This window comes from Scyliorhinus canicula, chromosome 8 (assembly GCF_902713615.1).
Source record: "Scyliorhinus canicula chromosome 8, sScyCan1.1, whole genome shotgun sequence".
Taxonomy (NCBI): Eukaryota; Metazoa; Chordata; class Chondrichthyes; order Carcharhiniformes; family Scyliorhinidae; genus Scyliorhinus; species Scyliorhinus canicula.
The window spans coordinates 87,879,150-87,951,238 of NC_052153.1; the positions used below are offsets into that span (position 1 = coordinate 87,879,150).

Sequence of the window (72,089 nt, forward strand, 5' to 3'; positions counted from 1 at the left end):
GTCATATTTACTTCCAGTTTCATCTCATCCTCCTATACTTGTGGCTTCTTCCAGTTTTATCACATTATTTGTGCCACCTGTTGTTTCCCAGCCATGGTGGACTAGCTTGCAAGCTATTGTTGATTTGTTTTCTAAACATCCCCTGTATAGGAACATACAAGATAAACCCAAATTAACTCACTTTCCAATTTCACCTCTCTCACGATCCACTTTATCTTTTTGGGAAATTAATGAGATTGAAAATGGATAAATCTCCAGCGCCAGATAATCTTCATCTCAGAATACTTATGGAATTGGCTCTTGAAATGGGCAGCAGGGTAGCATGGTGGTTAGCATAAATGCTTCACAGCTCCAGGGTCCCAGGTTCGATTCCCGGCTGGGTCACTGTCTGTGTGGAGTCTGCACGTCCTCCCCCTGTGTGCGTGGGTTTCCTCCGGGTGCTCCGGTTTCCTCCCACAGTCCAAAGATGTGCGGGTTAGGTGGATTGGCCATGCTAAATTGCCCGTAGTGTCCTAATAAAAGTAAGGTTAAGGGGGGGGGTTGTTGGGTTACGGGTATAGGGTGGATATGTGGGTTTGAGTAGGGTGATCATGGCTCGGCACAACATTGAGGGCCGAAGGGCCTGTTCTGTGCTGTACTGTTCTATGTTCTAAATAGTCGATCCATTGGTGATTATTTTTCAAAAATGTTTTGGACTCTGGAATGGTTCCTACAGATTAGAAGGTAGCTAATATAATCCCACTATTCAATAATCAGACAAATTAACATGGATGTACAAAAGGGAAATCATGCTTGACAAATCTACTAAAATTATTTGAAGATGTGACGAGTAGAGTTGACCAGGGAGAATCAGTGGGTGTGGTTTAATTAGACTTTCAGAAGGCTTTCAACAAGGTCTCACATAGCAGATTACTATGCAAATTAAAGCGCATGGGATTGTGGATAATGTCTTGAGATGGATAGAAAGCTGGTTAGCAGACCGGAAGCAAAAAGTTGGAATAAATGGGTCATTTTCCAATTGTCAGGCAGTGACTAGTGGGGTATCGCAGGGATTTGTGCTAGAACCCCAACAGTTCACATTATATATTAATGATTTGGACGAGGGAACTGAATATATTATCTCCAGATTTGCAGATGATACAAAGTTGGGTGGGAGGATGAAGTGTTAGGAGGATGCAAAGATGCTTCAGCATGATTTGGCTGAGTGAGTTGGCCTGTGCGTGGCAGATGCAGTGTAATGTGCACAAATGTGAGGTTATCCACTTCAGTTGCAAAAATAGGAAGGCAGATTATTATTTGAATGGGTGTAAATTGAGAGAGGTGGATCCACAGCAAGACCTTTGTGTCCTGATGCATCAGTCACTGAAAGTAAGTGTGCAAGTACAACAGGCAGTAAAGAAGGCAAATGGCATGTTGGCCTTCATTGCGAGATAATTAACAGATAGGAATAGGGCTGTTCTATTGAAATTGTATAGGACATTGGTGAAGCCACATCAAAAGTATTGTGTGCAGTTTTGGTGTCCTTATCCGAGGAAGGGTGCTCTTGCTATGGAAGGAGTACAGCGAAGGTTTACCAGGCTGATTCCTGGGTTGGCAGGACTGTCATATGAGGAGAGACTAAATCGGTTAGGATTATAGGGCGTTGGTGAAGCCGCACCTGGAGTATTGTGTGCAGTTTTGGTGGTCCTTATCTGAGAAAGGGTGTTCTTGCTATGGAGGGAGTGCAGCAAAGGTTTACCAGGCTGATCTTTGGGACAGTGGGACTGTCATATGAGGAGAGACTAAATTAGTTAGGATTATATTCATTGAAGTTTAGAAGAGTGAAAGGGGATTTCATAGACATTTATAAACTTCTAACAGGATTAGACAGGGGAGATTCAGAAACAATGGGCAAAATTCTCCGACCCTCAGCAGGGACGGAGAACCGGCTGGGGCCGCCGAAAATCCCGCCCCCGCTGTGGCAGAGATTCTCCGCCACCCGGGAATTGGTGAGGCCCCTGCGGCGATTCTCCAGCCCGCGATGGGCCGAAGTCCCGCCGCTGGGAGGCCTCTCCCGCCGCCGAGGTTTGAACCACCTCTGGTGGAGGCGGGATCGGCGGCGCGACCGGGCCCCCGGGGTCCTGAGGGGGGTACGGGGCGATCGGACCCCGGGGGGTGCCCCCACGGTGGCCAGGCCCGCAATCGGGGCCCCCCGATCGGAGGGCGGGCCTGTGCCTTGCGGGCATGCGGCCATGGCGGAAGCGGAAGAGAATCCCTCAGCGCATGCGTGAACCGGCGAAGGCCTTTCGGCCAGCCCCTCAGGCCGCTCAGAGAATCGCCGCTCGCCGTTTCTCACGGCGACCGGCGATTCTCCGGCCCAGATGGGCCGAGCGGCCTGCCGAACCCGACCGGTTCACGCCGGTGCCAACCACACCTGGTGAGTGTGGGGCCTGTGGGGGGCAGAGGGAGGATCGAGCACCAAAGGCATGCTCAGCAGATGTCTAGCCCGCGATCGGTGCCCATCGATCGTCGGGCCGGCGTCACTAAACGACGCACTTTCCCCTCCGCCGCCCCGCAAGATCAAGCCGCCATGTATTGCGGGGCAGCGGAGGGTAAGACAGCAACCGGCCAACCTGCGCATGTGCGGCTGATGTCACTTTGGCGCCACCGGCCGCGTCATTCCCGGTGCGCCGCTTTGACACAAGCATCAAGGCCCGGTGCGTGGAATTCACGCGCCGCCGCTCCTAGCCCCCCTGGGGTTTGGGGAATAGGGGGTGAGGAGTGGCCTCCGACGCCGGAGTGAAACACTCGGGTTTCACTCCGTCGTCGGCTGTTTGTCTCCCGATGGGAGAATTCCGCCCATAGAATGCAGCTGGTTTGTATTCAGCCCAAACAATATGCAATATTTTTCAGAACTATCCATATGGATGCTGTTTTTAAAAAAATCTGTTTCTTTGCTATTGTTCATATCTGCTTCAATTCACTGTCCCAAGGCAGGTCCTGGGCAAGTATTTACTGGACAACAGCAAAGTATCATGATTTTTTTCCCTATGGTTAGGCCGAGGAAGCATCCCTGTGTCTACCTCAGCCAGAACAGCAATCAAACCCCATACCGTTGGTGTTAATCTGATGCACATGCTAGCCAACTGTGTGAACCAGCCCTCATAATGCTCATCTGCTACAAAAATGGAAAATCTATCACTAATATTAAATGTAAAATTATTTGAAAGAACAATGATTAATAGAGGATTTACTCAAGTGGAACATTTTAGTTTTACAATGTTAAGTGGTTTATAGCCTCAGATTTCCATTGCAGTGGCACGCTGTCAATCACCCTCCCTCCAAATCATCCACAGAGGAAACAGAGATAAAGGCAAATGACTTCATATCATTCATCTTGCAGGAGAAGAGTCACCATTGAAACACAAATATATTCCTCATCTAGCATCATTTATTTCCCAAACAGTATTGCAAAATCTTTCATGTGAAAGTGATGATGATGTTATTTTTCATGGAAATGGGATGTGTACTTTGATCCCACAATCTGCTATTTATATACCAATGAATGCATGTTATTCTGCCAACATTTACAGTTCATCACGATAACTTTTTGTGATAATATGTCTAGTTAACTTAGTGATTTTCCTGTTCAAACTATCATTCGCAATCTCAGCATTCATTATTAAACCTTTTTTTAAATAATAAAATGGGAACTTTCCAAAATGTAATGCTTCAATCACTTGTATAAGTTTGAATTTGTATTTCCTGCAAGCTGTGCAGTAATGTGATGCATTTTACCTTTCTCCTTCTCTCTTTGTTTGTCATTCTCTTACTGAGAACCACAAACCCCTAATAATGGGCTGAATTTTACAGCACCCGCCAGGGCTCAAAAAATAAAACAAATGGTGTGGGGGGGGGCATTCTCCATCCCTGTTTTCTGGTATGGAGCGCCCCTGCCGGCAGCGGATTCTCCGTCCCGGCAGTCAGACAATGGGGTTTCCCATTGTGGTCACCCCCAAGCCATCAGGAAATCCTTGGGTGTGAGTGTGCTGCCGGTGAAGCAGAGGAATCCGCCGACAGAGAATCCCATTGGTGATCTTCCCACCTCCTTCCCACCTGTCCCCAACCTGTCTCCCATATTACAGTGGGTGAGGATGGTGTTCGGCTGCAACCCTTGCTGCAGCCAAATGAAACACTCAAGTGGCCAATTAGGCCGATTAAGGGCCACATTCTGCCTCCACCACTAATTTATGTGCAGCAGGGAAGGTGGAGACAAGGTGGGTTGCCTGGCAGCTTTCACTGCGTAGGCTGCTGTTGGACAGGAGAGGGGGGTACCTAAATTTCATGCTGAAAGCTGGCAGGCTATCCACCTTGCCTCCCCCTTCCCTGCCACACATAAATTAGCGATGGAGGTAGAATGAGGCTCTTAAGTGACCATTAATTGGCCACTTGTGGGTCTCATTAGGCCTGAAGTAGGCTAGGCTGCCTGACACCATCCTCACCTACTGTGTCCATTGGAGACATGCCTACCTGAGAACATATCCCTCCTCCCTTTTATTCCTGTGGTCGCAGCCTCCCAAACCCATCCCACCATAGCATAAATCCAGCTATGACTTTTATGTGAGGCTGAGATCATCAAGTAATATAATTATTGAAGGTATTAAAGGGCAGCACGGTAGCACAGTAGCGAGCACTGTGGCTTCACAGCACCAGGGTCTCAGGTTTGATTCCCCGCTGGGTCACTATCTGTGCAGAGTCTGCACGTTCTCCCCTTTTCTGCATGGGTATCCTCCGGGTGCCCCGGTTTCCTCCCACAGTCCAAAGACGTGCAGGTTAGGTGGATTGGACATGTTAAATTGCCCTTAGTGTCCAAAAAGGTTAGGAGGGATTATTGGGTTACAGGGACAGCGTGGAAGTGAGGGCTTAATGTGGGTCGGTGCAGGCTCGATGGGCCGAATGGCCTCCGTCTGCACTGTATGTTCTATCTTTTATGTTCTAAAGAAGACATTCACTGCATAAATTCAATCTTGATCTTAGAATTGATTCTAGAATCATAGAATTATAGAACTTACAATGCAGAAGGAGACAATTTGGCTCATCGAGTCTGCACCAGCCCTTGGGAAGAGCACTATACTGACGCCCATGCCCCAGCATTATTCGTGGAACTTTCCCTATCAGTGGTCCAATTTACACTCCCCATCTCCCACACCACCACACACCACCCCCCCCCCCCCCCCCCAATAGTACATTGTTTCACAAAATTGGCCAGAGATGTTTACTTCCACATTTGCAACATTAGGTATTTCTTCTCTACTTCATCCAGTCTGCTGCTGAAATCTTTATTTATGTTTTTGTTGGCAGTCCTCAATGCCTCTTTACTGGCCTCCCAATTTCAAATCTAGAATTCAGCCACCTCTAACCTGAGTCACACTAAGACTGCTTGCCTATCCATCACTGATGTACCATCAATTGAACGTGAGACGAGTTACTGAACAAAAGTATGGCTTTAATCTACTAGATGTTAGCCCTGCGGTCGATTACAGTATAAGGATGACCGCCGGGAGTACTGGGTATTTATACCCTGCCCTGAAGGCGGGGTTAACTAAGCCTCTCGACCGTGTCCTGCCGACCGTCGGGGTACTCCACGTACGCATACTGCGGGTTAGCGTGAAGAAACTGGACTTGTTCAACGGGTCGGACTTGTGCACCCGCACATGCTTCTGGAGCAAGATGGGTCCGGGGGCGGCCAGCCACGTCGGGAGAGGGGATCCGGAGGACGACTTCCTGGGGAAAACAAGAAGAAGTTCATGAGGTGTCTGATTAGTTGTGGTACAGAGGAGGGAGTGGATAGAATGTAGGGCATCTGGGATAACCTCTTGCCATCGGGAAATAAGGAGATCTCTGGACCGGAGGGCCAGTAGGATGGTCTTCCAGATGGTACCATTCTCCCGCTCGACCTGTCCGTTACCCCAGGGGTTATAGCTGGTCGTCCTGCTAGAGGCAATGCCCCTGCTGAGCAGGAATTGACGCAGCTCGCCGCTCATAAAGGAGGACCCCCGATCGCTGTGTTGTATGCGGGGTAGCCGAACAGGGAGAAGATGGAGAGGAGGGCCTTAATAACGGTCGATGTGGTCATGTCGGGGCAGGGAATGGCGAAGGGGAAGCGGGAGTATTCATCGATCACCGTCAGGAAGTAAATTTTGCGGCTGCCAGAAGTCTATGCTGAGATGTTCGAAGGGGCGGGATGCTTTGATCAGATGCGCGCGCTTGGGGCGGTAAAAGTGCGGTTTGCACTCTGCGCAGATGTGGCAGTCACAGGGTACTGTCCTGACTTCCTCGATGGAGTAGGGCAGGTTGCGGGCCTTTATGAAATGATAGAAACGGGTCACCCCTGGATGGCAGAGGTCCATGTGGAGGGAGCGGAGGTGGTCTATCTGCGTGCTGGCGCAGGTACCGCGGGACAGGGCATCAGGAGGCTCATTGAGCTTCCCAGGACAATACAAGTTATCAATACGAGTTGTCCACGTACAACCCGATCCGCCACCGCAAGATCTTGTCGTTCTTAATCTTGCCCTCTGTGCATTATCGAACATGAAGGCTACTGACCGTTGGTCTGTGAGGAGGGTAAACTTCCTGCTGGCCAAATAGTGCCTCCAATGTCGCACAGCTTCGACTATGGCCTGGGCTTCCTTTTCCACTGAGGCGTGGCGGAGTTCGGAAGCCTGGAGGGTTCTGGAGAAGAAGGCCACGGGTCTGCCCGCTTGGTTCAGGGTGGCCGCCAGAGCTACTTCTGATGCGTCGCTCTCGACCTGGAAGGGGAGGGACTCGTCGATGGCGTGCATCGTGGCCTTTGCAATGTCCGCTTTGATGCGGCTAAAGGCCTGGCAGGCCTCTGACGACGGCGAGAAGGTCGTGGACTGAATGAGGGGACGGGCCTTGTCGGCGTAATTGGGAACCCATTGGGCGTAGTAAGCAAAGAAACCCAGACAGCGTTTGAGGGATTTGAGGGTATTGGGGAGAGGGAGTTCCATCAGGTGGCGCATGCGTTCGGGATCGGGGCCTATCACTCCGTTACGCACTACGTAGCCAAGGATGGCTAGACGGTCGGTGCTAAACACGCACTTATCCTTATTATAAGTTAGGTTAAGGAGTTTTGCGGTTTGGAGGAATTTTCGGAGGTTGGTGTCATGGTCCTGCTGGTCGTGGCCGCAGATGGTGACATTATCGAGATATGGGAAGGTAGCCCGTAATCCGTACTTGTCGACCATTCGGTCCATCTCCCGTTGGAAGACCGAGACCCCATTTGTGACACCGAATGGAACCCTGAAGAAGTGGTAGAGGCGCCCATCTGCCTCGAACGCGGTGTATTTGTGGTCACTTGCGCAGATGGGGAGCTGGTGATAAGCGGACTTGAGGTCCACCGTGGAGAAGACTTTGTATTTCGCAATCTCGTTTACCATGGCGGAAATACGAGGGAGAGGATACGCGTCTAGTTGCGTAAACTGGTTGATGGTCTGGCTGTAGTCGATGGCGATCCGGTTTTTCTCCCCAGTCCGGACCACCAGCACTTGGGCTCGCCAGAGACTGTTGCTGGCCTAGATGACCCCTTCCTTCAGCAACCTATGGACCTCGGACCTGATGAAGGTCCGGTCCTGGGCGCTGTACCGTCTGCTCCGGGTCGCGACGGGTTTGCAATTGGGGGTGAGATTAGCAAACAAGGAGGGGGGGTCCACTTTGAGGGACGCGAGGCTGCAGCCAGTGAGGGGGGTATAGGGCCTCCGAATTGGAAGGTCAAGCTCTGCAAGTTGCACTGGAAGTCCAGTCCTAGGAGTGCCGGTGCGCAAAATCGGCGAGGATAAGGAGTATATAATTTTTAAAAACCTTCCCCTGGACCATGAGGTCCGCGATGCAGCACCCGGTGATGCGGACGGTGTGCGAACCTGAGGCTAACCCGATTTTGTGTTTTACAGGATGGACAGGGAGCGCGCAGCGTCTTACCGTGTCAGGGTGCACGAGTACAGCAGGCAGCCCGTCTTGTGCCCGTTGAGGTGGATTTGCGTCGTCGTCTTGGCGAGCGTGCGTGGACATGACTGGTCGAGCTGAATGGCCGCGAGCCGTGGATAAGATCCATAGTCGTCATTGTCAGCGGCCGAGTGGGTGCTGGCAGGACCTTGTGTGCCAGTCCAGGATGGCAGCGCCCAGGACCCGCACGTGGAGTCGGGGCCCCAAGGTGGCAGCGCTCTGGACCCGCACGTGGAGTCGGGGCCCCAAGTTGGCGGCGCCCAGGACCTGCACGTGATGTCGGGGCCCCAAGATGGCGGTGCCCAGGACCCGCACGTGGAATCGCGGCCCCAAGATGGCGGCGCCCGCAGGGCCCTCGTGGTTGCTGGGGGTGGGGTTAGCGTGCCAGGAGGCCCAGGGCGCTGCAGCGCGGCTGGGGACATAGGCGCGGGCGTTTAAGTCGGCGACCTCCAGGGAGGTGGAGAGAGTCCGTGCCTCAGTTAGGCTGAAGTCGTCTTTTTCCAGCATCCGCTGGCGGATAGCGGTGGACTGCATCCCAGCCACGTAAGCATCTCTGATCAAACGTTCCATGTGCTCAGTGGCTGAAACTTGGAGGCAGGCGCAATTCCTCCCCAGGACAGCGAGGGCCCGGTAAAAATCGTCTAAGGACTCACCGGGGACTGTTGTCTGGTAGCCAGCATATGTCGGGCGAACACTCGGTTTACCGGCTTAAGAAATTGTCCTTGTAGCTTATCCATGGCCATGTCGTATTCCTTTTCTTCCCCTATCATCGCGTAGGCCGCCATGCCCACGCTGGAATGGAGAATATGAAGCTCTGTGCCATGGTGGGGGGGCTGCTTGCGGTCGCCAGATAGCTATCGAAACACGCCAGCCAATGCTTGAAGATTTCCGATGCGTTCGGAGTTTGCGGGCTGATGCGGAGGCATTCGGGCTTGATCTGGAGCTCCATCTTCAAATTTCTAGTAGATTAAATTGATGTACCATCAATTGAACGCGAGACGAGTTGCTGAACAAAAGTATGGCTTTAATCTACTAGATGTTAGCCCTGCGGTCGATTACAGTACAAGGACACCGCCGGGAGTACTGGGTATTTATACCCCGCCTTGGAGGCGGGGTTAACTCAGCGTCTCAACCAATCGGGGAGCCGTCACATGACTGGTCTCAACCAACCGGTCGAAAGGCACATGACCGACCAGGGCCAATGGTAAGCCAGTGTTCTGCACCAATGGCAGGCAGCTATGCTAATCATACCACCACAATCACATCCATACTGAAGGCAGTATTCCTATATTTTTACGGAACAAGTTTCAAATAGTTGGGCTTTAAAATGCTGCTGTTGTCTCAATCCTCTGCAACTTCACCCCAATTCTTACCTTTGCATTCCAGTGCTCACAGCCATGTGCTCATGTCTCCCCTCTTCTACTCTGCCACTGCTGACAAAGTTTACTGGCCGCTTAGGCCTGCTCATTGACGTTATCAGTCGAAAACTCTTCATCTATCTACTTCCATCCCTGTCTTTAATAGCCTGCTTGAAACCCATGTGCAAACCAATTCTTCACTTACCTCTGTTAACTTCCCTGCAACGGTGCATCATGTTTTATCCTGTGTAAAATGCTTCCTCCTGTTTTGTAGGTGCGATGTAATGCATCATTGTTATCATACTCTGAGCAGGAATAAAAATTACCCAGCGGCAAATATCAAAACTAAGAGAACCTTTCTATGAAATAGCTATCCTCCTTTGAAAAAGGATTGTGTTAGAAGTTGATTTGGAGACTACATCAAAAGTCTTGTCTGAAATTGAGCTGCAGGCCTCATAACCTGTGAATATTCTGTGAATACTGAACAGACTATTATAGTAGGGTTGGTAGTTGGCAATCCACCAATGTGGGCCCGCTACTATACTTACAAGTCCTAAGAGGGGTGGGAGGAGAACAGTCACATAATGAATGCAAGCCAGCAGTGGCACTCAGGAGTGCAGTGAAAACAAGAGTAGTACTGAAGGATTTCCTGGTGAAAAGCCCCTTGTTGGCATCTGTAAGGAACCTAATGTCTGTTTATGATGGTCCCCAAAATTACTAAATACCACCTGAGTGAAAATGGCATCAGTTGTATGGGAACCTTTTGCCCCCATTTCAGACCCCAAAGAATGGGTTCAACAGGATTAGTTGTTCCCTGAGGAATTCTGCAAGAATAAAGAGATCATTATGTATTTGGTAGTGTGATGCATCAGTATTGCACCAAAGAATAAACATATTTTCTAAATATGGTATTAACCCCTTAGTAATTGGGAACTGCTATGCCAGTCAATTGTAAACAGTGAATTAATTGTGCTAAAATATCTACTAATGATGCCAAGGGTGTAGAGCAATCGCCTAATCTTCCAGACTAGGATACAAAGTCAGGCATTGTAAATTTCATTGAGAAAGGAAGAGTATTCGAGAAGAATGAACAATCCGCAGATGGATGATTAAGAAAAAGAAGAAAATAGATTGAGTAAATTGGCAAAACAGATAAAAATAGAGCTTCTACAAGTATATAAAAAAAAGTAACTAAAGTAAACATTGGCCCATTGGAGGATGAGTTGTGGCATTAATAATGGAAAACAAGGAAATGGAAGAGACTTTGAAAAAGTATTTTGTATTGACCTTCACTAGAAGGCACCTAACATCACAAGAAAAGAAGAAAATCAGTGGACAAAAAGTGATCATTATCATGAGAGAAAAGAACTGGGCAAACTAATGGGAAACTGCAACTATAATAGTACTATTCATGAAAGAAGGGAGACAGAAAGCAGGTTCCAATAGGTTAATGAGATTAATAGCTGTCATTAGAAAAATGTTGGAATCCATTATTAAGGAAGTAGTAGCAGGCAGAGTCAATGTGGTTTTTGAAAGGCAAATCATGTTTGACAAATTTATTAAAGTCCTTTGATGGTGTAATGAGCAGAATGGACAACGGAAATGAAAGATGCCGGATTCCTACTGAATTAAGATTCTTATTGAAACCGTATTTCAGGAGCTAAGCTTCTTGCATTGACCTCTCAGACCTCTTCCCACTGGTGGAAAAAGGGGTGCCTGGGGATCTTGCTATAATGTCCTCACCCTCACCCTAACTAAATGCAACAATCTCTCCCCCCCCCCCCCCCCCCCCCCCACCACCTCCTGTTCACCAGCTGGACCTCTGTTGGAAAATCTGGATGCTCATTCCGAACTGCTTGCATCCGATATGCAACATTATGCACCATTGCGGACAGCAACCAAAGTATACTAATTAATGAGGTGCTGGCTAACTTTCAGAGTTGTCAGAGCTTGCCAATTTTCCAGCCCCCCCAAAAGGCACTTGGTAAATAAATAACACAGGTAGTGTTGACGCAACCCTGATACATGACAACAAGGTTCCAACACCTCTTGATTACTCCCAGTTCCACATTCTAGGGACCTCAGAAATAGGAGATAAAGGCAGATAAATGCGTGGTTCAAGAGTTAGAACATAGAACATAGAACAGTACAGCACAGAACAGGCCCTTCGGCCCTCAATGTTGTGCCGAGCCATGATCACCCTACTCAAACCCACATATCCACCCTATACCCGTAACCCAACAACCCCCCCCTTAACCTTACTTTTATTAGGACACTACGGGCAATTTAGCATGGCCAATCCACCTAACCCGCACATCTTTGGACTGTGGGAGGAAACCGGAGCACCCGGAGGAAACCCACGCACACAGGGGGAGGACGTGCAGACTCCACACAGACAGTGACCCAGCCGGGAATCAAACCTGGGACCCTGGAGCTGTGAAGCATTTATGCTAACCACCATGCTACCCTGCTGCCCCTGCAGGAGGGAGAGTTTTAGATTCCTTGGTCACTGGGACTGTCTCTGGGGAATGTGGGACATGTACAGCTGGGACAGACTGCACCTGAACTAGAATGAGATGAACATCCTTGCGAGTGGATTTGCAGATGTTGTTGGAAGGAGCTAAAACTAGTTGGGCAGGGGGAGGGGACACGGAGCGTTAGTACAATAGAAACACTGCATACGATAGTGAAGGAACCAAGACAGAGGGAGTTCAGCCAAGTTGTGTTCCAAGGGAACAAAGCTAGGCTGAATGACCTCAACTTAAATGTGAGGAGATGGCACGGTAGCACAGTGGTTAGCACTGTTGCTTCACAGCGCCAGCGACCTGGGTTCGATACCCGATTTGGGTCACTGTCTGTGCGGAGACTGCACGTTCCCCCGTGTCTGTGTGGATTTCCTCCGGGTGCTCTGGTGTCCTCCCACTGTGGAATCCATAATATCCTATTTCTTAATGAAGGACATGGGCAGTGTGGAATCCATAATATCCTGGTTCTGAGTGAATGACGTGGGTCTGTGGAGGCAGAATGATGGAGGCAGCCATGACAAGAATAAGTATGCAAAATCCTCCCCCGTGTGTACGTGGGTTTCCTCCGGGTGCTCCAGTTTCCTCCCACAGTCCAAAGATGTGCAGGTTAGGTCGATTGGTCATGCTAAATTGCCCTTAATGTCCAAAATTGCCTGTTGTGTTGGGTGGGGTTACTGGGTTATGGGGATAGAGTGGAAGTGTGGACCTTGGGTGGGGTGCTCTTTCCAAGAGCTGGTGCAGACTCGATGGGGCGAATGGCCTCCTTCTGCACTGTAAATTCTATGTCTAAGGATTGAGAGCGCTTGATTTTCTTTTGGTCTGTTTGCCCTGTTTTCTATTGGGTAGCATTACTTGTAGCCACCTGGGGTGGCCACTGCCCAACACAAAATGGAAGATTGCAAGGAATGCAGGGAAAATGGACATGTTGTAAAGCAAGCAGCTTGCAAAGCGATTGTATATTGGGATGACTGCAGAAACCAGTTTTGACTGTTGCAGAAACCAGACAGCACTGTGAAAAGAAACCAGTTAACATACTAATGAGGCAATACCAGGCGATCCCCAGATACAATGGAAACAAGTTAAACACAGATCGATACATTCTATGGAAGGCCAGTCCCTTTGGAGCCAGAGAAGCCCAAAACAATAAGTCTCAAGAACCGCCCCAGCGACCGAGGAACTGCCCCATGATTGGGGGGTTCAAACATAATCGATTGGGAAGAGACCCAATCGATTCCAAGCAGGTAAAGGAGTCCGCCCAAAGGGGCGCGGATCCCCTGGGACTTGTAAAAGGCAGGTCCCACACATGGTTCAGTCTCCTGTCTCCTGGCTCCTGTCTCCTGATCCAGCCTTCGGTCAGCAGCCACCAACAAGTAAGTGCCTCCCAACGACCGCTACCAGAGATAGGTACTCCTGACTCCCTTTTTAATTGATACCAACCTGAAGTCTGCAGACCAGAGCAGAGCAAGAGGCCTTGTTCCCTGACCCAGCAGTTCCTTCAAGATAAGTATTAGTTATTTAGTGGTAGGGATAAGTTTAATCCTTTTAGCGTGTGCATGGGTAGTTATTATAATTGTATTATACTAAACTCTAGTTGTTTGGACTTACTAATTGGTGTACGGTTTTATTGCTTTGAACTTCACCTTGAAGCTTGTGGCGGTGTCTTAACAACACCTGGCGACTCCAGAGCTTAGACAAGAAACAGAGCCAAATTGAGTGTTCAGCACACTCACCCCAGAACGACCAACACTGTCCTTTCATTGGTTTAAAATGAAAGTTTAACTGTGATATTATTGGTATGAGTGACATGCAAATGAAGAATTAGACTGCAATCTGTAAATCTATTGGTTGAAAAGCTGTAACTGTTTCTGCTTCACTTGGCTCAGACAGAACAATGCAGTGTGCTCCACTGAATAGCTCTCCTTGTGCACAACTCAATAAAGATTGATAAAAGAGTACTCCCGTTTATGATTTACAGTAATAATGACACCAGTGTCCCAAAAGATGTGCTGTTGAGTGAATTGAACATTCTGAATTCTCCTTACAGACACCCTAATGTGACGACTAGGGATTTTCACAGTAACTCCATTGCAGTGTAATGTGAGCCTACTTGCGACATTAATAAAGATTTTATCATTATTTTTATTATAGGAAGACTGATGAGTTAAGGGCGTGGATTGACATGTGGAATTGTGATATTGTTGCCATGACAGAGATGTGGTTGAGGGAGGGGCAGGACTGACAACTCAACAATCCAGGGTAAAAGATCTTCAGGTGAAACATGGGAGGTTGTAAAAGAGGAGGTGGCATTGCATTTTTAGTTGAGGAGTCAGTTACCACAGTAAGGAGAGATGATTGGAAGGATCTTTAAATGAGACTTTGTAGGTAAGATTTAGGAATAAAAAGGGGGCAGTCACCTTGCTGGGAATGTGTTATAATAATCTTTATTAGTGTCACAAATAGGCTTACACTAACACTGCAATAAAGCTAAAGTGAAAATCCCTTAGTCACCACACTTCAGCGCCTGTTCTTCCTCAGGTTCATCCTCCTCCATCTGATCTCCTCAAGAGAGAGAAGAATTAGATTGTGTAGAGCACAGCACACAACAATATTTGTACATATTAAAGAGAGGGCATTTGTGAATGTCTTATTGGTTAGATTTTCAGAGGATACCCTTTATCCCCCACCAGTTGGCCATCCAAGATGCAGGGGAGGATTGAAGGGCATTGAAACTTGAGAGTGTTAGAGAATTTAAGAGTCATGGAAACTTTGCACAAACCTGGAGGATCTACTGCTGGTGATTGCATACTAGCTGGATGTTGATCGAGTAGAAGCCTTTACAATTCACAAAGGCCCCCAGCTCTCCAGCAGGTGCATTGAGCACCACATGGGTGCAATCAATTGCATCCTATATCTTTAGGAAGCCTGCAATAGCTGAAAATCCTCTTGAGAATTTTGCTTGGTTATCCTCATCGGTTCTGAAATGAATGAAGGTATTCACTCTCCTGAAGAATGTGTCCGTGACAAAATTTATGCAGCTGTGTTCTGTGGATTTTGGCACAGTGCGGAGATCTCCTACACGACCCTGGAATGAACCAGAAGCATACATTTGAGGATGACAGTCACTTTCAGTGCCACAGGCACAGGGTGCTCACATACACAGTCGGATATGACCTCAGACCCAATCATCTCACAAGTGGAAGTCGCTGTCTCCCTTGGGAAGCAGGTCAATCTTTCTTCTGCACTGTGCCTCAGATAACTAGAACTAACTCTGTATTCTCTTCAAGCAGGGCAATGGCATCTCCACTGACCCCCTTCTCCCTTGCAAGCGCGCTGGCCTTCAACCTCTCCCGGGTGTGCTGCTTGGTTTTGTTGGCAAACACACTGATTATATCTCCAGCGGTTTCCCTTCTCTCACGTCTTTTTCTCTCCTCCTCAACTGAGGAAGTGCCACCACCCGACAATCCCCACTTTTAAGCATTTCTGTTGCTGAGGTGCAGACTTACATGCAGACTTAAATGCCTCTTTAAGGACAGAAGACTCCTTACCTCCAGAACATATGATCTATATGGTTCACAGATAAATCAAGGTAGTACAGATTTACACAAAACATTTTTACTCCTATTTCCGTACTCTTTGCCCTAACTTCAGCTGGATTTAGAAAATGAAAATTGTGCATTCTCCACCTGGCTGTTCAGCTCATCAGCCAACTGGAAAGATGCCCAGGCCTCTTGAAATTACCATGCAATGCCTCTCTAATTGTCTGAATTGGCCCTTTAACTGATGTTGTATGCCCACCCACTGAAATATCGGAAGAACAAGAGAGTCTAACCCCCTCGCCTTGACATGCAGTAGCATTATCATTGCCAAATTCTATGGTCACCATCAACAAGAAATTTGAGTGGACCAGCCTCATAAAGACTATGGCTACAGGAGCATGTCAAATGGTTCGGTATCCTTCAGTGAGTGACTTACTTCTTGACCTGTTAAAGCCTTTCTACCACCTACGGTGTTGAAGTTAGACGTTTGATGGAATCTCCTCCACTTACCTGGATGAGTGCAGCTCCAACAGCACTCACTTGATGAGCACCCCGTCTACCACCTTAAACAATAACTAAGGGAAGTCCCGAGAGAAAGTCCAGACTCATTCCTGGGTGCTTCTTTGTGCACTACTTTGGACAATCATGATGGCCCCCTCTTGACGTCATCACGCTCTATTCTGCAGCACACCCAGAATGCCATGCATCTGCATCTGTGCTGTAAAATTCAGGCCAAAGTAAATGTGCTAAACACTTATCATTGATTTGCATCTATGATCTTAAAAAGTGTTGAATTTATCTAAATTCATACAATACAGGTCATAACTGGACATCTAAGGTTGTGATTTATTGGGGTTTCTGATTTTTCATATATGCTGCATTAACCAGGAGATAGATAACGGTTAGAAACACATTGAGATGCCAATCACAAGAGACACAATCCCTAGGAACAGAAATAAGTTTCATTGGAAAAGTTGAGAGATTTCTTTATTGAAGAATATATGAGAGTGTATTCTGAATGGATACACTTCAGGAATATGGATTTCAATGATAATAACGTTAAATTTGTACCTGACAGTGGGAGAATAGGGCTGAATATAAATCAGGGATGAATGTTGCCAGTATCAATTTATAACCCGCCCAAAATGAAATCAGGACTTTAAATTTGTGATTTTATTTTTGTTTATGGCTGATTGTTGTAATTCAAAGAGTACTTCTTCTTTAATGTATAATTTTCTTTATTTAACACGAACACTGGGTGGGGTTTTCTGACCCTTCCAGCCCTGCGAAAGGCAACCCTTGCCACAGGTTCCCTGGTTATGGGACATGCAAGCCACGCAAAACATCGTACACATCAACGTACTGGAAGATACCACAGGCAGCCAATAGTGAGCTGCTTCTGCCACCAGAAAGCATGCTGAAGGAGGACTGGAAAATCCTGCCACCTTGTCAATTTTAGCTGAGAGGATGGGCACACATTCTGTTGACAGGGTGTTTTTTTTAATTAATTTATGGAATGCGGGAGACCCCAGTTTTCCTTGCGATGGCAGTGGTGAGCCATCTTCTTGAACCGCTGCCCATGTAGTGTAGGTACACCCACTGTGCTGTTGGATTGGTACATCCAGGATTTTGACCCAGAAAATAAGAAGGTATACTTCAAAGTCTGAATGATTTTGATTTGGAGGAGAACTTGCAAACGGTGGAGATGTTCCCATGCATTTGCTGCTCTTGTGCGTCTGAGAAACAGAGGTCACAGGATTTGAAAATACTGTCAAAGAAATGTCAGTGAGTTACCGCAGTGTATCTTGTAGCTGGAAGATGGTGCATCCAATGTGTACCAGCGCTGAAGGAAGGAAATGTTTACGATAGTAGATGGGGTGCTGTTCAAGTGAGTGTAGTTAGAGTTGCAATCATCCAGGCAAGCAATTTCATAACGCTCCTGACTTTAACCTTCTAGATGTTAGAAAGGCTTTAGTAGGTCAATAAGTAAGTTATTTGCTGAAGGATAACTAGCCTCTGGCCTGTTCTTGTAGCTACAGTCTTTATGAGGCAGATTAAGTCAAATTCTTGTCAGTGGTACCCCTCAGAATTCAACAATGGTAATATTACTTCATGTCAAGTACTTCACTTCTTGCTTGAAATGGTCATTATATAATGTTGGTCAAGATGTTGCTTGCCACTTTTGCCGGAATACTATCCAGATCTTGTTGCATGCAGGCTTCATTAACTGAAGAGTTGCGAATGAAACTGAACTCTGTGCAGTCTTCAGTGAACATCTCCGCTTCTGATCTTATGATTTATTCTATTCATTAGGGGATGTGGTTGTCGCTGTTTAGACCAGCATTTATTGCCCATCCCTAGTTGCCCTTCAGAAGGTGGTTGGGAGTTGCCTTCTTAAACCGCTGCATTCCCTGTCCCTGAGGTGTAGGTACACCCACAGTGCTGTTAGGGAGGGAGTTCCAGGATATTGAACTAGCGACAGTGAAAGACCGGTGATATATTTCCAGGTCAGGGTAGTGAGTGACTTGGAGTGGAATGTCTAGGTGGTGGTATTCCCAGGTATCTGCTGCTCTTGTCCTTCTAGATGGTAACAGTCATGGGTTTCTCCAGAGAGAAGGTCATTGATGAAGTAGATGAAGATAATTGAGACTAGGACACTGTCCTATGAAATCCTGCAGTGATGTTCTGGAGTTTAGATAACTGGTCTAAATAAGCAATGTAAGAAGTCTTACAATACCAGATTAAAGTCCAACAGGTTTGTTTCGAATCATTAGCTTTCGAATCACTAGCTTTCGGAGCACTTCTCCTTCCTCAGGTGAAGGAGCAGTGCTCTGAAAGCTAGAGAATCGAAACAAACCTGTTGGACTTTAATCTGATGTTTAAGAATTCTTACTGTGCTCACCCCAGTCCAACGCCGGCATCTCCACATCCTAAATAATCAAAATTACCCTTTTAAAGCTATTTTTTACTCCAGCCAGTGGAGAATCTTCTCACTAATATCCATTGATTTTAATTTTACTCAGGCTACTTGACACTACAATCAGTCAACTTTTGCCTTGCTCATGGCCGCTTACTCTCACCTCATCTCAGAGGGAACATATCTCCTCAAGGATGTCTGTCCCAAATTGTGAGATACTCTAGCATTCAATTGATGTCCCTTCACCTGGGAACTCACGTCGAAAATTTAGCCAGAACCACAACAGTCAGTTTTCCCAGGTCAACAACAAATTAGTCTGTATTGTTTTTTAAATAAACCAATTGCTGGTGCATAAATATGGTTCTGGCTCCGTTCAACTCAACTGAGTGCTAGATTATCCCCCATTCATAACCATTGCCAGGGAAATCCAAATGGAAAGGAAAAATACCCATCCATAGATGCTCCTCTGTGTATAACGTTGGTCAAATATCAGGTAGCCATCATCATATACTGTCACTCTAAAGCCAAATTAAGAGTTTGTCTAGCCCTTTCACTTTCATAGTGGGTTGTTTTATCAGCATTCATTCAGTTACGTTGTCCACCAGTCATTGCCAACAACACCAGGAGTTTAATTTATACAATGATAGTGCTCAAAAAGCCAGAACTGGGGGTGCATATATATCTTGGATGTATTATGGACAGGGAGAGATTTGGGCTAATTTTCCTCTTTTTCTGACCTCTTGACTGACTGCAACAAGATGTCATTTTGAGAACCAGTGTTTTAACCTGCTTGAGTGCTGTGACATTAAAGCACACATACCAACAGATTTTATTGTAAGGGAATCAAAGGAAAAGATAATGCTTTATTGTCACAATACCCAAAATGTAAGTGCAAAAAACACCCACTTCCCAAACTCGTAGACACACACACACACACACACAAGAAAAGGTGAATTCTAGGGATGTAACATGCACTTAGATAACTAACAGGGCACTAAGAAACAGGTCATTGGTTGTAGAAAACAACACAGGCATGAAGTATTCTCTCCTGGTTCCTTGAAGACAAATAGAGATTAGAAGTTTCTTGCTTTTCTGGCAACAATATGGCCAAGTTTCTGTAGTGATGAAGCATAATTGTGCAGGTAAAACAAGTTAGCCCACTTTCAGTGCCTGAGATGATTGTTTGTTTTCGCAACAAGGTTCTTTCCTTCTGAAGTGCTGATCCCGGACTACCTTGCTGGATCCTTTGCGAAATAATAAGTTACAAGCTCCCTCCAGCCAGTTTCAGGAATGTGATGGCAATATTGACGAAAACGGGTAAAAAGAAAGGCATGGCTCGGAAGCTGGGAGCATTCATGGAACAGGTGGAAGAAGCAGATCCATGGTAATTCCTACACCCTGGTGAGAAGGACTTCTCGTTCTTTTCTCCGGTACACAAGGTATACACCCCTGCTCACTTCTTTGCAGTGGGGAAATCGGTGCTCGACAATTAGTCAGAGCGGAATACTCCGCAATAGTCATCTCCAACCACGCTCCACATTACATGGATGTGAGCTTGGAGATGGGTCCTTCCCAATGCCCCACATGGAGGCTGGAAATGAACCCCTTGACCGGCAAGGGGCCAAATTCTCCGATTTTGAAGCTAAGTGCGGAAGATCTGTGGCGTTTTACGTGTGAAAAATTGGCACCGCCTCCTCACCGATGCTACAACCGGTGAAGGGCTGGCAGCCACGCCACGTAAAACGCTCGGCCGCCACAAAATAAATGGCTGGAGAATTGCCCGGTCCGTGGCTGCGCATGCCCAAGGCAATGACCTGGCAGCGCTCGTGCCATAGAACAAGGCGCCAGTCATGCGCGGACCCAACCTGCCAGATAGTACTCCCTTGGACACCCCCTCCCCACCCCCTGGCCACCACCCACCAGTCCCCCCAGCCTTCGTGGATGCCTCCCCCCGGCCAGCAGCATGGCTCCCGCCCAACTGTGGCTGTGCTGCACACAGTCCGCAGTCACCACACCGGGTTCCCGCATGGTTGGGACCACACGTCCTCCGCGCCGTGACGAACACGGCCCATCGGGGAGGGCTTTCAGGTGACATCCTGAGGCCGTCCCAATGCCGTGCAGCACCTGTCGCGATGATACTGTTTTGCGGGGGGGGGGGGGGGGGGGGGGGAGCATTTTAAACCTGCGTAAAACAGGCACCGCCTCCGATTTCGTCATAAAAATGGATTCTCCACCGATTGCCGATTACGAAATCGGCATCAGGAAATGGAGAATCTCGCCGAAGGTCTTCTGCCAGAAAACATCACAGGCCATAGGCGAGTACATCACTAACAACCAGAATGGGAAATCTCACCATCCATGTTCTCCGAGGCACTGAAGGTGGTGATTAAGGGAGAGATTGTAGCCTACAAGGCACGTAGAGATAGGGAAGAGAAGGCAGCTATGCGGATGACCTGCTCCTCTACATCCTGGTCCCACATATTATACCTACTCTATCCTGGAGGTCGACATAAAATACTCTGGGCTCCGACCGTAAATCCTCTGGCAGAGAGGAACAAGCTACAAATGGACTTAACCTGCTTTCCACCAGGAAAGCAGTGCACCAAAGCCGGCAGACACGGGTGACCTTCTATGAACACGGAGAAATGCAAGCAACCTTTTCACTCACTAGCTGAGAAAGCAGGCAGCCACGACGGAGATATTGCAGATGAAGGACAGCAGAGTTGGACTGGTAGCTGAACCAAAAATGGTAATTTGAGGCATTCAACCAGGGGCTGTATGCCTCTGAGCCCCCCCCCCCCCCCCCCCCCCCCCCCCCCCGATGTGGACACGGGGATGAAATGGTTCCTCGAGGGACTGGACATGCCAGTCGTAGGGGACAACAGATGAAGGTAGCTGGAGAACTCAATAGAACTGGGAGAGATTGTGGAGAATATTAACTCCAATCAGGCGAGGAAGGACCCAATGGGTTCCCGGCGGACTTCGACAAAACATTTGCAACAATCCGAAGGAAATGTTCGCAGACTCACTAATGAGGGGCACCCTGACTCCAACACTAACACAGGATATCATATCGCTGTTACCCATAAAAGACAAAGACCTGAAGGAATGCAGATCATACAGACCCAGTTCACTGCTTAATGTAAACGCGAAGATACTCGCAAAAGAGACGGCTAAGAGGAGGGAGAACTGCATACCAGAGGTTCGTAGAGGAACAGATGGGCTTTGTCAAAGGTAGGTAGCTAACTACGAACATGAGGCAGCTACTGAATATTCATTGAAGCCTACTTGTGACAATAAGTGATTATTATTATTATTATTATATAATGACCCCCATCCGTGGAGAGAACACCAGAGATGATCACAGAAAAGGCCTGCGACAGAGTCGAATGGAAGTACCCCATTGAGGTACTGGAGCAAATTGTGCTCGTGACGGGGAAGGGACGGGCGAAGCGAGCGTTCAGACCAACACCGCCAGCTCTGAATACTTCCAGCTGTACAGAATCACAAGGCAGGGATGCCCACTGTCGCCACTCTTGTTCGCCCTGGCAATTGAACCCCTGGCGATCCCTCTGCGAGACGCAAAACGCTGGAAGGGCATCCGAAGAGGAGGCAGAGAGCAGAGTCTCACTCTATGCGGATGACCTGCTCCTCTACATCCTGGTCCCACAGAACGGCCTGACGGTAATCATGAAGCTCCTGGAAGAGTTCGGGGCCTACTCGGGCTACAAACTCAATCATCTTTATTATTATCACAGGTAGGCTTACATTAACACTGCAATGAAGTTACTGTGAAAATCCCCTCATCATCACACTGTGACACAAAGAGGCTGTCATCACACAAGAGGCTCTTTAGCATAGGGCTAAATCACTGGCTTTGAAAGCAGACCAAGGCAGGCCAGCAGCACGGTCCAATTCCCGTAACAGCCTTCCCGAACAGGCGCCGGAATGTGGCGACTAGGGGCTTTTCACAGTAACTTAATTTGAAGCCTACTTGTGACAAAAAGCGATTTTCATTTCATTTTCACACTCCGGTGCCTGTTTCAGTACACAGAGGGAGAATTCAGAATGTACAATTCACTTAACAGCACGTCTTTCGGGACTTGTGGGAGGAAACTGGAGCACCCAGAGAAAACCCACACAGACACGGGGAGAATGTGCTGATTCCACCACATATAATGATGCAAGCCGGATTCGAACCTCGGATCCTGTGCTGTGAAGTAACGGTGCTAACCACTGTGTTGTAGAGGAGCAGAATAACCTGGGCAAGAGCGAAGAATTCCCGATGAACCCAAATGGGGGAGTGACAGAGCTGGGGGATTACCATTCAAATTATCCTAAAGCAAATTCCGCAACCTGGGGATCCAGATAGCCCATGACTGGGGTGGGAGGGATCATGGTGAATGTGCTGCCAAGGTTCCTCTTCCAGTTTAAATCCATACCGATCTTCATCCCCAAGGCCTTTTTCCAACGGATAGACAGAATAATCATGGCGTTTGTGTGTGTTGGGGTGGTGGTTGGGGGGGGGTGTGCACCCAAAGATCCCCAAGACTACACTGCAAAGGAATCTGGGTGACGAGGCCCTTCAACCTGCAATATTACCCCTGGGCAGCAACAGCTGAGCGGGTGAGGGGATGGATACGAGAACCGAACAAGGAATGGGTGAGGCTGGAGGAGTTCTCCTGAAAGGGAACGACCCTCTGAGCCCTCACCACGGCAGTGCTGCCATCCCTACCAGCAAAATACACATTCTGCCCAGTGGTGGAGGCCACATTGAAGACATGGAACCAAATGAGACAACAATTTGGTCTGATTGAGATATCCTCCTTGGCCCCCACCTGCGGTAACCACAAATTGCCTCCAGCCATGCTAGACGCCACCTTTACGAAGTGGAGAGAGGATTGGGGGACATTAGTGGTCAGGGCCTTTTACATGGGAGATAGACTCACAACCCTAGATGAACTAATGGAAGAACTGACAAGAGCTCCAGGCACCTATAAATCAAAAACTTTCTCCGCAAGAAGACGACGAGGTACCCTAGGGCCTCGAGAGACACATTACTGGAGGAATTACTGGTCACGGACAGGAGGGAGAAGCGGAACTATGGGACCATTTATGGATGACTTCTCGAGAGGGCAAGAACACCATTGGGCGAAGCTAGACAGAAATAGGAAGATGAACTCAGGACGGAAGTAGGGTGGGGACTCTGGAGTGAAGTGGAGGAACTCCCTTCCTGGGGTTGGTTTAGCACAGTGGGTGAAACAGCTGGCTTGTAATGCAGAACAATGCCAGCAGTGCGGGTTCAATTCCCGTACCAGCCTCCCCGGACAGGTGCCGGAAGGTAGCGACTAGGGGTTTTTCACAGTAACTTCATTGAAGTCTACTTGTGACAATAAGCAATTATTATTATTATTAGTATTAAGCACTAAGTAATAATAATAATAATCATTATTGTCACAAATAGGCTTACATTATCACTGCAATGAAGTTACTGTGAAAAGCCTCGAGTCACTGCATTCCGGCCCCAGGGAGGCCCAACCAACCACGCCCACATGTTCTGGGCCTGCCCCAGACTTGTCGGGTTCCGGACAGCCTTCTTCGAGGCGATGCCCAAGGTTGTGGGGGTGAGGGTGGAGCCATGCCCGAGAGTGGCAGTCTTCGGGGTTTCAGAGCCAGAACTACATATGGGGAAGAGGGCCAATGCTCTGGCTTTTGCTGCCCTAATTGCTCGCCAGAGAATCCTGCTCAGCTGGCGATCAGCAGCACCACCCACAGCTGCAGACTGGCTGGCAAACCTGTTGGAATTTTTCCACCTGCAGAAGATCAAGTACACCATCCGAGGGTCGGATGAGGGCTCCCTCAAAGCATGGGGGCTATTCATCAGCCTGTTCCAAGACCTGTTTGAAGCCAATAGTGATTAGGAAGAAAGGGGGGAGGGGAGACTGATGAGGGCAGACAAAAACGCAAAGAGCGGAGAGGAACAAGAGCAGGGCAGCGAAAGAAAGGAAAAAACCCGGGGGAGTATCAGGGAGAGCCATGGAAAAAGAGTAAGGAGGAGAGGCGGCAGAGAGCCCCCCCCCCCCCCCCCCCACCCCCGTCCCATCCCGCCCTCCCTCCCCCAGCGAACCCACAAAGATAATGGCAGTGATCGCTCAAGGAAGGAAAGAAGTTTAGCAATACTACACCCAGGGTGAAAGGTGGTGCCAGAAGTGAACCCGACTATCAACAGGGTACTGGCGGGGGGGGGGGGGGGGGGGGGGGGGGGAGCAGGGTGGGGGGGGGGGGGGGGGGAGCAGGGAGTGGGGGAGGGCCGACAGAGGGGGCGGGTAAAACTGTACATAAGAAACACCATACTCTGTAAATATGAGGTGCTTTATATGTCAAACTGTTAAAATTGGAAAATGTCAGTAATAACGTGTCTATTTATTTCTTCTAATTCCTATGGGCCATCTCTTTCCAATGCTGGTCCTAAGTTATGGCCCAATGTCATCGTCTGTCCAGAAAAAACAGAGGTCAACGGAATTTCTGTAGTCCATTTTGTGAAAGTATACTGTCAATGTTTCATATTACAGTCTTCTTTTTTTTCCTCGTAAGTAAAATATCCATTTCACAATCGTCTTTATAGGCATGACCTGACCATGCCAGAGAGATTTTAGCACTGGAGAAGATTAAAGGGATAGATTAGAGTACACCAGTACTTTCGTTTGAAAATTGCCTACTTGAAAATCGAGTCAGGCAGGTGAGCAGCCAATGGGGAGCAATTCACATTCTTTAATGTGGATAGTTTGGGGGAGATTGGTGTGAGGTGGCTCAGTGCTGCAGCTACATGAAAACCCCTTCCTAAAACAAAATATTACGGTAACCCATGACTACAGTAGTTTTAATCAATAATAGCCAAGGCCCGCCTTCTCAACCTTGCCCCTCGCCTGAGGTGTGGTGATCCTCAGGTTAAATCACCACCATTCAGCTCTCCCCCTTGAAGGGGAAAGCAGTTTATGGTCATCTGGGACTATGGTGACTTTACCTTAGTTTTAATCAGAGTTCTGGCTCATTTCCTCCATGCAACTTTTTCATCAAAACAAACATATTTTTAAACAGTTGCAGTGAGCAATGGAAAAGAAAATGGATAATTGCATTTACATTTGGGAGCTGTGGTAGAAGCTGAGAGAAGGTTGCAAGAGATAATACATTGTCAAGGCTAAGACCTCCTGCTAGATCTTTAATAATGGGTGCATACTGTGCATTGTTTGATATAAATGTACTGATGAAAGCAATACTGTGAAGACAAAATTAGTTGAGATTTACGTGGTTTGGTGAAAATAGGCCAATAAATTGTCCTTTTTAAGGGCTACACTTTTACAAGGAGACATTTTTCATATCTTTCCATCAAAACAGGTTTATATTGCCAGCAGGAAAAAATAATCAGTGAAGTAGTTCTTTTCCCTGCATTAATATTGTTTTTGAAATCTGAAAGGTAGTGGGTACGAATTGCTGCTGAAACTGTCTCCTTATAAATGTGTAGCACAAGCGCTTGCTAATAAGACAGTAGAAGGGATGTTTTGACGCAAAATGAGCTACTGTCAGTCAGCAAGTCTGCTGTTTACAAAGGGATTGCTGCATAATTACAGCTGTATTACTCCACAACCTGTAGTTCTGTATTCAGTAATAGACGGAACACATGGGCTTTGATGTAGAGCTCTTAAAACAAGACAATGCAAATGACATTTACTGGAGATTTTTTTCATTAATGAACAGTACTTCAGGGAGTGTAAAGGCAAGAGGCATATAATTTCTGAACTATTTAAATTGCTAATTAGATCTGTATAGGAGGTGTACTCCTAATGCAGACAATTACTACAGCTCATAAGTGCTTGCCTTACGGTTGCTAATTACTGCAGAAGCCAATTAATTGCTGTTGACGTTTTGTATTCTTTTGCATATCGCTAGTTAATATTTACATTTATAATGAAGACAGAATTGGCAAACACTATGTCATTTTGTAATGAACAATTTCAGTATCTAAATAACAAGCATATTATCTCATTGTGCCTGAAGAGTGCAGATGATTAGCATAAGGTTTGTGTGCACTCTGATAACATTACTTATTTTAACAAGAAAAGTGTCATTGCGGTGTAATATATTCTGGTTTCAGAGCTCAGTAGCTTTGATGAATGTCATTTTATCAACATTTAAAGCTGAAAAACAAAATCCATGATTTTTCTCATTCTAATATCTCCAATTGAATATACATAGAAAGTCTGTTAATCCAGGCATTTAGGAACATAAGCTTTGCTTCAGTTAGGTACTGTTTCTAAATAGGTTCTTAATTTATTAACTCTGTAGAATTCTGCTAATTCTCGGGCTGAAAAAGAATTACATTTTGGAAACCTGAAATGCAAACAGAAATGCTGAAACCATACAGCAGGTCCTTCAGTATCTGGCAACTGAAAATGATAGTTAATGCTTCAGACATGGAACTTTTATTACAATAGATTTGTCCTCAAAACAGTCTCCACTACTGGTATACAGTGGCAGCAGTGTGTATTATATGGAAGATGCACTGCAGCAACTCACCAAGGCTTGTTTGACATCACCTGCAATCCATGATCTCTACCACTGAGCAGAACAAGGGCAGCAGATGCATTGGAAAATTCCCCTCCAAACCACTCACCATCCTGATTTGAAAATATATCGTTGATCCTTTACTGTCGCTGGGTAAAAATCCTGGAACTCCCTTCCTAGCAGCACTGTGGGTGTACCTACACCATATGGTCTACAACGGTTCAAGAAAGCAGCTTACCGTCACCATCAGGGCAACTGGGGACGTGTAACAAATGCTGGTCTTGCCAGAAGTGCCATATTCTGTGATATAAAGAAAAAAATCAAATATGTATTGGCCGACTGTGTATTTTCAGCATATCTTTATTCCTCCAGTGGTTTTCCATCTGTACTGCTGTTTTACCGAGCCTGTGATGCTCAGAGAAAAGCTTAGTCACTGACAGGCTGATACAATTCAACCATTTTCCGATGATAGGAAGGTCTTAGAATGGAATGCCGAGTTTAGCGTTTCATTTGGTGGCCCAAAATCCCAAGAGAAATGAAGTGCCTCATGCATCTGACCTTCGTGGCAGTTGATGCGATCTGTTACATGGTTTGGGATTCACGACCACAATTAAGCTTTGGGGCATCTATCACCTTTTACTTACGGAGCAGGTGGCTGCTCATGTCCTGTCCTGATGCAATTGATCACTGCCCACTATCTTTGAGGGAGGTCAAAGCCAAGGACCTCTGCTGTTGGGTCAATTACGAGGTGTTTGTTTCCAGGCAACATTAGTTTCTTATTTTTTTCATGGAAAGTGGGTCTCAATGGCAAGGCCAGCATTTGTTGCCCAGCCCTAATCACCCTTGAAATGGGTGGCTTGCAAGGCCATTCCATGGTAAGAGTTAACCAATTGCTAGGAATCTGGAGTCAATGAAGACCAGACTTGGTAAGGATGGTACATTTCCTTCCTAAAGGATATTAGTAAACCAAATAGGTTTTTATAATTGATGATGGCCATGTCATCATTACTGAGACTAGCTGTATATTCCAGATTTGATAATTGAATTTATATTCCATTAGCTGCCATAGTGAGATTTGAACCCATCTAGGAGGAACCTACAAGCTGTCTCCTTACATGTGTTAGCTCATCAAGAACTTGCCAGAAAATGACATCAAGGTGACAACCACATCCCTGATAATGGCCTCCTCACCTGAAAAGCATGATAACTGATACCATAATGATGGGTGTCCAATGCACATCAGGCATCTGTTCCCTGGAAAATAGGAGCTTGCACAAAGTTTTTCACTAGAAGCATTAAACTCTCAATATCACTAACTCTGAGGTTAGACCTATTGTGGGATGCATCTCCTTTGCAATTGCCTGGACCACAACAAACTACAACTTGCATTTATGTAACACTTTTAATGTAAGTGAAGGTGACTAAACAAACGGCAGCACGGGCAGCACGGTAGCACAGTGGATTGCATTGTGGCTTCACAGTGCCAGGGTCCCAGGTTCAATTTCCCGCTGGATCACTGTCAGTGCGGAGTCTGCACGTTCTCCCCGTGTCTGTGTAGGTTTCCTCTGGGTGCTCCGGTTTCCTCCCACAGTCCAAAGACATGCAGGTTGGGTGGATTGGCCATGATAAATTGCCCTTAGTAACCAAAAAGGTTAGGAGGGGTTATTGGGTTAGGGGATAGGGTGGAAGTGAGGGCTTAGGTGGGCCGGTGCAGACTCGATGGGCCGAATGGCCTCCTTCTGCACTGTATGTTCTATGTTCTATGTTCTATACTTTGGAAAATTGAAAGGAAAAATCTGATTGTCAATGCCTGCTCAGAACTATATTCAAAAACTAAACTGGACAATGTGACACAGAAAGAAAGAACAATGACCAAAACTTTGTTTTAAGTTGGACCTTAAAGGGGAGTAGAGAGGGATGGGTCGACAATGAATTAGGACAATGAATTATATTGTGGGAGCTAGCCATTTGAAGTAATAGTCGCCAAAGCAAGGGGAGAGGAAAAGGGAAAGCACAGGAGATGAGAGTCAAAGAAATGAAGAGTTCAAAGGGACGTTACAGGGATGAAGAAATTTACAGAGTTCAGGAAGGCTGAGGCCATGAAGGCTTTCAAGTGTGAGGATGAACATTTTAAATTGAAGGGGTTGGCAGACCAGGAACCAGTGTAGATTAACAAAGGCAGGAATGATAAGTAAATGGGACTTGGTGAAATATAATACACAGGTAGAAGAGTTTTGGATGATCTGAACATAACAGATGTTGAAGGATTGGATACTGGCTTAGAGCATTGCAATAGTCGAGTCTGGAGGTGGGAAAGGCACAGATGATGGTTTTCAGCAGCAGATGGATAGGCAGACCCAGCCTAAATGCTCTTTGACCAGGACTCAGAAGGGGTTATGTTGGAGGCTTGCCATATGTTGGTATTCTGAGGAATTGGAACCTTGCTTCATACGATTCCAATCATGCCACTAATGCTGGATCCAAATTTGACCAGGACTATGGATTGGGCTTCCTTTGTGGAGGAGACACCGATTTGACCTGTCACATCTGGAGGTAGTTTCAGATTCTAATGCAGTTATTATAAGCCTCAATGATGCCTGTAAAATGAAATTGTTTCCCTGATGTTGCCGCATATGAGGGAAGTGCTTACCATTGTAAATCTTGTCATCTTCTGCATATCTGGGGAAAGCTTGCCTTTCATTGTAGTGTTCATTGAATATACTTGGAATATCCAAGTCCCCATCTCCTCAACCAAAGTTAAGCTGTTTCCATTGCTTTTCCTGGGGAATGGCTAAGTTCTTATCCCGCTCCTTGTTCCTCTAATCAGCAAGATATATTCTGCATTATCAAGCCTTGACAACAACTCAGGTTTTACAGTGATTGGTGAACCAAGGGCACTAGCTAGTGGCTGAAAGAAAACTGCCCTGAGAGACCCAGCAATCTCTGTGGTGAGAAATGTAACTCTCAATCTATATCATAATTTAATGTTGATGCTTAATGTTGAGCTGCAATGATTTCATCAAGTTAGCTAAGCAGCCGATCAAATTAAAGAATTTTTATGAACAGCTAGCCAGGAAATTAAAAACACTAATAACTAAATCACTTTTTAACAATTTTACAGAGCATAAAATAATGATTGGACCATGCGCATGAGATTTAGATAGAAGCTGGAATATCACAAGCAAATCTTCAAGTAAAGTATTTTTAAAATGTGGCCATTAATAATAATGGAGATGTCTAAAAATGATTGTCAAGTAGTAGTTATTATTCAGATTGCCATTTAAAAACCCAGTTACGCTTCATTGAACACAACTTATGACGATTCTAATACTAATCTGAGAGCAGAGAAAGGGAAGTTCTTGCCAAATCAATTGATTTCATTAATTGCTGTCTCCACAGGGTGAAGGCTCCATAGTGCAGCATGTGGCAAAGCAGTGAATGACAGAACGCAGCTTCAGATTTCTGTTGATGGTACAAAACCTAGGTGGGAATGTAAGCTATGTGGGGAGGACACAGGAGACTGCATATAAATAGACAAGTTAACTGAGTGGGCAACAAGGTGACAAATGAAGCATACTGTGGGTAAGTATAAGGTTATTCACTTTGATTGTAAAAATGGAAAAGTAGATTTTATTTAAAGGCTTAAACTTGTTAATGTTGATGTTCAGACAAACTTGGATGTACTCATATAAGGAACACAGAAAGTTAGCATGCAAGTACAGCAAGTAGTCAGGAAGGCACATGGAAAGTTGGCCTTTATTGCAAGGGATTGGTGAGTATAGAACTGGAGAACGAGATGCAATTTTGGTTTCTATGTTGAAGGAACTGTGCGCAGCAAAGGTTCTCTGGCAAAGTTCTTGGCATAAGAGGGTTGTCCTATGGTGAGAGCCTTATTAAATTGGGCCTATATTCTCTGACATTTAGGAAAATAAGAGGTAATGGGCGAGATTCTCTCAGTCTGGGGCCGGGCCGGATAATCCCCGCGACCGGTGCAAATTGCGCCACGTTGCCCCGACGTAGGCACGCGATTCTCCCACCCCCCCAAAATGGCATGTCACGTTTTGCGACACGCCGCTCGGAGAATCGGCGCTCGCCGTTTTTCCCGGCGACCGGCGATTCTCCGGCCCGAATGGGCCGAGCGGCCTGACGACCCCGATGGGTTCACGCCAGCGGCAGCCACACCTGGTTGCTGCCGGCATGAACAGCGCGCGACAGGTAAATGTGGGGCCTGTGGGGGGCGGAGAGGGGATCCAGCACCATGGGTGTGCTCAGGAGGTGACTGGCCCGCGATCGGTGCCCACCGATCATCAGGCCGGTGTCTGTAAACGACGCACTCTTTCCCCTCCGCCGCCCCGCAAGATCAAGCCGCCACGTCTTGCGAGGCAGTGGAGGGGAAGATGGCAACCGCGCATGCGCGGGTTGGAGCCGGCCAACCTGCGCATGCGTGGCTGACGTCACTTAGGCGCCGCCGGCCGCGTCATTCTCGGTGCGCTGCTTTGACGTAAGCGTCAAGGCCCAGCGGCCGAGTTTCCCGCAACGCCGCTCCTAGCCCCCTGGAGGGGGGAGAATAGGGGGCGAGGAGCGCCTCCGACGCCGGAGTGAAACATTCTGGGTTTCACTTCGGCGTCGGCCGCTGCGGAGAATTTCGCCCAAAGAGAGGGAGTTTGAACTTCAGAAAGTGGCCATGAAACATGACAATCAGTTAAAATTGGCAGACATAAAGGGAAACGTACAGTTGGATGATAGTGATGAGGATAGTGAGAAGGAGCGTCATAGTCGAAGGCTTGGTGGGAATCTATTTAAATATGTCCAAGCATTGCCAAAGTTTGACGAGAAGGAAGTGGAAGCCTTTTTCATTTCATTTGAGAAGGTAGCTAAACAAATGAAATGGCCACAGGACATGTGGGTGTTACTGATTCAAACAAAGGTGATAGGTAGAGCTTGTGAAGTGTTTGCATCAGTACCGGAGGAAGTATCTGGAACGTATGATGAGGTGAAGAAATCCATCTTAATTGCCTGTGATCTAGTGCCTGAAGCTTACAGACAAAGGTTTAGAAATTTAAGGAAAGAAATTGGTCAAACATACATGGAGTTTGAAAGGCTCAAACAGAGTAATTTTGATAGGTGGATAAGGGCTTTGAAAATAGACCAAACGTATGAAGCTCTCAGAGAAATTATACTTTTGGAGGAGTTTAAAAATTCAATTTCTGATGTAGTGAGAACTCACGTGGAAGAACAGAGGGTTAAAACTGCGAGATTAGCAGCAGAAATGGCAGATGATTATGAGTTAGTTCATAAATCAAAGATTGGTTTTCAACATCAGTTTCAGCCGGTGAGGGATAGAAACTGGGGCATGAGAAATACTCAAGTGGTAAAGGTAAAGGTGATCTGATGGGAGACAATAAAGAGAGTGTACCTCAGAATAAAAAAGAAATCCAGGAGGGAGGAAAAGAGATGAAAAGTTTCAAATGTTTTCACTGTAATAAACTAGGCCATGTAAAGTCACAGTGTTGGTGGTTGAAGAAAAGCACTGGAAAGGCTTATGTGTTAAAACAGATGAGACAGTGGGATTTGTTGGAGTGGTAAAGGAAAGCCCAAGGGAAGCGAAGGAGGTGCAAATGATTGTACAGTCTGTTCCAGAAGTCATTGTTAAGAAGGTGCCAGATGTCTTTAAATAATTTACTTGTGTGGGTGAAGTTTACTCATGTGTATCAGGAGGAGCAGGTTGAAAAGTCACAATTTTAAGAGATACAGGGGCTAGTCAATCTTTAATGGTAAGAGATGAGGAATTATGTAGTTTGGGAAGAATGTTGCCAGAAAAGTTGGTGATATGTGGAATTCAGTGTGAGAGGAGTAGCGTTCCATTATATAAGGTAAGTTTGGAAATTCCAGTGAAGAGTGGTGAAGTGGTAGTAGAAGTAATAGAGAAACTATCTTGTCCAGGAATACAGTTTATCTTGGGTAATGATATAGCTGGATCGCAGGTGGGAGTGATGCCTACTGTGGTTGATAAGCCAGTGGAAAATCAGACAACTGAAGTGTCGAAGGACGAATATCCTGGGATTTTTCAGGATTGTGTAGTTACCCGGTCACAAAGTCACAGGTTAAGACAAGAGGAGAAATCAACGAGTGAAGATGAAGTTGAAGTGCAATTATCAGAAACAATTTTTGATCAGATGGTTGAAAAAGAACAAGGTGGAGGATGAGGCGGATATTTTTAGTTCAGGAAAATTGGCGGAGTTACAACAGAAAGACTTAGAAATAAAAAGGATGTATCAGAAAGCATATACAGAAGAGGAATCTGAGAGTATACCAGAGTGTTAATACCGTAAAAGTGATGTCTTGATGAGAAAATGGAGACCTGTACATATGCAGGCGGATGGAAAGTGGGCAGAGGTTCATCGAAGTAGTATTGCCGGTAGGGTATAGAAAGGAGGTGTTGCGAGTTGCACATGAGGTACCAGTGGGAGGTCATTTGGGACTAAGGAAAACTCAAGCTAAAATCCAGAAACATTTTTATTGGCCTGGACTACTTAAAGATGTAGTTAAATTTTGTCAATTATGTCACACATGTCAAGTGATAGGGAAAACTCAAGCAGTGATAAAACCAGCGCCCTTAATACCCATTCCAGCATTTGAGGAACCTTTTACGAGGGTCCTAATCGATTGTGTAGGACCGCTTCCTAAAACAAAAAGTGGGAATCAATATCTTTTGACTATAATGGATGTGTCTACTAGGTTTCCAGAGGCTATTCCAGTACATAATATTACAGCTAAAAGGATTGTGGAGGAGTTACTTAAATTCTTTACTAGATATGGACTACCCACAGAAATTCAAGGATCAAGGATCAAATTTTACTTCAAAGTTATTCAAAGAAGTTATGGATAGCGAAGGAATAAAACAATTTAAATCAACTGTGTATCATCCAGAATCGCAGTGAGTGTCAGAAAGGTGGCATAAGACATTAAAGACAATGTTGAGGTTGTATTGTCAAGATTATCCAGAGGATTGGGATAAAGGAATTCCATTTGTATTGTTTGCAATTAGGGATGCAACTAATGAGTCAACCAAATTTAGTCCTTTTGAACTAATTTTTGGTCATGAGGTAAGAGGACCACTTAAATTGATTCAGGAAAAATTGATGGGTGAGAAATTGGAAATTACACTATTGGATTACGTGTCAAATTTTAGGGAACGATTAAATAGAGCAGGTGAATTGGCTAGACCACATTTGAAAGTTGCACAAAATGTGATGAAACGGGTAGTGGACAAGAAATCCAAAGTTCGTAATTTCGTCAGTGGGGATAAAGTTTTAGCGTTGTTACCAGTGGTAGGTCAGCCTTTAAAAGCTAGGATTTTGTGACCGTATCAGATTGAAAGGAAATTAAGTGAGGTGAATTATGTGGTAAAAACACCAGATAGAAGGAAGACTCACCGAGTGTCATGTGAATATGCTTAAAAGGTACTTTGAAGGGGAAGGAGAGAAAAAGGAAGTTTAAATGATTCTAACTCAAAGTGACGAAACCAAATCCAGATGACTATGAATTTGACATACCTCAAATTAAATTGGAAAATTAGGATGTTCTTAAAAATTGTGATGTATTGTTAAGTTACCTTCCAGAGGAAAAACAAACTGACCTGAAAGAGTTATTGGTATCACATGGGCAAGTTTGTAGAGATAAATTGGGAAGTACTAAAATGGCTATACATGATGTAGATGTGAGAAATGCTGTTCCTATCAAACAACATCCATATAGACTTAATCCTTTAAAATTGGCACAGGTTAACAGAGAGATTGAGAGTATGCTGAAAAATGGCATAATTGAAATGGGTTGCAGCCAATGGAGCTCACCCATAGTGATGGTACCTAAACCAGACGGTACCCAACGATTGTGTGTGGACGATCGAAAGGTGAATGCAGTTACAAGAACGGACTCTTACCCTATCCCATGTTTGGAGGATTGCATTGAGAAAGTGGGACAATCTGCTTTTATTTCCAAATTGAATTTACTGAAAGGTTACTGGCAAGTACCTTTATCTGAAAGGACAAATGAAATTTCAGCTTTTGTGACTCCAGATGGCATATACCCGTTCAAAGTTATGCCATTTGGCATGAAAAATGCACCAGCAACATTTCAACCATTAACTAATACAGTAGTTTCAGGATTACCCAATTGTGCGGTACACATCGACAATCTGGTAGTGTTCAGCCAGACGTGGAAAGAACATTTAAAACATCTGAGGGAGTTATTTGATTGACTTCATGAGGCGGGTTTGGTGATAAACCTAGCCAAAAGTGAATTTGGAAAAGCCCAAGTCACTTTCCTTGGCCATACAATCGGACAGGGTCGAATGGTCCCACGGGATGTGAAAACGAAAGTTATTGGGGAGTTTCCGATACCCTCGACATGACGGGAAATAATGCGCTTTCTTGGTTTGAGTGGGTTTTACCAGAAGTTTGTACCAAATTTTAGCAGTGTGGTCGCTCCACTGACGGACTTGCTCAAGAAGTGTTACAAATTCCAGTGGACAGCAGAGTGCCAACAGGCATTTGACGGCCTGAAGGCTGTGTTAACCACTGCTCCTGTGTTAGTCATCCCAAACAACACAAAACCATTCAAAGTGGCTGTTGGTGCGAGTGATGTGGACGTAGGTGCGGTGCTTCTACAAGACGACGACAAAGGGTTGGAGCGGACCTGTTGGTTATTTTTCAAAGAAATTGAATTCTCACCAGAAAAAGTATTCGACGATTGAGAAGGAGACTTTGAGTTTGGTGCTGGCTTTGCAACATTCCCACATTTATGTGGACCAGCAATCCATCCGACACCATTATATATACTGATCATAATCCTTTGATGTTTTTGGAGCGATTCCGGAATAACAATGCAAGGCTGTTTCACTGGAGGTTATTGTTACAGCCATTTCATTTAAAAATAGTACATGTGGCAGGACGGGAAAATGTGCTAGCCAATGCTTTGTCACGAATATGATGAATGGAAGGATTTCGGTTGGAGGAAGAAGAACGGGAAAGATGGGCTTTATTATTATGCCTGTTTGCGAGTGTTGTTTTTTTTTGTGAAACGAAAAAGTATATTTACTGTGTACATTTCTTAGTGGATGGTACAAAAGTGAAAAATGAAACCATCTTGAAGTTGATGGTTTATTTTTTTTCTTGGGGGGAGGTGTCATAGAACATAGAACATTACAGCACAGAACAGGCCCTTCGGCCCTCAATGTTGTGCCGAGCCATGATCACCCTACTCAAACCCACGTATCCACCCCATACCCGTAACCCAACAACCCCCCCCCTTAACCTTACTTTTATTAGGACACTACGGGCAATTTAGCATGGCCAATCCACCTAACCCGCACATCTTTGGACTGTGGGAGGAAACCGGAGCACCCGGAGGAAACCCACGCACACAGGGGGAGGACGTGCAGACTCCACACAGACAGTGACCCAGCCGGGAATCGAACCTGGGACCCTGGAGCTGTGAAGCATTTATGCTAACCACCATGCTACCCTGCTGCATGTGAGAGTACGTTTAAGAAATGGTGTTTAAGCAATACCTTTACGAAATGGAGCAGCTCATATTACTGAAGTGATGTCAGAAGGTGGGGGTAGCTGAGTTGAGCTCACTTCTGGTTTCAGTTTCAGTTTTGAGGAAAAGAGCTTGGTTGTGCCTGTGTTTGCAGTGAGCTGGATCTGCTGTGATCTCTGCCATGAAAGACTATCTCTGAATCATTTGGGTGATTTAAACTCATAATGTCTTTAACCTGATGTGTTTCTGTTGTTAAGTCTTTTGGAGGTTTGAACAAACATTTTGAGGGATTATTTAGTGTTGTTTATTTTCGGGGTTATCTTTGAAGTAAGGGATGGTAAATGATCCAATGTTTATTTAAAAAGGTTAAGTTGAATTCATGGAATAAACATTGTTTCGTGTTTAAAAACCCACGTGTCCATAATTGTAATGCCACACCTGAAGAACAAGCCGTGTGCTTCAAAAGCAACAATACATTAAAGGGAGAGGTTGGTTGAACTCCATGATACATTTTGAGGTTCTGAAAATGTCGCTCCCATATCACAAGGCCCTGTCCCCAATTCCCAGGGGTCTACAATGGCTTGGAAGACCCCACTCCCAGGTGCCTTAATGACTGGTCCACGTTTGTGTGGACCACGACTAAACCGTGCCCTGCCGGGATCTCTTAGGCATGGCCCATGAGTCCCGGGTGCCAGATGAATCCAGCTTCCACATATTTGATTGAGCTGTTAAGTTAATTTAAATATTCATATCTGGATCTCAGCCAGCAAGGGTGAAATCCAGATCGCGCCAAACGGAGCGAGTTGGGTGACTCACGATCTGTCCAGTACTTGGTGCTAAGTCCGATTTGGCGCTCACACACAATTCACCCGTTGTGTCATTATCCTTGAGTCTGCAATAAGAACAAAGAGATATTGAGAGAGCAGGCAGCTTTTAGAATTATAGTCCTGACCGGCTTCATGCTTATGACATTACCCCTCTCCTGCATGACATCCTGGCCTAGACTACTGATAGCGTGCGGGAGTCCACTAATTGCCTACCTACCTATCAGGCGTCTGCCATTTGGCCATCCTTGCTTGATTCACTGAGCTGATATGGCAGGAGAGGGATGGAAATGGACCACTCACTTTCTGTTCCTCCTCCCTCACTCACAGAAAACTGTAAAATCCAGCCCAGTCTCAGGAGATGGGGCCATTCATTTAGGACTGAGTTGAGTAATTCCTTCACTCAAAGAGTTGTGAATCTTCAGAATTTTCGCTGCAAAATGGTTGTGGATGCTCCATCAATGAAGGCTGAGACAGATTTTTGGTTTTTCAGAAACTAAGATATTGGAAAATGGGCGGGAAGGTGGAGTTGAAGGCCAAGATGAGCTATGGCCTTATGCTGAATGGTGGAGTTAGCTCGAAGGACAGTATGACCTCCTGATCCAGCCTATTTCATATCTTCTTAACGTCTTAGATTTAGAGGGATAATACCAGTTAATGTTGGCAAAGAAGCCTTTCAAATTCCAGACCAATGACCAGAAGAAAAGAGTTTACAGCAGCTGATGAGGAAAGTGTCAGCATCTATTGATCAGACATTAACCAGTAGTAATTGCATATGTCACCACAATCCTATAGGCTGTTTTCCCCTGCGCGAGCTGACTGGATGTGATTTAACTTGATGGTCACCACACCTCAGGCAAGGGGCAAGATTCATGAATAACCTCAGCTGGTACAGGGATTGAACCTGTGATGTTGGCAGCAATCCATATCCTGAACTAGCTGTCCAGCCAACTGAGCTACCATGAATAGTAATGCACTCATAAAAGCAGGGAACCATTCAGTAGATTAATAGAACTTGGTGATTTGTTAAACACCTGTCTCAAAGCCCAACGACAACAATGCATAGATGAGGAAACATTCAACAAATCTATTATCTGATCGACAATCAATAATCCACATGATATGAGAATAATTATCCGAAAAATTACAAGCTACTCTGCCGCCATAGCTTCATAGATATGAATCAACTTTTTGCCTCGCTTCCAGTCATGTTATGGCAGTTAAACCTTGATTGGCTTCACAGCATTCCCTAATTAGCAATGAATACAAATGAAGGTCAATGATTGGTGATTGTCACTTTATTTGATAAAGGTGTATGATTATTTTTCAGGGTTATATATTTGAAGGTGTAACTTCTTTGCATTGCTGTTAAGTGACGGTGTATATTATATCCCATATATACCGTATATTATATATGGTTAAGTAAGTTGTACATCTTCCACAAAACTTTTTCAATAATGCATCCTAAATGTACCTTGAAAAGAAATAAAGAATTTGCATTTATACAATATTATGACTTCAGGATGCAACAAAGCACTTTACAGCTAGTCAAGGACTTTTGAAATGCTGTTGCCCTTACAATGCAGGAAATAGAGTATTCAATAGGTGTACGGCAAGGTCCCACAAGCAGCAAATAAATAACAAGATATTTTGTTTGAGTTATCAGTTAAGGGATACATATCAGACAGGACATCAGGAAAGCTATCCTGCCCGTCTTCAAATCACGTTTTGGGTCTCTTACATTTACTTGAGAGGGCAGACAAGGCTTTAATTTGATGAAAGCTGGCCCTCTGGCAATACAGCGCTCCCCCTGTATTGCACTGGAATGTTAATCTAGATATTTCTCCCATCTTGGAATTTAAACCCATTTCCCCTTTTGCCTTCGAAACAGGAGTGTTACCAACTGAGCTAAGGCTGACATCTGCTTCTGCATCATTACAATGATCCTGCCCTCATAAGCTCTAACCTTTTTACATTATGTGAAAATCTTGCCAAGCTATTGCCAATTAGTACTGAATTTGGGGCAGTTTGTGCTGACTTGTGTCCGCTGGGAACTGGATTGAGGCCGCCAGAACTCATTTCACTTCTGACCCCTAACATATTGTCAGATGTGTCAGAGGAGATCTTTATCCCATCAGTCTGGGGTGAATTCAAACTCGGGTCCCTCGAGTGAAAAGAATAGTGTTCCAACAAAATAAAATAAAAGCGCCCACCCATTCCCTCCAGATCAGCAAAGTTATGCGGAACAGTGTACAAGGTTGCAGTGTGCTGAAAAGAGGCTGCATAAGTTTTGTTTGTTTCTGATGTGAAGGCCATCACCACAGATGTTTTCGTAAGGCACCAGTGTCTGAGAAACAAGTGCTTACATTGTGCAGCCTCAATTTTTTTTCTTCCTTTCTCTGGCATACAGATAGTCAGTATTCAATGAAAGAATGGTGTCTATTGTTGTTACAGGGTGAAATAGAATATGGAAAGGTTACTTCTATGCCCTGATATCAGTTCACTAATAGGCATCCTTTTCCGTCCAAGACAAACAGCATTCACAAACAATATTTGGAAACAAAAACCCCTACCACAGATTTATAGATCGGTACACATGCACCTTGACCTCTGTTGGCCTATGGCACCCACTGCACTACAGGCAATTTAGAGAGACTAGTCTGAATAAACACTGAGATGGTGAGGCCGCAGACTGAGAGTAAGAAAAATCAATGGTTCAAGAAATCAGTTCCAGGGATCGATAAAACATATTAAGGATCACAAGCTTGTGAGGACACTTAAAGCAAAGTATAGTTTACAGTTCATTTCTCAGCATCTGTGAGGAGTGAATAAATACTATCAAGTGAACTGCACTGGGCTGTGCAATCATTTAAAGCTGTAGTGACCCATTTTGCTGACCAATTTCAAAACTATCAACCCTGCATTCTACAAACCTTATAAGGACTGTTACCTAACTCAATTCGATTACATTGTGAAGGAGTAATTGCAATAGTTGATAGTTTTGAAAACAATATGAATACTTACTGCAATGAGATTACTGTGAAAATCCCCTCGTCATCATCCTCCGGCACCTGTTCGGGTACACAGAGGGAGAATTCAGAATGTCCAAATTACCTAATAGCACGTTTTTTGGGACTTGTGGGAGAAGCTGGAGCACCCGGAGGAAACCCACGCAGACACAGGGAGTACGTGCAGACTCCGCACAGACAGTGACCCAAGCTGGGAATCGAACCTGGGAATCTGTATCTGTGAAGCAACAGTGCTACCTACCGTGCTACAATGCTGCCAGGCTACACACTGAAATCATTTTGAGGACGCAGCATGAAGTTTGCATGCTGCCTGCCTTGACAGGACCAGGCACTGAGTGATCCCGTATCCTGAAAATTGGCCAAAACAAAACTTCCCCCCACACTATCAAGGCCACTGGCCTACAGCCAGTTTGTTAAGTGGGACTGTTATAAATGTGGGTTATTGTCATAATCTGCATTGTCTCTTCAAGATCGAAGCCACACGACATGCGTGATGTCATTGGCTATTCAATACACCTCTGTTAATTTGCATCAAGCCCACGTAGACCTGTAAGTCAGTTTCTTTCGTTAGCCCAAAGTTACAACATGGACATAAGGATTTGATTTTATCTAGCTTTGTGAGCTGCATGTTTTGAAAAAGCTTAAGAATTGAGTGACATTATGCCTCATTTTCCACCTTGTTGCCCACTCAATTAACTTGTCTATTTATATTGAATTTTCCGGCCAGCCCGCTGCTGGGATCTTCCAGTTACACAGAAATTCAATGGCTTTCTGGCTGTCCCCTGTGGCATATTTCACCACGGCAGGTGGAAAATTCTGGTCTCTATGGCGCCCCGCCACCCTGACACCGGCTTACCTATCTCCGGCGCCGATTCTCAGGCACCTGCAAGATCGCCGGCGCGCCAATCGGGGGCCGTTGAAAGCGGCCCCCTCTGGTGATTCTCCGGGCCCCAATGGGCCAAGTGGCCACGCGAGTCCTGCCGGCGTGGGTTAGTCAGGTCCCACACGGCGGCACCTGGAAAGTGTGTCTGCGAGGGCTGTCCTGAAGGGGGGCAGAGGGATCCGACCCTGGAGGGATGGTCTCCACGATGGCCTGTCCCACGACCTAGGGTTTGAAATAGGGTGGGGACTCTGGAGCGAAGCACTGCTCTGGGTCAACTCTACCTCCACATGCACGAGGCTCAGCCTAATGCAGCTAAAACGCAGCGTATAGATTACACTTCACAAGAACCCGAATGAGTAGGTTTTTCCCAGAGTTGGAGGACAGATGTGAACGGTGCCAAGGAGGCCCGGCCAATCACGCCCATAATGTTCTGGTCTTGCACCAGACTTGCTGGGTACTGGACAGCCTTCTTTGAGACAATGTCCAAAGTGGTGGAAATCAGGGTGAAGCCATGCCTGAAAGTGGTGTTCTTCGGGGTATCAGACCAGCCAGTCCGCTTCATGGGGAGGAGGACGGGCACCCTTGCCTCTACCACCCTCATCACCTGCCGTAGAATCCTGCTCAGCTGGTGATCAGCAGCACCACCTATAGCTGCAGACTGGCTGTCTGACCTTTTGGAATTTCTCCAAATGGAGAAAATCAAATTTGCCATCAATGGGTTGGAAGTTGGCTTTCTCAAAACATGGAAGCCATTTACCCGACTGTTCTGGGAACTGTTTGTGGCCAACAAATAAATAAATAAGTAGCCATGAGCCAAGGAAAGGTAGCCAAGACATGATAGAAGAGAAGGGAGTGAGGGAGGACCCAGGGGGGAAGCAGGAACGGGTAGCCAAACCCAGTAGGAAAGAAAGGGATGCAGCAGAGAAGGGGGGAGGGGAGAGGGAGAGAAGGTGGGTTAGAGATGGGGGGGAAGTGGGGAGGTGCCGGGAGGGAGGAGGCGGGGGGGGGGAACAATAGAGGGGAGCCCCCCCTATTGTCAGGCACTCTCTCCCCTGTAGGAGATGTCCCGTGGCCCCCTTCTTGCCCATACCAGATGGCGCTAGCTTTCCCACTAGTGTGTTTGTCCTTCTCCTGGGGTTGACTATGTGTCTACCGTTCACCCGCCATCTGGTTTCCCTTCCTGTCATCCTACGCATCCTCTCCTTTGCTCCGCTGCCCTTGCCCCTTCCTTCCTACGGTTTAGTTTCAGTCTTCAAAGCAAGGAAGTGCCGTACCCGAGCAATGTGTCTCTCAGGTTGATTAATGTCCCTTTGGGTGATCTTCTCACCGTTGCCTCTGCTGCCGTTTTTCATTCTCCGGGATAAAATTTGCCTGCATCTGCAGGGGCCATGAAAAAATGCTCCATGCCCTAGAAGGTGACCCAGGGTTTGGCTGGGTACAGAATCCCAAATTTGACTCTGCTTTTCTGCAGGGCCTACTTTGCTCTGTTGAACGCTTGGCCAGGTCTGCACCAATGTCTTGGTAAATCCTGATCAAGTGTCCTTCCCAGTTGCAGGTACTTATCTGCCTGGCCCAGTGCAGGACTATTTCCTGGTCCTGGATCAGGGGTTATGGGGAGAAGGCAGGAGAATGGGGATGAGAAAAATATCAGCCATGATTAAATAGCAAAGCAGACTCGATGGGCCGAGTGGTCTAATTCTGCTCCTATGTCTTATGGTCTTATGGTCTTATACCAGTGCATTTCGACAAATATTGCCTTCAGCTGCTCTTCAGCCTTGGGTTTTGGCCGGAGCGATTGGTGGGCTCTGTCTATTTCTGGCAGGCTGGGGAAGCAGTCCCTTCCCATCAGGTTTCCCAGCATCTGGGCCAAATATGGGGCCTCTGCCTTCGATTTCTCCTGGCAGGCCCACTATCCTTTGGTTTTGGTGCCATGACCTGGTCCTCTATCTTCCCCTTCAGGCTAACCAACCTTGCTATTTCCGGCTCCAGAATGGTGGTCTGGTTGCTCTGAACTGATGAGGCTTTTTCTAATTCCTTGATGGTGTTCCCTGGGCCTCGAGTCACCTCCCTGCCTTGTCCAGATCACCTGCATGGTTGCCAGAGCATCCGCGACCCTAATCACTGCTGGGATATCGGTCTTTGCCTCTTCCCTATGTTCTCTTAATTCACTCGAAAGGAACTGAAGTGTTGGCTAGTGTAGACTTGAGAGATGAACAGACACTTCCAACACTGATGAAGGTTCAACTCAATTTTATTAACTACTTCTAACTAACTAACACACGATGACTGTGGGTCTAAATGATGCTAACTTAAACTAGAGACCTAAGCCTTGTCCAAACCAGTTGATTCTCTCAGCACGTGTTGTGAGTCCATGCTGGGCTGAATAAGTTCCTGTTACACTCAGAGGCAGCACCCAGAATGAGCAGGAACCGTGGTGCCCTCTGCCTTTATAGTGTGTGTATTCTAACTGGTGATTGGCTGCGGTGTTAGTACATGTTGATTGGTCCCTGTGTGTGTCCATCAGTGTGTGTCTGCACCATGATATACTGGTGTATATTATGACATCCCCCCTTTTATAAACAAATGTTGATATAGGCATGTGATAATAAATAGTGTGGGTGTGTGGAGAATGTACCTAGCTAGGTGTGAGGTGCGAAGACATATGTACAAAGCTATATACAGGGAATAAGACTATTTACAGAGGAAGGTGCCTGGTGCAGATGACTACCATGAACTGGAACAACCAACGAATCTATTTCCAAATCACTGGATAGCGAATGCAACAATAAAGGATATAGGAAAAAAAACATTTCAGAAAGTCCACATGTGTATAGAATTCATACGTTCAGTCTCTGAGGTGGGCGACAAACTCTGGTTGACCGCCTCAAGGGTGGGGCAATGGCTGGTGCCTCAGGAGCTGGGAGGGCTGCAGCACTGTCAGGGGCAGGCAGAGTGACCGGAAGCACCACACAATCCACGGTGGGATCAGTAGGAGAGCTGGTCGGAGGATCCCGTGACGACCCTGAAACCAGGCGAAGAGCACGCCTGTTGCGGCGCCGAATGGATCCATCCGGTAAGCGGACCAGGAAGGAGCGGGGGGGCCCCCTGCCTTAGAATGACAGCAGACGCAGACCAGCCACCATCCGGGAGGTGGGTGCGAACCTTGTCGCGTGGATGGATGTCGGGAAAGTCAGCAGCCCATGAGTGGTAGGACGTTTTCTGCTGCAGTTGAGACATGTGCATGCGGTGGACCACGGGGACATAATCGAGGTTGGGAGCGAGAATTGATGGCACCATCATTCTGAGGGTGCAGTTCATTAGCAGCTGAACAGGCGACAGGCCGGTGGAGAGCGGGGCGGAGCGATAGGCCAGCAGAGCAAGATGGAAATCTGAGTCAGCGTCGGCGGCCTTGCTGAGGAGCCGCTTGACGATGTGGACCCCCCTTTTCTGCCTTCTCATTGGATTGGGGGTATAGGGGACTGGACGTAACGTGCTCGAAGTTGTAGTGTTGGGCGAAGCCGGCCCATTCCTGTCTCGCGAAACAGGGGCTATTGTCTGACATGACCACGGCTGAAAACGCTGGCAGGTAGAGCAGTTGAACACCACATTGGCGATGTCATCATTGATGCCCGGCCAGTAGACGGCTTCTCTGGCCCTGCGGCGGCATTTCTCGATTCCTAAATGGCTTTCATGGAGTTGCTCCAACACTCGTTGGCGCATGCTTTGTGGAATGACGATGCGATCCAATTTCAGGAGCACCCCATCGACAACCGCCAGGTCATCGCGGACGTTGTAAAATTGCGGGCATTGGCCCTTGAGCCACCTGTCTGACATTAGGCGCATCACCCGCTGCAGAAGTGGATCAGCCGATGTCTCGCGGCGAATTTGCATCAGGCGTGCATCCGTAGCTGGCAAATGGGAGGCTGCAAACTGAACGTGGGCATCTATTTGGCAAATGAAGCCATCATGATCGGGGTAGCACGGTAGCATGGTGGTTAGCATAAATGCTCCAGGGTCCCAGGTTCGATTCCCGGCTGGGTCACTGTCTGTGTGGAGTCTGCACGTCCTCCCCGTGTGTGCGTGGGTTTCCTCCGGGTGCTCCGGTTTCCTCCCACAGTCCAAAGATGTGCGGGTTAGGTGGATTGGCCATGCTAAATTGCCCATGGTGTCCTAAAAAGTAAGGTTAAGGGGGGGGTTGTTGGGTTACGGGTATAGGGTTACGTGGGTTTGAGTAGGGTGATCATTGCTCGGCACAACATCGAGGGCCGAAGGGCCTGTTCTGTGCTGTACTGTTCTATGTTCTATGTTCTATGATCACCCGGATTTGTGATCGACCTTGAGAGGGCATCGGCAATGGCAAGGTCCTTGCCAGGGGTATAGATCAGTTGAAAGTCATACCTGCGCAGCTTGAGTTGGATATGCTGGAGGCGAGGCGTCATGTCATTCAAGTCCTTTTTGATAATATTTACAAGGGGGCGGTGGTCGGTTTCAACCGTGAACTGCGGAAGTCCATAGACGTAGTCGTGGAACTTCACGACTCTAGTGAGAAGGCCGAGACACTCTTTCTCAATTTGCGCATAGCGCTGCTCTGTGGGGGTCATCGCCCGCGACGCATACGCAGCGGGGGCCCATGACGAGGCCTCGTCTTGTTGCAGGAGCACGGCACCAATCCCCGACTGACTGGCATCAGTAGAGATTTTAGTCTCTTTGGTCGGGTCAAAATAAGCCAACACTGGGGCCATGGAAAGCTTGGCCTTCAGCTCCTGCCATTCACGCCCGTGAGCAGGGAGCCATCGTAAATCTGTAGTTTTGCGAATCAGGTCTCTGAGGGCCGTGGTGTGTGAGGCGAGTTTCGGGATGAACTTCCGAGGAAATTCACCATACCCAGGAACCAGAGAAACGCTTTCTTGTCCTCGGGCGTCTTCATGGACGTGATTGCTGCAATCTTGTCCTCGTCCGGACGCACCCCCTGGTGGGAGATGTGATCCCCCAGAAACTTGATACTTGACTGGCCGAAGGAGCATTTGGCCCTATTGAGGCGGAGGCCGTGTTCGTGGATGCGCCTGAAAACACGCTGAAGGCGGGCAATGTGTTCCTGCGGGGTGGTTGACCAGATAATAATGTCGTCAACATATACCCGGACGCCATCGATCACCTCCATCATCTGCTCCATGATCCGGTGGAAAACTTCGGACGCAGAGATGATGCCGAATAGCATCCGGTTGTAGCAGAACCTGCCAAAGGGTGTGTTGAACGTACACAGCTTCCTGCATGACTCATCTAGTTGGATCTACCAGAAACCTTACGAGGCATCCAATTTTAAGAATAGTTTGACGTGGGCCATCTCGGACGTGAACTCCTCATGTTTCGGAATCGGGTAGTGCTCCCGCATGATATTCTGATTCAGATCTTTAGGATCAATACAGATCGGCAGCTCGCCGGATGGCTTCTTGACGCAGACCAGGGAGCTTACCCAGTCTGTGGGTTCCGTGTCCCGAGAAATGACTCCTTGGTCCTGGAGGTCCTGGAGCTGTTGCTTGAGGCGGTCCTTGAAGGGCGCTGGGACTCTGCGAGGTGCGTGAACGACAGGCGTGGCGTTGGGCTTGAGTAAGATTTTGTACGTGTAGGGGAGTGTGTCATGCCTTCGAAAACATCATGGTATTGCTGGATGATGGAGTCGAGTTGCGCCCTGAAGTCTGTGTCAGAGGATGCAGGTGTATCACTTGAAGAGAGAGAGTGTACTCTCTGCACTAAATGGAGCAGCTTGCATGCCTGCGCACCAAGCAAAGAGGCTTTTGAGGCAGCAACAATCTCGAATGGGAGAATGACTGCGTGAGCACGATGTGTCACCTCAAGCCGGCAGGGGCCGCAGGTGGCGATGGCATTGCCATTGTAGTCCAGCAATTTACAGGCAGATGGCATGACAGCAGGCTGTAAGCAGAGCTTGCGAAAATCAGACAACGTGATGAGATTGGCAGAAGCGCCAGTGTCCAGGCGGAACCTGGCAGGGGACGGGTTGACCGTAAGGGTGGCACACCACTCATCATCCTGGCTGACGCCGTTAACGTGGACGGGTTCAGTGCCACGGTTGGGGGACATCCTGTTCGTAATAATCACGCTGATTTGGAACGAGACCTGTGGGTCATTGCAGGCACATTCGGAATCAAGGTTAGAGTAGGTTCATCGATGGCAGGCTGGATAGCCCTGACGTCTCTGTGGGGCTGGGTGGACCTTCAAAAAACAGCAGGCATGGAAGATCTGCACATTGCAGCGTAGTGGCCTCGTTTGCCACACTGCAGGCAGCGTCGGGACTTCGTGGGACATTGCCGCTTTAAGTGGGCAGAGCCACAGTTGCCGCACGCCGGAGCATCGGGACGTTTGTCGCGCCACCGCGCATGTGCGGGGTGATCCAGCGTAGCGCGCACTTGCGCGAAGCGGTCCGTGATGTCAGCATGCTCGCTGCGTGTAAGCGCGGGACTCTGCGAAAATCACGCAAAATGGCCGCCATCGTTCAGATCCAGAGCCTGAAAAGATTTAATCATTTGGACCCGTTTTGCCTCGTAAGGGGCTTGCCGCGCCGTTTCAGCAGCCTGGATGCAGGAGTTGTGCTGGAGGCATGTTCATGAAGTACACAGGTCTCAATGGCCGTGGAGAGAGTGAGCTGCTTTACTTTTAGTAGCTGCTGGCGCAGGGGCTCAGATTGAACACCAAAAACAATCTGGTCACGGAGCATGGAGTCAGAGGTGGAACCGTAGTTGCAGGACTGTGCAAGGACGTGGAGATGGGTAATAAAGGACTGGAAAGGCTCGTCCTTACCCTGAATTCGCTGCTGAAACATGTATCTCTCGAAGCTCTCGTTGACCTCGACCGCGCAGTAGCTGTCGAACTTCAGAATTATGGTCTTGAACTTCGATTTGCCCTCCCCCTCATCGAAGGTGAGCGAGTTGTAAATGTGCAGAGCGTGGTCACCAGCTGTGAAGAGGAAGAGAGCAATCTTCCGTGCGTCCGAGGCAGCTTCCAGGTCCCTGGCCTCGAGGTACAGCTGGAAGCGCTGTTTGAAAAGTTTCCAGTTCGAGCCCAGATTCCCTGCAGATGCGGAGAGGCTGGCGGTGGACGAACGGAGTCCATTCTGTAGGATGGCGCGAGACTGGTGGAAGGCAGATCACTGAAAGGTAGGTCTCAGAAGTGCGAGCATCCCTCAACTCCTGGCTGGCTAGTGTAGACTTGAGAGATGAACAGACACTTCCAACACTGATGAAGGTTCAACTCAATTTTATTAACTACTTCTAACTAACACACAATGACTGTGGGTCTAAATGATGCTAACTTAAACTAGAGACCTAAGCCTTGTCCGAACCAGTTGATTCTCTCAGCACATGTTGTAAGTCTGTGCTGGGCTGGATGAGTTCTTGTTACACTGAGAGGCAGCATCCAGAATGAGTGGGAACCGTGGTGCCCTCTGTCTTTATAGTGTGTGTATTCTAACTGGTGATTGGTGCGGTGTTTGTAGATGTTGATTGGTCCCTGTATGTGTCCATCAGTGTGTCTCTGCACCATGATATACTGGTGTAAATTATGACAGGAACATCCTCTGTCCACCCTCTAGTAAGGTGTTTCCCCGTGTGCGGTTTTCCGGTTCTTCACACTCTTGTGCGGCCGGTGCTTCGTTGCCTCATGTGTCTGCCGTCCCGGACGCTGTTTCTCCTGGGTTCTTCTGTTTCTTGTCTCCTGGTTTGCAGGAGAGCCACCTGATATGTGACTACTCAGCACATCCCCGTCACCGGAAGTCCAAGGCTCAGATGAGCAGATATGAATAAAGAAACCACCGACCCCCCTCCCCCCCTCGTCGCACCATTTTGAAATTACCAAGCATTGAGTTTGTTAAAAACCCACTTGTATGGAACTTTTTGTTACCCGCTGCATTTTCATGCATTTAACGTGAAAATGTTTGGGAGTGTTTTACAGCAGGTATGACAGGGTAGCAGAAGCACAAGCACATGACCTTGTAGGTGAAAGTGGCAGCACCTGTATGATTTTAAATTATATTTACTGACTTTTTTGAGGCTGCCAAACAAATAATGAGAGATTTAGACAATGGGGCCTATTAAATTTGTTTCCACGACTGACGTCTGCTCATGGCATAGCTACTTTGTCACATGATGACCAGTTTACATCCCACATGAGCCACAGAGTTCCCCTTTGCACTGCTAATTGGCTGCCTTTCTGCCAGAGGGCCATTAATTGGTCACCTGACACTTGGTTCATTGAGCTGACATGGGAAGGACAGGAATCAGCAGACCACTCACTTTCGTTTTGGTATCCTTCACCCCAACGAGAACTAAAACCCAGCCCGAGATTGTAGTTGCATCCTTATTGTTCCTATCATGTGTGTTAAACTGCAATACACTCACCCAATCTTTGGTGAATGTTTTGTTTCGGTGTCAAATATCAGTGGAACAGTAACCATCCAGTTTTCTCACTACACCCAATGAACTAGAAGTAGAAACTCAATGATTTGCAGCTTTGAAAGTGCTTTAGTTTAGGTAAATAACTGCAATAAATGGTGAAAAGGGAGCAAAAATAAAAAATAGAAGATTAATTATAGTTTGAACAGCATTCTGAATGTGATTTATTTTGTACAATGATCGGAACTAGCCAAGATTAGCTCATGTAATTTTTTCTTGTGTTAATTAGAATTTGAATATGATTTTTGCCTCATTAATAAAATTCAGAAGCAAAGAAAGACGAGGCAACTCACAGACAGAGCCAGACAAGTGAACCTGTACAGCAGGGCGTGGAAGTTAATGTTGGCTTTGATTTGGAAATGCACCTTTAAGGTAAATAACTGTGATGATGCATTTTGTCATCTTCTTATGCAATGTGTTGCAAGACAATAGAAACTGCCACCTGCTTTCAGATGTTCAAATTCAGATCAGTAAAGTTAATGGCCCTTTTCAAATGTTTCACTCAGTCTGGAAATCTGGCTTGATTGGAGAAAAACAAAGTTAAGAATTTTTCAGAACAATGTGCTGGCTGTGCTCCTACATAGATTAGAAACATAACCGTCCATCAAAATTATCTAAAAGAAGCTGAACATCTTATGGTGTAGATAATTGTAATTGCTCTTTAATAATAGATGGTTTATCAAAGTGATGAATGCAAGTGTACTTCAGAAAGCACAGTGCCACCAATGAGTATTCCAGTCCGGGGGAAATGGTGGAGCTATCCTGGTCACATTCTGAGACTATCGAAGCAGATATGAAATTGGAAGCCATGGGGGAAAAGAGCTAAAAGCTGCTGAAAGAAACTTAGAAGAATGCAATAATAATGGATGCAGTTCTTCAACGACAAGAGCTAAAGGCAAATGGCGAAGGCAGAATTGGATGGTATCAATTGATTACTGTCTTATGTGCTTCAGCAGAACTGGAAGAATGATGATGATATTTCTATCATCCACTTATTCTATCACTATTCAACAAATTTGTTCAGCAGTTATTTTGGTGTACTGTAGTGGTATTCTCCAACTTTTAAAAATAAACATGATCCTGGAAAGGCACAAGTTCGGAGTTGGAGTAACATGAGAAGTCTTCGCTGTTTGTTAAGATACTTTACCTTTGTTTAATCTTTCACAGGATGTAGGTGGCAGTGACAAGATCAGTATTTGTTCCCCATCCCATATTGCCCTTGAGAAGGTGGTGGTGAGTCGCATTCTTGAACCTTTGCAGCCCATGTGGTGTAGGTACACCCACAGTAGTTAAGAAGAGAGTACCAGGATTTTGACTCAGCGACAATAAAGGAACGCCGATATATTTCCAAATCAGGATGGTGTGTGACTTGGTGGTGAACTTACAGGCTGTGGTGTTAAAATGCATCTGTTGCACTCATTCTTCCAGGTTGTAGAAATCACTGGTTGGAAGGTGTTGTTGAAGGATATCATAGCAATCTCTTTCAGTTGCTGCTGTGAATGAACTTACATTTTCACAATGCCTTTCAAAACCTTAAGGTGTCCCATGGTGCTGTTTTGCAGCCAATGAAGTACTTTTGAAGTTCTGGCCACTGCAGTAATGTAGGAAATAGAGAAAGCTCCCAGCAACAGCAACATGAAGTGACCAGACAATCTGTTTTTGTGATATTGGTTGTGGAATAAATATTGACCAGGGATAGCTTCACTGCTTTCATTCAAAATCGTGCCATTGTATCTATTATGTCCATCTGAGACAGCGGTCGGGGCCTTGTTTTAATGGGCAGATTAAAATGGGGGAGTCGGGGACAGATTGCTCATTCCCCTCCCCCCCACCTGAAGCAAAGTCAGCTCCATGACAACCAGCAGCCATAATGTGCTGTGACCAGGTTTAGCAGGGCTAGTGTGGAACTTCTGCCCCTCACTGAGAAGGAAATCCCACCCTCTGGAGCTGCCTGCCAATCCAATTGGTTGGCAGCTCCATCAGTCCCGTCAGCGGCAAGAACACATTAGCGGCTGCTGCTGGGACTGCAATGAGAAAGAACAAAGTTCCATGGATCCACAGAAATGGTAACTTCAGAGTCGTGGGCAAGAAAAGTTTTGGTTGGTTCGAGAAAGAAGTTTAGATTTAAGGAAAAAAGCAAGGGTTCAATCTGAGGGGAGTTATCCTCCTCCTGATGCTCAAAGGGCAGCTCCCATACATCGAACCCCCACTTCCCTCCTGTCCTTTGAAAATCGTGCAGCCTGCTCGCGCCTGGCTGCTCATGCCAAATGTTTCATGGCATGAGCAGCGAATTATCAGAGTCAATTGACTTGGTTGCAAGCCTAATTGATCCTTGATTACTTATATGAATATTGTGGGTGGTCTACTGATTTCAGTGCCTGTCCCTCCCCCATATTATGGGGGTGAGCTTGGGGGTGGGTGGGAAGGTGGTGAGATAGGCACATAAAATGGAGACCAATGTCTCATCCAAAAGATGGGACATCCAACAATGCTGCACTGGAGTATCAGCCCATACTTGTGAACTCCAATCCCTGAAGTGGATTCAGAATGCATGACATTCTAACTCAGAGACAAGAGTGCTATTAACTTAACCATGGCTGATACTTCAGTATGTGGCGCTATTGGAATCAATATAGAAAGAGTATAAATTTCCCAAAATCAGAGAGTCTAAATTCTGAGCCTATTAATACATTTGAAGTAAAATTTCTACCTCTTTTTGAGGTGAGTGCACTCGTAAAATATCTTGTGGAAAATTGTTGGAGATCCACCATCACAGACAAATGCTTATTTTTCTGCAATCCTATGTATACTCCTTTAACAACACAACAATCAATATGTTAAACAGAAAATGGCAGGGGTGACAGCCCACGGATCGCAGAAGGCCTGAAGCCTGCCGGTGGACACTGTGTGCTTCCGTTTCAAGGTGAACTGGCCCTGAACGTAGCCACTATAGAGGGGAAAACAGTCGGGTCAGATGATCCCTTCGACTGCCAGCTACCTGAAGCTGCTAATGGCCAACATGGTCAGGCCCACAATCCTGAGTATATTTGTTCATAGATATATGATCGTGTTGCAAATTGTATGGGCCCAGTGATATTTGTCAGATAATACCAACCAGTTTTAATGTATAATCAACATGAAAATTAAGACAATCCGAAGGTTGACAAGAGATTCCACTTTAGCTTCTCAAGCACTGTCCAATTCTGCTGGCTCATAAGAGATGTTGGGTGGGATTCTTCATCCAACGGCGCCGGAATTGCGAAGCCAGATCGGGCGGAAAATCGCATGTGAGCCGAGAATCAAGGCCAGCGACAGGCCCCCAATGGAATGCCATGCTCTGGTGCCTTGTCAGATGTATGAATGCATTTTACAGCACACGCATGGCAAATGCTATTGGCATATCATTAACAGCCCCATTCCGGTATTCTCCAGGGCACCTGCGATGCTCCACCTCCGGCAGGAGGAATTACCGATGGCGAGGTACACCCATGGTTTTTAAAATTGGGAAACAGGTGCGGAGGCTGCTGAGGGAGAGAGAGGAGGTAAGTCATGTTCTCATAGGCACAGCCATGGGCTGCCAGTCCTGTCGTTAGCATGGCTGGTATGGCTGGCTGGGTGGGGGAGGGGGATGATGTTCTGCCAGGGTCGGGGGGTGTGGCGGGGGAGTGACCAGAGGATAGGCCGTGGGATTGGGGTGTTTCCACCAGGACCAGGGGACCCAGGCACAGACTGCCACTGCTGCGGACAGCAAGGCAGCCATCTTGCTGTGCACCCCACTCACCACCCACCGTGGCCCGTGGTTAAACAGAGTGTCACCGGACATATGCGTGCCCCCACCCCCCCATCCACAACCGGGTACTACCCTGCCAGCTGAGCATCTCATGGCTCACCTGAGGGGAACAATAACAGTAGCTCCTACAGTAGGGGGCCAGACGTCAGCCCCAGAGCATACCACTGGTATGGATTGCGCCAGCTTTTCGACCAGAGGCTCCCGCACTGCCAGGCACCAATGGGGTCAGGGGTGCAGTGCAGAGGCAGAGAGGAATGGCCAGGGGTGGGTGTGTGGATTGGTGAGGAGGGAGGGGGGGTGAGGGAATGCTGGGGCAGGAGCTGCAGTGCAGGGCAGGGCCACTGTATAGCCCTTTGGACCTGGTTGGGCAGGGTGCACGCACCATGCTAACATGTCTGCCTTTCACTCCCTGGAAACAATAGATTTTGAAATCCAACCAGGAATGCCAGGCACCAGCCTTGCCGTCGCAGTCCTGGTGGATGCACTGAGACTGTACAAGCAGGGGTTGCTCGGGGAGGGCCCTGCAGCACCAGAGCTTACCCCAGAGGAACCGGAGCCAGCTGATGAGGATGGAGAGCCAGATGCCCACCGGTGGAAGAAGAAGTGGGAAGGAGACGCCTCATTAGACCTTGTATGTACCGGCAGCGCCTGTCAATCGAGGCCCTGTAGGCCATGCATGTCGTCAAAGACTCTGGATGAGCAGGGGGACCATACGGCTATCTGCTGCATCAGGGCATACCTGGAAAAGTGGAGGCATGGGTCGTTAAGATCTCCGCTCCCGGTGGTCGTCAAGGTGATGGTCGCCCTGAACCTTTGCGCCATGGGGGGCTGCCAGGTGCCGCGTGTGGACCTATCCGGGATCTCATAGACCTCGGTGCACAGGTGCCACCGTGTCGTCACAGAGGCCCTATATGCCCGTTCGACACAATATATCAACTTCAATGTGGACCGAGTACATCAGGTTGCCCAGGTAGTGGGGTTTGTTGCCATCGTCAGGATACACCAGGTCGATGGGTGATCAATGTGATGCATGTCCCACTACAAGCACCAACTCATGAGGGGGTGGCCTTCACAGACCAAAAGGGGCTCCACTCCATGAACGTGTGTGACCACGAGATACACATAATGAACCTCTATGCCCGGTATCGAGTCAGAGTGCACGACAGCTTCATCCTGCAACATCCAACAGTTCCTGACACATTTGAGGCGTCCCGCTGGGTGAGGGGTTGGCTCTTGGGCGACAGGGGTTATTCGCTGCTGTCGTGGCTGATGACGTCTATCCAAAGACCACAGACCAACGTGGAGATCCGCTACAACAACGGCCATGCTGTGACCAAGGCCTTGATAGAGCAGTGCATCGGTGTCATGAAGACGCAATTCAGGTGTCTGGACCGCACTGGAGGGGTCCTCCAGTATTGCGTGAGGAGAATCACCGACATCTTGGTGGCCAGCTGCGTTCTCTGCACATCGTGCAACAGTGGGGTGAAGTGCTGGAGGTGGGGGATGAACGCCAAGCCTTAACCAACAAGGAGGATGCAGAGGAAGGCCAGGGTGAGCAGGATATGGTGCCTGGGCAGGCATAGGAGGTTGCACAACATGTGCACTAGGGCCGGCATGCACGGCATGCTCTAATCGCCTCCAGGTGCACCGACCCGACGGCCTGGCCGACGCCGGCATGAACATCCTGTCCCACCCTCCCATCATCCCCCTCCCCGTCCGACCACCCCCTCCCATGTCCACCCTGCCTACAACTTTGTCCTTCCCCGCACCTGCACACCTCTCTGTGATTCCTACCTAGCACATTATGAGGTGCGGACCTTAGGTTGGCAGCAACAGAGGGTCTGGTCCATGAGTTGGAGGATGACAATGAGCCATTTTGAGCTGAGCTCTAGTGCTCTGCATCATTCGACAACATCTGACACGTGCCCACAGTAGCACTGGGAGGGTGTGTGGCCGGGCATCTGGGTAATATGTAGTGGCTGACCTTGGGGTCCTGGCCCGTACTCACCTCAATGGCTGCCATTCCCCACCCCCCACCAGCCCCCGGCACAGCAACCCCTCTACAACAAGCCCAGCTCAGCCCATCCCTCACAGCCTTCTGACAGAGCAGCAAGGCAAGTTGGAATGTTTATTGTGAACAGGTGAACATGTTTCTGCAGGTTTGTGCCCTAGCCCCTAAAGCTATCCTGTGTGCTGCACCCAAGCCAACTTAACTGATGTTTAACTTTCTGGCCTTACTGCTCCATCCAGGTGGTTCCCCAGGTGGTACATCAGGGGCAGAGGAGGGATGGGATGGAGGTACTTTGATGCACCTTCCCTGTAGGAGTCACCGGCACAGGCCTCATCATCTTCTCCTCCCTTAGAGTGCCCAATGGCCCCTGGACTACTCCTTAGGATGCAGGTGAGGCCAAACGCTACCAGTGCTGGAGACCCGCTCTCATCTCGACCAGGGTCAGAGTCTCAATGCTCATGCCCATGGTGCACAGGTACTGTACCATGTAATAGTGGTCTCTGAAGAGAGAGTCTCCGTTGGAGGCCTGATGGGGTCTGGTGGGGTGGCTGATGGGTGTCTTTGTTGGAGGTCTGATGGGGGGTCTCTCTTGGGGGTCTGATGAGAGGTCAGTGGGATGGGGATGGTCAGGCCATGCTCATGCTTGCATGCTGTGGGAGGGTGACCTATTATCCCATGGTGGTGGGGGCGAGGATGCCCCTACTTGTCAGCAGGTGTGGGTGGGGCTGGATTTGTGTTGTGAGGGGAGGGGGCACGGCGTCGGACCGATACCGGGATACCGACAGAATCCCACGAGCTCCCATACATGCAAGAATTTGCATGGCAAAGGAAAGGGAATCACATACTGGGCCCCACTCCCAGCACCACCAGAGACCAGAAACAATTCTACTCCAACAGGACAACTTAGTTTCCCGTTGAAATTTGACCTTTTTGCTTTGAGTTTCTGAATCCAAGTCATTGATGTAAAAGTTCTAAAAGTTATAAATACCCACAATATCAACATAGGCCTTGGGCTTATCTATTTAACACTTCCAGCTATCCTGACATTCCCTGGCTATCCAGCACCAATTGGTTTCTGCTCTTGCCACTTTCTTATCCATACTCAAGTTTACCCATACCTTTGAGCCCAATTAGTAACCTTTCATGATAATTCAGATTCTTCAGAAGCAAGGGGGTGAAAGGATAGGTGTGAATGTGGAGTTGAGGTTACAGTAAATTAGCCATGATCTTATTAAATGGCAGAACAGGCTTGAGGGGCTGAGTGGCACACTCCTGCTCCTGTGTTCCTGTGTGAAACTTTATTTCATGTGCTTTGGAAGACACAATTCTGAAGGATGGGATTACCCGGCTGTTCCGGCTGGTGGAATCATCTGGTCCTGCTGACGGTGAACCCCTTCTGCCGTGGGTTCCCCAGTGGCAGAGGTGTGAATAGCGGGAAAGCCTGTTGACAGCAGCGGGACCAGATCACACTGCCGGCCAATGGGGGGTCGTGTCCACCACCACATAACACATTGCGGGGGTGTGTGGAAAATACCGCCAGTAGGCTTTACTGCAGTTAATTCTGATTTTCGTGTCCTCGTAGAAATCAAAAGCTTGGCCAGGCACTTCCCTTTTATTGTTTAAGTTAACTGCTAAACGTTGTTGCACCGATAATCTTGGATTACGTAGTATACCATACATGATGATGAGAGAAATGCAGATGCTTGTGCACATTAAGAAGAAGTCCAACAATCACGATTCCTAACATGAAATGACCCTGTGTTCACCTTTTGTAACATGCACTTCTATCAGGTATCCCGTGAGTTCTTGTTCTATATCTACCTCTCTTAACTCAAAGGATACACTTCGCTTTACCATTGCCACCTCACTCCAAACCTACTAATTGGACAGAAATTAATATCCGTGCATTGAGACAAGTTTAAGTGAAATGCACTTTGCTTTTCTACTTCTCAGTCAGAAGTAATTTAGTTCTAATTAAGTAGGCCTGTTCAAGTGTTTGCCACAGGTTGCATTTTTCTCCTCAGAGTAGCATTATATGATAGTAAAATGGAAGGCAGCAGCAGGATTATGTTCCTGCTGACAGCTACTCATTTTTTTTACTTCATAGAAGCATGGCACTGTTGCTTCCAGAATGTTCATCAAATCTCTGCAGGGGATGGTTGAAGCTGATGTAGTGAAGAGCTCAGCATTTTCCCAGGTGTCTATTGACACTTCTTTGTCACCATAGATAGATCACTGAATCAATGACCTAAAGACCAACATCCTGTCTATCATATCACCAACTTTTGCACTATGGAGTCTCTCAGTTGATGAATGCTGTTATTCATGTGTCTGAGACCAGTATAAATGCCATCCTTCTTACAGTCAAGCCTTTCCTTACTGAAGAATAATCTATTTCAACATGAGCCAAAAGATTTCTACAATTGTTGAACAGGTTAAAGCCATAATGTTGATTTTAACACATTAGCAAACCTAACCTGTGGAAATTAGGCCTCTGTGGAGTTAAAATTGTATCCTTGAGTTTACTAGTCTGTTCCTGCCTGCTTCCTACCAGCCACCTTATCATCAACCTAGTGAGATCCTCATGAATTCTCATCGATCTGGACCCTGGTGCAATTTGGTGATCAATGATTTGGTGTACCTGTGTATCAGAGACTCTGAGTACCTGTGGTGATCAATGACTCAGTGTACCTGTGGTGATCAATGACTCGGTTTACCTGTAGTGATCAGTGACTCTGAGTACCTGTGGTGATCAATGGCTCGGTGTACCTATAGTGATCAGTGACTCTGATTACCTGTGGTGATCAATGACTCGGTGTGCCTGTAGTGATCAGTGACTCTGATTAGCTGTGGTGATCAATGACTCGGTGTACCTGTAGTGATCAGTGACTCTGATTAGCTGTGGTGATCAATGACTCGGTGTACCTGTAGTGATCAGTGACTCTGATTAGCTGTGGTGATCAATGACTCGGTGTACCTGTAGTGATCAGTGACTCTGAGGACCTGTGGTGATCAATGACTCGGTGTACCTGTAGTGATCAGTGACTCTGAGGACCTGTGGTGATCAATGACTCGGTTTACCTGTAGTGATCAGTGACTCTGAGTACCTGTGGTGATCAATGGCTCGGTGTACCTGTAGTGATCAGTGACTCTGATTACCTGTGGTGATCAATGACTCAGTGTACCTGTAGTGATCAGTGACTCTGAGGACTTGTGGTGATCAATGACTCGGTGTACCTGTAGTGATCAGTGACTGAGGACCTGTGGTGATCAATGACTTGGTGTACCTGTCGTGATCAGTGACTCTGATTAGCTGTGGTGATCAATGACTCGGTGAACCTGTAGTGATCAGTGACACTGAGGACCTGTGGTGATCAATGACTCGGTTTACCTGTAGTGATCAGTGACTCTGAGTACCTGTGGTGATCAATGGCTCGGTGTACCTATAGTGATCAGTGACTCTGAGGACCTGTGGTGATCAATGACTCGGTGTACCTGTAGTGATCAGTGACTCTGATTACCTGTGGTGATCAATGACTCGGTGTACCTGTAGTGATCAGTGACTCTGATTAGCTGTGGTGATCAATGACTCGGTGTACCTGTAGTGATCAGTGACTCTGCATACGTGTGGTGATCAGTGACTCGATGTTCCCATGGTGATCTGTCCTTGAGTGTATCCAAGGCTGAGATTGCCAGACCTTCGGACATACAGATTATGTAAATTGGGTTTGAACGTGGAGCTGTGGTCGAAGATCAGCCACGAGGAGTAAATCTGTGAGACCACCCGCTGCAGGAATCGGCGCATGCGAGTCGGGCAATTTCACGGACCATCGAAAGGCTCATTGATCTTGAGTGGGAATTTCCAAATGTGGGACTGGCACAACCAGTAAATCCTGTCCAGATCCTCTTGAATGGTTTATTGGGCTCGAAAGGCTTCTTGGACCTCCTTCTACTCTTAATTGTTATGTTCATGTGTTTAGTTAAGACGTGAAGTATATTAGGGTTAGAGGTAGGGGTTAGGTGAGGCCAGGGTAGGGGTTGGGTGAGAAATAAAGTGGCAAGCAATCATCTTATTGTTCCGTTTGACAAAGGGAAGAACGTTCTTTAAAATAGAAGAAGTTTTGTTTTACCAGAATATTTCAGATAAAACAAAACAAATCAAATCTGAAAATGCTGACAGACAGCATCTGTGGAGTGATATCAAAGTTGATTTTTCATCAGAAAGCTCACAATCTTGGAACATTGGTGGAATCTTGCTGTCCAGCCAGCACTGGTAAGGTTAATGGGCGGGGAAACTTTATTTGTCATGAGATTAAAAATCAGTTTCCAAACAGTGGGATGAACTTGAGCAATTATGCTCATGGGACTTTAAAAGCAGATTAAAGGCAAGTCGAGCTTCCTGATGGACAATGTTGGGAAGACCTTTAGCATGTATTAGCATGGCATGAATGCTCATTAAAAGGCTAGCTTAGCAGAACTAAGTGCCCCTTCTAAATTAGGTTTCCTTTCAGCGAGAAATTAGAATGTTCACTTTTATGACCACACGTAAGTGGAATGCATCTGCAGAGGCAGATGTCTTCATTGAGAAATAGTGAGTTGCTGCTGCATTGTCCTCTGTGGGAGTGTCTATAAATGCAATGCTTTAGACCAGGTGGAGGTGATGTACCATTAATCTGACACGAGTCGTAGAGAGGATACAAATATTAGGCTTTAATAAGCTAGATGTGAGCCCTGCAGTGGTCGTACAAGGAAAGGCTGACTGCCGGCTGGTACGAACTTTTATAACCATCCTCTCGGCCAATCGGTGGGGAGTCACATGACTAGCCACAGCCAATTGGCAGAGAGGCACATGACTTGCCTTGGCCAATGGGCAGCGGGACTGCTGTACCAATGGTAGCCTGGTTCTAAGGTAATGTGATCTCCCTAGCCATACTACCACAGGGGGCAGTGCACATTGAATGGAAGGTGACCATGGAACGGAGGAAGCGTTAGAGGGGAAGAGTGGAGCAATGGCCTGCAAAGGTGGGTGGGATAGTGCAGGCTGTCCTAGAAATACGATGCTGAGACCTTCAACTCCTTGAGGCAAGAGCAGGGATGGTGAATTACTGCCTGCCCCTGCTGGGAGAATCGGCAAGTTCCTTGTGGATGCATAGCTAATGAGCTGAACAATGCAAAATCATGTGTAATCAGCTCCAAACGGGAACCATTCTTACTTCCAGGCCCGCCGCCTAATTAGACTCAGAATGGAGGATTGCGGCAATCAGCTCTGATATTCTCTCCATAATCTTGTTTTATCAGAATGGTTTGATCATAAATGTTTTGACACAGCTTAATCTCTTCCATAACGAATTTGAGAAGAATGTGTCATGTGAGCAGGAGTTGGTAATGACATGGGAGGAATAGAAATCTGCTGACCAAAGGGTTAGCACAGGCCCAGCTTCAACTGATGAAGACAGAGATCCGGCCCTATGGGACTTGCTTTTAAAAGAAGAATGCTTTAAACGCAACGCAAAGGATCTTGAGTACAGAAGCTGCGATGGGGGATAGGAAATTACAGTGATGAATACCTGCTTACAGAGAGGATGGCAGCACCAACAGAGGAAGTTTCTTTTTTAGACATCATCACCTCCCTGGTAAAAGGAACCAATTTAAGCCTGATGGAGAGGATGCAAAAAGCTAATGGAATATTGGCCTTTATCCCAGGGTGACTGGAATTCCAAAGTGAGGAAATGATACATTAGTTGTACGGAATTTTGGTCAGATTCCATCTGGAGTACAGTGCACAGTTATAGAGACCAAACCTCAGAAAATATATATTGGCCTTGGGAGTGATGCAGTGCAGATTCACCAGAATCATACCAAAACTTAAATGGTTAAGTTATAAAGACAAGTTTCAAAACCTTTTTCTGTCTTCTCTATGAGTTTAGAGAGAACGACAGCTCAACACTGATGAAGAGACCACTTGATCTGGCATTCACAACCACCAGCTCAGATATAGGCACTTTGCTTACCTTAAACGGTGGTGTGGAGTTGGGATATACAAATCGTGAGTCACCAGGCAAGAGTTGGCAACAGCCACATCAGGAAGAAATGACAGTTCATGTGCCAGCTCCCCACAGGGCAAAGGGGCAGATGAGTTCTGCTGCAGAGGGCTCAGATGAGGATCTTGATGGGTTGGTAGACAGGAGAATGCCAATGAGGACATTGACATGCTGGGTGCATTGGCCAGCCTGCCAGACAGCTTCCTATTACTGTCAACATGTATGGAGGAGTCCAGCTCCACCTTGGCAAAGGGTATTGCAGAGAACATTTTCCATCTCTGAAGCCTCTGCTCCATCTCTCTGTCCTGCTGGAGACCCAAATCCAACTCCAGCAATTCACCACAAAATCTCACGACGCACTCGAGAGGATTTCCCAACAACGCGATGGCAGGTTTCTCTGACATGACCTTCCCAGCAGTTTGATTGTCTGGTCCTTTAAATAACATCAATGTTGTGCCCCTTCTCGTCACCTTGAGTTTTGTTGAGTGATGTGAAAATTCATTGAATATACCTGAGTGGTTCAAATTTGGAAAATGGACGTCGCATCAAGCTGGTGGGGATGTGTGACGTCACAGTATTACCAATTAACATTGCTTTCCAGCTGTGTCTGTATGTGTACCTTTGCCAAGGTGTTGCTCCCCATAGACAGCATCGGAAGCAGGTGGTGGGTACAGCATGCTCCCCAGGAAGGTTTTCCGCTTCAGTAGTGCCACCTCCTGATTCGAATTTTACAGCCATGACCTTTCCTCAGAATTATGTTTATCCAAAATTGATCCTGCATTGTTTCCAACATCCTTGAAACCTTATCAGGGCTTTGCTGGAATAATTATATTCATACAATATACATCAAATTAATGGTTGCAAATATGTTGAATGAAAAATCCCATCTGTGTTAACCATCAAGTATTAATTTTATCATTTTCATTATTGAATGTGACATTTCTGCAAGTAGGCTGAGAGGGGATCATTATGTAACTTGCTGTATTATTTTAGCATCATTACATTTTATATTTCTCACAGGTTCTATGAAAGATCAAATGCATATTTTGAAAGCTGTTAATAAAATTCTATACTCAGAGGATTAATAGTCAGCCTGTAAAGGTCCCAGAGGTACTAAGCTTTTTATCTATTGTGCACAGTTTCTGCATTATATTTGAAATGCAAAGAAAATTGGCAGCATTGTTTTTGTTATTTTCAATGAAAATAGATTTAAAAAGCAATGTCTGTTACTACAATACATAATAGGAGACCAGTAAAAGTATCCGGTCTCTGGGTCTGTTTATAATTTTTTTTCCTCTCGGCATCAAATCTCCTTCAACATCTTGTTATAAGCGTGAAATAAGCTTCAGTTGGATTAAGAAGTTTTCTATGTCATAGCCCTCAGGGCAACTGATTATAGGTTTGACCTTTTGAGATTCCCTGTATTTCCCACTTAATCAGTGCTGGAATGAGGCGGGTGCTAAGTAGGATCTATAAGATCCCTGTGGGAAAAGTGAAGTCATCTAAAAATAATGAGTTTCTCCACCTTTCTTCTGAGTCACATTATCAGAAAAAAAGATAACAGGATTGATGTAGCCCACACAAATGATAAAAAGGGCTCCAATCTTTTACTTTATACAAAAAAAAGTACAGCCTGTTCTGCTGGCTGGAATATAAATTAAGGTTTTGCACAGACAAAATTCTCTACTTGGCCTTTTCTATTTCATTTTATCAGCTGTCTGACTGAGATGAGGCCTGGTGAGAATTTTGACGCCTCACAGACTGACTGTAATTGGTTCCCTGTTGCCTCTGAAATGATAGGAAATTGGGATCATCTCCATTTTGTCTAGTTAAAATGACATGCTCAGCAGTGTAGATTTAATCTCACTAAGTGCCATGGTTTGGTCATCAGTCAGGCTCAGAGCAGCTGAGGCCATTGCCTATCTTTCGTTTGCCTTGCTTCCAACACTGAAATGACAAACAGCATCAATAATGGATGTAATTAGACCCTCAGTAATAAGACTGAATGAGCCTGCAAGCATGCCTTCTTCCAGGTCTGCAATCAGTGCACTACATTGATAGTGTCTGAGGCCACTTATAACAAGGTCTGAGACTTGGGGAACATCAATCTTAGCCAGAGGTTTACCATAAAGGGAATAATGTTTCCGACTCCTAAACTTAATTTAACACTGTCACAGAAGAAAAAGTATAGAGATGACATACAGGACATATGTCAGCTTAATCCACGCCCATTCCACTAAACTGCTGCAATTAATTATTTAATTAAGGTCATGTGTTTCTGGACTTGTTGGGTAAAGGGATATATCTAACTAAGCCCAGAGTGCAAATCCAATAGGATAATATGATATTTACCTGACAAGTGGGACTGATGAAATATTGCACAAGTTAAAAATCTATGGACACATTATGGTCTTTATTGAATAATATATTGAATAATATATCAGAATATAAACCACCCTGGTGGTTTATGGGCGTCAGTCAGTGTGCCTCCTGCTCATTTTGATAAAGGGCCATGGGCCCAGCCTGTGGGGCCATGACTGGTTGTGCCATCTGCAATTGCGCTGGCAGCACACCCTTCAGATGGGTTCCAATGGTTTATGTGAGATGTTAAGAAAATACCCCAAAGTGTTCCAACCCGATTGGGGAAGATAAAAGGGGCCATAATCCCCATGCAGGTCTACCTGGAAGCCCTGCAATGGTATTCCTAGGCGTGCCCAGTTCCCTATGCCTTGATAGACAGAGCTCAGTCAGTTGGAGTCCTTGGGTATCATCAGATCCATCCGGTTTGCTGATGGGGCAGTACTGGTGGTACCGATAATGAAGCCGTTCAGAGCGGTATGTATTTGCGGGGCTACAAATTGATGGTAACACAGCTTCCTGGTTGGACCGCTACCCCATATCCCACATAGAGGATGTCTACGTGAAGGTTGAGAGACGGCATTTGTTCAGGATGCTTGATATGAGTCACGCCTATTTGCAGCTTGAGTTGGACCCTGCCTCCTGCAAATATGTCACTGTTAGTACGCACTGGGCCTATACAAGTATACGTGGCTGCCTTTTGGAGTGCCCTCCATCTGTACTATTTTCCAGCGCGTAATGAAGAACATCCACTGTATATTTAGGTGTCGTGCGGGTCATGGGAGCCTCTGAGCAAGAACACTTGGACAAACTAAGGCTGTGTTAAAGGCTGGTGTCTGCTTATGACGAGAGAAGTGCGTAGTTTATGCGAAAGAAGTGGTCTGCCTTGGCTATTGGGCGGACTGCAAAGGTTTCACCCCATCGTGGAGAGGGTGTGTGCCATCCAGCAAGCCCCACACCGACAGATGCCTCAGAATTTTGCTCTTTCCTTTATTTAAAAAATATTTTTTTCAGGCATTTTCATAAAAAAAACCACAGCAGAAGCAAAATTATACAGTATTAGAAAACACCCCCCCCCCCCCCCACCACACCCCCCCCCCCCCCCCCATGCTCCCCACTCTCACCAATTTCTCCCATCCTACCTTCCCCATTTTAATCCCTTAAACTCCCCTTTTGATGACTCCCCAAATCTCTCTCGCCCCCTGGATTCCCGGATCGTCCAACACCCCTGAATATCGCTACCTATGGACTCGGGGCCACCTTCACCCCCAACAACTCGGACATTACATCCACAAATCCCTGCCAGAGCCCCTTCAGCTTCAGACATGCCCAAAACATGCGGACCTCCCCACCCACCACCCACACATATCCTCTACCCCTCAAAAAACCTACTTAACTACATTACCGTCATATGTCCCCTGTGAAGTAGTTTAAACTGGATGAGGGTTAGCCCATGTCCCAGCCTGTACCTCCCCACCCAGATCCTCTGCCCACTTCAACTTTATATTCTCCACCAGGGCCTCCTTATCAGCTCCTTGTTGACCTCAGACACCTTCCCCTACCCTATCTCCTCCTTCGACAGCATTCCCTTCAGCTCATACCCCTACAAAAAGCCGCCCCCATGCCGACCTCTCCCCCACTACCCATTTCCTAACCATGGCGATGTTTTCCGCCCAGTAGTAGTTCATTATATTCGGCAATGCCAGTTCCCTTCGCCCTTCCTTGACCCTGCTCTAAAAAAGCGCTCTTGACCCATGGGGTCTTTCCCGCCTAAATAAACCCAGAGATCAGCATGTTAACCTATTTAAAGAACGGCTTTGGGATAAAGATCAGGAGGTTCTGAAATGTGAACAGGAACCTTGACAGCACCGGCATCTTTACTGTCTACACCCATCCAGCCAGCCTCTTTAAATCCTCCTTCATGTGTTCCACCAGCCGAGTCACATTTAACTTGTGCAGCTGTGCACAACCCTGCATCACCTGAATGTCCAGGTATCTAAAACTCGTCCCCACTACCATGAACGCAACTCCTCAAATCTCCTCTCCTGCCCTCTGGCCTCAAAAAGGAATATGCTCTTTCCCATGTTCAACTAGTACCCGGAGAACTGGCCAAAGTCCTCCAAAATCCCCATCATGCCCCCAATGCCACCGTCCGGACCTGCCAGCAGTACCGAACAAAATACCACGACCGCGTCAGGATGGGCTCGGTAAGTAGTCAGTATTGTGTCCCTGGCACTAACCCACACACCTGTGACTGCACCCCCCCCCCAACCAGGAGAGTGGCTGAACCCCCATCCTGCACCTCATGCCGGCACCCATACTGGCCGTCATGGCCGGATGCCCTGGCCACTGAGGCCACCAACTACCCACCAACCCCATTGGGCGCAGTTGTGAGGAGTGAGGGAAGTGAGTGATGCCTCTTGGTGAGGCTGGCAGCACTCACTGCCTCTGCAACGTCATCCCAGGCCTTGTTCAAAATGGAGGCCTTGAGTCTCAGCTCTTCCGTGGGGAACAGGGTGTCCCTCCTCTCCTCAATGGTGTCCAACATTCGGTCAATCTCTGCCTCCTGGAACCTTGGAGCAGGTCTTTTAGCTGCCAACTTACTGGCTGGAATGTCAGCCTGTGGTCAGTGGAGCTCTTAAAGACTGTTCCAGCTTGTTAGGCTCTGATTGCGATTCCCGGCCCTACCGAATCAGACACCAGAGGGACGGGATTCTTGCAGGATGAACATGGGCCACTGGCTGGCCTATTTGCATGACATGAATTTCTGCTGGCTGGTGTTCAGAGCGGGGGCATGCAGTTCCCGTGATTCACTGCAATAATGGCAGTCCTGTATTAAAACTACAGGTCGTGTTATATGAATAGAGAAGATTGTAATCACAATTAGAGGAAGGCAAGTGTACCCTTTCTTACTTTTTTTTTTAAATATAATTTTTATTGGAATTTTTTACAGAAAATATAAAACATAACGACAAACAATGAAATGCAACAAAATAACCCATAATAACCGAACCACCCCCAGACCGTATCGACGCACGTATCACATCCCCCCACCCCCCCAACCCCAATGAACAACAAAAGAACGTCAAAATAAATTGAAATTAAATAAACAAACATAGTCATCGTCCGCCCCCCGCCCCACCTTTTCCCTCCCCCTTCCCCCCTCCCCCCCCCCCCCCCGGGTTGCTGCTGCTACTGTCCCCGTACCCTATCGTTGAGCCAGAAAGTCGAGAAAAGGTTGCCACCGCCTAAAGAACCCTTGTACCGACCCTCTCAGGGCGAATTTGACCTTCTCTAGCTTAATGAAACCCGCCATGTCATTGATCCAGGTTTCCATGCTTGGGGGCCTCGCATCCTTCCATTGTAGCAAGATCCTTCGCCGGGCTACTAGGGATGCAAAGGCCAGCACACCGGCCTCTTTCGCCTCCTGCACTCCCGGCTCCACCCCAACCCCAAAAATCGCGAGTCCCCATCCTGTCTTGACCCTGGATCCCACCACCCTCGACACTGTCCTCGCCACCCCCTTCCAGAACTCCTCCAGCGCCGGGCATGCCCAGAACATATGGGCATGGTTCGCTGGACTCCCCAAGCACCTGACACACCTGTCTTCACCCCCAAAGAACCTACTCATCCTTGTCCCAGTCATGTGGGCCCGGTGCAGCACCTTGAATTGGATGAGGCTAAGCCGAGCACACGAGGAGGAAGAATTAACCCTCTCCAGGGCATCACCCATGTCCCGTCTTCGATCTGTTCCCCCAGTTCCCCCTCCCACTTAGCTTTCAGCTCCTCTACTGACGCCTCCTCCGCCTCCTGCATAACCTTGTAGATATCAGATATCTTCCCCTCTCCGACCCAGAACCCCGAAAGCACCCTGTCGCTCACCCCCCTCGCGGGAAGCGAAGGGAATCCCTCCACCTGCCGCCTAGCAAATGCCTTTACCTGTAGATACCTGAACATGTTCCCCGGGGGGAGCCCAAATTTCTCCTCCAACTCCCCCAGGCTCGCAAACCTCCCATCAATAAACAGGTCCCTCAGCTGTCTGATGCCCGCTCTGTACCAACCCTGAAATCCCCCATCAATGTTCCCGGGGACGAACCTATGGTTCCCCCTTAACGGAGCCTCCATCGAGCCCCCCACTTCTCCCCTATGTCGCCTCCACTGCCCCCAAATCTTGAGGGTAGCCGCCACCACCGGACTCGTGGTATACCTCGTAGGTGGGAGCGGCCACGGCGCCGTTACCAGGGCCCCCAGGCTTGTATCTCCACAGGGCGCCCTCTCCATCCGTTTCCATGCTGCCCCCTCCCCCTCCATTACCCACTTGCGCACCATCGACACATTGGCCACCCAATAATACCCCGAGAGATTGGGTAACGCCAGCCCCCCCCCATCTCTACCCCGCTCCAAGAAGACCCTCTTCACCCTCGGGGTCCCATGCGCCCAAACAAAGCTCATGATGCTGCTCGTAACCCTTCTAAAAAAGGCCCTAGGGATAAAGATGGGCAAACACTGAAAAAGGAACAAGAACCTCGGGAGAACCGTCATTTTGACGGACTGCACTCTACCCGCCAACGATAGCGGCACCATGTCCCACCTTTTAAATTCCTCTTCCATCTGCTCCACCAGCCTGGTAAAATTAAGCTTATGGACAGTCCCCCAACTCCTGGCCACCTGCACCCCCAGGTATCTGAAACTCTTCACTGCCCTCTTAAATGGGAGTCTCCCAATTCCCTCCTCCTGATCACCCGGGTGTACTACAAATACCTCACTCTTGCCTAAATTTAACTTATAGCCCGAGAAGCCCCCAAATTCCGCTAACAGCTCCATCACCCCCGGCATTCCCCCTTCTGGATCCGCCACATACAACAGCAGGTTGTCCGCATACAGCGATACACGATGTTCCTCCCCACCCCGCACCAGACCCCTCCATCTCCCTGACTCCCTCAACGCCATAGCCAAAGGTTCAATCGCCAGTGCAAAGAGCAAGGGGGACAGGGGGCACCCCTGCCTGGTCCCACGGTAGAGCCTAAAGTACTCTGATCTCCTTCCATTTGTGACTACACTCGCCATCGGAGCCGTGTAGAGCAGCCTCACCCATTTGATGAATCTCTCCCCGAATCCGAACCGCTCCAGCACCTCCCACAGGTACCCCCACTCAACTCTATCAAACGCTTTCTCTGCATCCAGCGCCACCACTATCTCCGCCTCCCCCTGCACTGCCGGCATCATAATAACATTTAGCAGTCTCCGCACATTCGTGTTGAGCTGCCGTCCCTTGACAAATCCTGTCTGATCCTCATGTATCACCCCTGGCACACAGTCCTCTTTCCTGGTGACCAGGATCTTTGCCAGCAACTTATCGTCAACATTGAGGAGCGAGATAGGCCTATATGATCCACACTGCAAGGGGTCCTTATCCCGCTTTAGGATCAGAGAGATCAGTGCCCGCGACATCGTCGGGGGCAAAGCCCCCCCCCCCTCCCATGCCTCATTGAAAGCTCGCACCAACAGGGGGCCCACCAGATCCGCATACTTTTTATAAAATTCCACCGGGAACCCGTCCGGCCCCGGCGCCTTACCTGACTGCATTTGTCCAATCCCCCTGACTAGCTCCTCCAACTCTATCGGCGCCCCCAGCCCCTCTACCAGCTCCTCTTGAACCCTTGGGAACCGTAGCCTGTTCATGAAGCTCTCCATCCCCCCTCTCGCCATCGGAGGTTCTGACCGGTACAGTTCCTCGTAGAAGTCCCTAAAGACCCCATTTACTTCTGTCCCCTTCTGCACTACATTCCCACCCCTATCCGTCACTCCACCAATTTCCCTAGCCGCATCTCGCCTGCGGAGCTGATGCGCCAACATCCTGCTCGCCTTCTCCCCATACTCATATACCGTGCCCTGCGACCTCCTCCACTGTGTCTCTGCCTTTCCGGTGGTCAACAAGTCAAATTTGGCCTGCAAACTGCGCCGTTCCCCCAGCAACCCCTCCTCCGGTGCCTCCGCGTATCTCCTGTCCACATCCAGGAGCTCTCCCACCAGTCTCTCCCTCTCCTTCCTCTCCCTCCTTTCACTATGGGCCCGGATGGAGATCAGCTCTCCCCGGATCACTGCTTTCAGAGCCTCCCAGACCATCCCCACCTGGACCTCCCCCGTATCATTGGTATCAAGATACCCCTCAATACTTCCCCGGACCCTCCTACACACCTCCTCATCAGCCAGCAGCCCCACATCCAGGCGCCAGAGTGGGCGCTGGTCCCGCGCCTCCCCCATCTCCAGATCAACCCAGTGCGGAGCATGGTCTGAGATCGCTATGGTCGAATACTCTGCATCCTGCACCTTCGGGATCAATCCCCTGCTCAGGATGAAAAAATCTATTCTGGAATAGACCCTATGGACATGGGAGAAAAAGGAATACTCCCGCGCTCTCGGCCTCCCAAACCTCCAGGGATCCACCCCTCCCATCTGGTCCATAAACCCCCTCAGCACTCTGGCCGCCGCCGGTCTCCTACCCGTCCTTGAACTGGACCGGTCCAGTGGGGGATCCAGCACTGTGTTAAAGTCTCCCCCCATGATCAGGCCCCCTGCCTCCAAGTCCGGAATGCGGCCCAACAAGCGCCTCATGAAGCCGGCATCATCCCAATTCGGGGCATATACATTAACCAGCACCACCTTCTCTCCCTGCAGCCTACCCTTCACCATAATATATCTGCCCTCCTTGTCCGACACCACCTCAGCCGCCTCGAACGCCACCCTCTTCCCCACCAGGATCGCCACCCCCCGGTTCTTCGCGTCCAATCCTGAGTGAAAAACCTGCCCCACCCACCCCTTCCTCAGACGAACCTGGTCCGCCACCTTCAAGTGGGTCTCCTGGAGCATAGCCACGTCCGCCTTCAGCCCCTTCAGATGAGAAAATACCCTGGTTCTCTTAACCGGCCCATTCAGCCCCCTCACGTTCCAGGTAAACAGCCGAATCAGAGAGCAACCTGCCCCTCTCCCCCGCCGGCTAGCCATAGCTTATCGACTGCTCGCCCCAGGCCAGCTCGCCCCGCCTGACCCGTTCCCCATGGCGATAACGCCTCTCCTCTACCCCCCCGGCCCACGCCAGCTCCTTCCTGGCCATTCCAGCAGCAACCCGGTATCCCCCCCACCCCCCCCAGGCTAGGACCCCACCTAGCCGCGACGCACCCTCCATGGTACTTCCGTGAGTCAGCTGACTTCTGCTGACCCGGCAGCTCCTGCCAAGACCCATCTCCTCCCGGCATGGGATCATCCCCCTCTTGCCACACCTCCTTGGCACCGCTTCAGCGTGAGAAAGAAAACCAGTAGAGGCCACGCCCCCACCTCCAGCTCCGCCCCCCCTGCCCCGCAGCGCGGACAACCAGAGGAAAGCCCGCGCTTTCACACTGCCACACCCCACCCTTCCGACGCAGCTCCTCAAAATCCAGTTTCACCCCAACCCCCGGCCCCATACAGAAGAGAACATATAAAGCACATACCCCCAACGTTCCCCACATACCCCACACCCATACCCAACAGACAAACCCACCCGGAAACAGAGCAAAAAGAAAAGCAGCATAAAAAAAACACGTGTCAAAATTGAAGAACAGCAACAGCGAAAACAGCAACGGCCATAGTGTGTCCCCAGATCCTAGTTCGAGTCCAGTTTCTCCGCCTGTACAAAGGCCCACGCCTCCTCTGGGGACTCGAAGTAGTGGTGCCGGTCCTTATATGTCACCCACAGATGCGCAGGCTGCAGCATTCCAAATCTGACCTGCTTGGCATGCAACACCGCCTTCGTCCGGTTGAACCCGGCCCTCTGCTTTGCCACCTCCGCACTCCAGTCCTGGTAGATTCGTACTACCGAATTCTCCCACTTGCTGCTCCTCTCTTTCTTGGCCCAGCGCAGCACACACTCCCGGTCACTAAATCAATGGAACCGCACCAGGACCGCCCGCGGGGGTTCATTTGCCTTAGGCCTCCTGGCCAGCACTCTGTGAGCTCCCTCAAGCTCCAGGGGCAAATGGAAGGACCCCGCTCCCATCAACGAGCTCAACATCGTGGTCACGTACCACGGGAGATCCGACCCCTCCAGCCCCTCCGCCAGGCCCAGGATCCTCAAATTCTTTCGCCTTGTGCGAACGTCCAGCTCCTCCAAGCGGTCTTGCCACTTTTTGTGAAGTGCCTCGTGCAACTCCGCTTTCCCCACGAGGACCACTGCCTCCTCCTCCCGCTCAGCGGCCTGCTGCTGCAAC

The 72,089-nt window shown here is 47.7% G+C and overlaps 1 long non-coding RNA gene across 1 annotated transcript; it reads right to left on the bottom strand.

Moving 5' to 3' along the window:
- Positions 1-27,137: 27,137 nt before the first annotated feature.
- LOC119970379 lies at positions 27,138-40,620 on the bottom strand. Its single transcript, XR_005461599.1, has 3 exons — positions 40,537-40,620; positions 37,259-37,334; positions 27,138-27,199 (listed from the first exon to the last, which is right to left on the bottom strand). It is a non-coding gene; the product is annotated as an uncharacterized LOC119970379 (long non-coding RNA).
- Positions 40,621-72,089: the final 31,469 nt, after the last annotated feature.